Source organism: Miscanthus floridulus, chromosome 15 (assembly GCF_019320115.1).
Source record: "Miscanthus floridulus cultivar M001 chromosome 15, ASM1932011v1, whole genome shotgun sequence".
Classification (NCBI taxonomy): Eukaryota; Viridiplantae; Streptophyta; class Magnoliopsida; order Poales; family Poaceae; genus Miscanthus; species Miscanthus floridulus.
In genome coordinates this window covers 21103832-21175920 of record NC_089594.1, presented here as the reverse complement: position 1 = coordinate 21175920, position 72089 = coordinate 21103832, and the positions used below count along the sequence as shown (strand labels likewise).

General features: G+C 46.5%; 1 protein-coding gene and 1 pseudogene across 3 annotated transcripts; both read left to right on the top strand.

The window, feature by feature from the left end:
* The first annotated feature begins 52907 nt into the window (after nt 1-52907).
* On the top strand, nt 52908-54129 carry LOC136509631 (protein ANTAGONIST OF LIKE HETEROCHROMATIN PROTEIN 1-like; annotated as a pseudogene).
* Nucleotides 54130-57894: 3765 nt separating this feature from the next.
* LOC136508731 (IQ domain-containing protein IQM3-like) lies at nt 57895-69410 on the top strand. 3 transcript variants are annotated; one of them, XM_066503502.1, is made up of 10 exons: nt 57895-58159; nt 58573-58653; nt 59603-59630; nt 59726-59791; nt 60063-60151; nt 66269-66356; nt 67536-67682; nt 67763-67855; nt 68402-68503; nt 68592-69410. In XM_066503502.1, the coding sequence occupies exons 1-10, from the start codon at nt 58011-58013 to the stop codon at nt 69099-69101; spliced, it is 1353 nt and encodes a 450-aa protein (XP_066359599.1). In that variant the 5' UTR covers nt 57895-58010; the 3' UTR covers nt 69102-69410. The 3 variants fall into 3 exon arrangements, with proteins under 3 accessions (XP_066359599.1, XP_066359598.1, XP_066359597.1); XM_066503501.1 differs by lacking the exon at nt 59603-59630 and having other exon boundaries at nt 57932-58159; nt 58573-58694; nt 60063-60079; XM_066503500.1 differs by lacking the exon at nt 59603-59630 and having other exon boundaries at nt 57932-58159; nt 58573-58694.
* Nucleotides 69411-72089: the final 2679 nt, after the last annotated feature.

Genomic DNA, 72089 nt, shown 5'->3' with positions numbered 1-72089 from the left:
CCGAGTCGCCGTCGCCGACTAGCAGAGCCAGCCAGCCGCCAGCGCGCCGCGCGGCGCGGCGCGGCGCTGGGGTGTCCGTTTCTCCCCGCACGTACATCCCTGCCACACGCCGCACTCAATGGCTGCTGCTGTGACCAGCTGCAAGATTCCCGCACGTTTCGCGCGACCAGGTCACCAGGGACCACCGGACCAGGGGAGGGCCACGGCCGGCCGCCGCTCATCTGTACCACGAGTCCACGACCGACCACTGGTCCACTGCAACCATGTCCTGATGCGCCGGCGGCTAAGCCAAACGGCCGTCTGACCAAATAAAACTACTGATGATAACCTTGCTTAATCCAGGAAATTGTTAAGCACGTTTCATTTTTGTTGTTTACTATAGTACTAGTAAGTAGGAGTACCGTGCGTGCATGGCATCACCGACCAAATAAAAGAAACAGCCGTGTGGTACGCACGCATAGCAGGTTTGTCGCCTGCAGGTTCACGGGAACTGTTTTATTTTATTTGTAATAAATATGCACTGACTTTTGTGGCCATCTAACCTAATCCTCGATTCAACAATTGGACTCACCGAAACAGCATACAAGCTTCTTTGGAAGGTTCTACGACGATCTAGACCAGTACTCCCTCCATACCTGTAAAGCAAGTCGTTTAGGACATGATTGTGCTTACCAAGGAGTGATTAATCAGGGGTATTTTTCCCGGTTTACCCTCATTAAATAGGGTTGCGCATATCCCCTAGACAACAAACGTTGGCAGCTGGATTGGTTAGGCTGCTGCGTCCCGAGGCCTGTGGGCAGGTTTCGAATCCCCTTGCTGACGCTTTTTCTTTGCTTGAACGTGATTTTGCATGGCGATTATAATGCGTAGTGAAGCGGAACGGGCGGCGAGCGCCAGGGGCAAACGCGTCCAAACACGACCCCGCGTGCGTACAACGACATGCTTTGCGAAAACAGGCCAAGAGCCCAGAACGACATGCTTTACGGGTACGGAGGGAGTACATGAGAGGACAAGAGGGGTGGGATAAGAATCGAGAGTCAGAGACTCGCTTCGAGCTATCGCTGGCCGCCGGGTTCGTGTTCTGCTCCTTCGACATCTTTCTCCATGCTGATGTTAATCCTTTTATGAAGAGTTGCTTTGCTCCTTGGCCCGCTGGCAAGCCCCGTCGTCGTTGCCTTCTCTTGGCCCAGGTCCAGGTCGCCCTTGATCAGCCCAACTCGTAATATTTGTAGAGGGTTCCTGACATTCTTCCCCCTTGAAACACGGCTTGTCCCCATTCTGCCTGCAGGTTGTCGCCTGCACGTTCATGGCATCGCCGACCAAATAAAAGAAACAGTGTGTGGTACGTATAGCAGGTTGTCGCCTACAGGTTCATGGGAACTGTTTTATCTATATAAAACTTTATATATAATAATAATATTATTATCTATAAAAGACTATAAACGTGAGGCGGGGCACGCCAATTACTGTTCATCCAACGCGCCCACAGAATCAGATCCCTGTAGATCAACAGTAACGGATCACGATGGCAGTCCCGACCGATAAGGAACAGTGCCAAACCTTTTTTTACTGCTGGTTACCTGCTAGTAAAACTTTAAATGTGCGCCATTTCACTGTTCATCCAGCGCTCCCAGACTCGCATCACTGTAGTTCAGCAGTGCCGTGTACAGGACACGTGACGAACAGTACCGGATCCGCGATGAACAGCACAGACCCGATAAGGAACAGTCACACCCGTTATAAAACAGTGCACACCCATTGCGCCTTTTTTTCCCACCCTCCTTCCCACGCGAAGCGTGGGCACCCACGCTAGTTTTATTTATATGCAATGACTTTTGTAGCCGTTTATTTATTTTTTAGAAAAAAATAGGAGGGGTTGTGTCCCCTACTGGGATTTATTAAAACACAAAAGTGTACAAAGTTATAGGCCAAGAAACAAAAAGAAAAAGAAAAAGAAGAAAATCAGCAAAATTACACAAAGGCTTCTAGACATGAACGAAGAGTATAATGGTATTCCTCCTTTGTTTTGAGTATAACTCGAGCAAATTCCTTGTTGAAAATTGCTTTGTATTGATGTCCAGGCAAGTGAGGTCGTCGTTGCACTCAGTTCAAAGGTTAAACAACGGACGAGTGTATGATATATCAATCTGATCTTCAATCATTTCTTAACTTATTATGATCAGTGTTTTTAAATCGCCGGCTAAGGCATTTAACCGTCTATCTCCTGAAACAACAAATAACCGGCTATAGCAGGTTATATCGACAGCTAAATTATAGCTCAAAGAACATAGCTAAATCCTTCTTAAACAGCTATAGACAGAGATAGTCTGCATCTATAGCCGGAGATTTAAAACCTTGCTGATGATGGACTTGCTTGTTCATTGCAAGCGCTAGCCACTAAGGTTTGATCTATACTATGGACACACACAGTCTCAACCTCTTGTGTGTGTGCCATTATCATTCCTGAGCTGGCCATGGGTACAATAATATCAGCACCCTAGCCCTCGTCAATAGGCTGGTCCTAATTTAAGTTGAAAATTAGGTTACCAACCGAGCTCAGTCATTGTTATGAATATGATCGAGGGCGATATACTCTCCCGACCTGTAATGTAGTGAATACAAACATTCAAAACTTAATTACACTCTCGCTCGAGCCACATGATCTTGTTCATTGGCTTGCGTATACTGCGTAAGGCCAGTCTTAGTGGGGAGTTTTTATGGGAGTTTCATTGACATTAAATAAGCTAACATGACATAGATAGATATATAAATAGAGATGATAAAAGTTTTTCTCGCAAACGTATGCTTGTGACACGTATTTCATTAAGTAGAAGAAGAGTTTGACTGATTACAACACTCTCAAGTAATGCATAGATTACCGTGGTAGGAGGGAACGCCAACGCTTAATTTACATGAATGTCTTGCGACAAATTAGGCATAACTAAAGACAATAGCAAGTAGGAGGCCGACGAAACTAGCAAGCCTCTTCGAACACACATTCGACCCGTCTCAGGTCGAACATTAGAATCACCCGAAATGCGGACTTTTTGCAGAGTCAAGCGGCTCCTGGAACACCTGCTGGAAAGGCTGCCATTGCCTGGGTTGCCGAGGCTATGGGTGCGGAGCAGTGGGTTCCCACTTGGACGAGAGCACTTTCTGCGCTTGAAGGGTGGCGTTAGTGGCCCGCGAGCCACACTTTGCTGCAAGGCAACTGCTACGGCAGTCGGCAGATGGAGGCTGAAGACGATGGAGAGCGACGGGGTCGACGCCGGGGCTACGCCTTGAGAGTCGGAGTCTTCAGTGGGGCGGAGACGTGCCTTGAGAATCGGGGTTTTCAGTGGGGCGGAGACGCGCATAGCAAATTCCCTAGCGAGAGCCGAAGAAGAACCTAGGAGCGCGTTTTCAGGCAACGCCCCTGCGGCCCGGTCACCAGAGGCCAGGATTGGATGTGGCAAATGTGTGTCCATGTCCTAGCACACAATGCCGATCAGGGACAACACAAACTGTTACAGGGGTGCGCCCTCCTCAACACCATCCAACGTACATGGGCTCGACTAGGGACTGCGGCCCATCCACGGAGCGAGGACACACCGCAAGTTTTTGCACCTGTTTCACAGGATAAAACTTGTTTAAACTGTTTTCAAGTGTCTGAGAACATTTAATTTCACCGAAAGCACCACAGTATATACATGGACGGATGGATCAAAATTCAAAAGTGGAGAAGTATCATAATGGCAGCACCAAAAATTAAAAAGAGATGCCTTGTATCATGGTGGTCAAACCAATAGGTAAATCTCGCTCCCCCCACCCCACTTGGAGAGAACTAACATATATACTCCCCCACCACCCCACCAAGAGAAAAGAGAAAGAGATGATTTGTATCATGCATGGTGGTCAAACCGATGCAAACAGGTAAATCTCCCCCACCACACCCCACCAGGAGAAAACAACCTCACCTAGCTGCGTCGTCGAAGTCATTTTCTGGGCCCCGCACGCGCGCGTGGTGCCGCCGATCCAAGATACGACGGGTCGCCGTCGTCAAGAATCCCGCACGGCGGCCGCCGACCGATCCGGCGAGAGACGTGCCGTGCAGAATGGGTGTCCCGCCGCACGTTTGGTGCGTGTTGGGCGCAAAGGCATCGGATCTGTGCAGTACGTGCCTGCATGCATCACTTGCCCATGCGTGCGTGCTCATCTAGTCTAGAATAGAAGAAGAAGAGAAAGAGAATCGTTTCGTCCGTGCGTGCGTGTGCAATGCATGCATGCATGCGGGTGCGGTGCGGCGCCGCAGAGCATGCAGGAGTGCGTTTGTGGTCGCGCGCGTTTAGTTTTTCTCTCCGATCCGCGTGGCGGCATGCAAGGCGTGCACGTTCGTCGCCCCTTGCTTGTCGGCCACCACGTACGCACGACGTTAATCAACTCTTTGTTTGGTGGTCGACATGCATTGCAGATTACAGTACTATTTACTGCTGATGTTGTACGTAACTAATCTCGTGGAAATGATGCTCATCGTTGCATTGCTTGGGCCGGTACTCCTAATCTCGTGCAAATGGTGCTTACGTCACATGCTCATATGCCATATGTCATGGCTTTTTCCTTTTGGAGAGAGCTGCACCACCAGTCGCATGCATTCCGCAAGCCGGACGCATACGCATGGGAGCGGCGGGCGCGTGCTGCTTGATGTACATAAGGGCTGCACGTAATTAACCTGACCATCATCATATCTGTATCTTACTATCTTTTGAACTTATACCTAATAATAATTAGTTTCTCCATGTAGGAATAAATAATGCAAAACTTCTCCTACATGTTTTGTTTTAGCAAAACAAAAGATATATACTTTCATGCATCGTGTCTTGCTATGTCGTCGTTCCAAACTTTCCAAGTACGTTTTAAACTTTAAGTCGTTATGGCCTTTCTAGATACATAATTTTTCTATGTATTTAGACATCATATGTATATAGATGCATAGCAAATACTATATATATATCTAGAAAAGCTAAAACGAATTAGGGCTAGTTTGGTAGACCTGGCTCCCAGCTTCTTCAGAGCGGATATTTTGTGGATCCCTGTTAGATGTTTAAAATGCACCTGGGTTTTGGAACGAAGGTGACGAGAATTACTTCTTCATTTACACTACAACCCGGCAGTGTAAATACAGGGATCCCCACTGCTCCCCGTTCAATCACCACTAGAATCATATTAGAATCAATTCTCACTTCCACCAGAATCAATCCATCCGAGAATAAAGAAGTAAAGCTCAAGAATCAGGGGGGCTTTGTCAAAGTAGCCTGTCCTTACAATTTGGAACGGAGGAAGTAGTATATAACCAGAACTATTTATTCTTAATTCTAGACGTGACACTGCTACAGGAAACTTAACTGAGGCAGGCAAAAAGGGTTAACCGAGGCGATTTTTGCAACCATCTCGGCCGAAAGGTCATGGTTAATCGTGGCCTTAACCGAGGAGGGCAGGCAACCGCCTCGGTTAATCGAATAAAAAAACAAAAAAGGAAAACCCGTGGATAAGCCCGGCTAGCCCATCCACGGGCCCGCCGAGCCCATCCACGCATCGCCGCTCCACTAGCCAGATCCGCACCGCCGCTTGCCGATTCCACGGAGAAGGGAGGGTGGGAGGGCGTGAGAGAGTGGATTCGCCTCGGAGGAGGAGATCCGCACCGCCCCAACCCAAAGAGGGTCGTGCCGCCGCCATGGATCCGTGACCCCCAGCCTAGATGTAACACCCCTGGTGTTACAAGCTTGCTTAGCACCGAGATTTAGGTCTGAGATGGATTAGCCTAACAAGTTTTTGAGTTTTAAAAATTTATAACGCCAGTGAAATGATAATCCAACCCTATGTGACTCACTTTTGTGGACTCAAATAAATATCCAAGTTAACTTACTTGGTGCGTAAAAGTGCTAATGAAAATTCTAACAAGAAACATGGGATAAGTCGTTTTAATTGTTTTGCACGAAAAACAATTTATATAAACAAAAATAAAATATAATTTGTGTGTAATACTTAAGTAAAGATGACGAGCAAGTGGTGTAGTTGAAGATGCAACTTTAATTTGTGAAAACAAATGTTGTTAACTAGTGCTCTCGGGAGCTCAAAAATCAAATTTGATGTTAAGATAAGCTCTTTTCGTTAAGTCGGCAAACACTTAAATAATTGTGTAAAATACCATTTTTGACGAATTATATTGAGCAAAATAGTTAAATGGTGCTTAAATATTTTGCTCCTATAGGTTAGTATAAGGTATGGATTTTTGCATGAAATACTTGTTGGTAGCGGTTAATAGGGTTTAGGTCTTTTAAAAATTGTAACAAAAGTGTTAATGGCAGTTAGTTCGAATTGAACCTTAATTTTTCTAAGTATGCGAAAAATAGTAAGACAATGCTATCTTGACCTTTAAATTCTAGCTAAAATGTTTAACAGTAGCTGCATGCTTGGTATTGTTGATTGCATCAAAGTGAGTACTTGAGCATGGTATAGGTCGAAGTTGTGTTGTACGTCGCTTTGCCCTCCTTTAAAATTGCTCAAACGTCGTTAACACGTGCAAAATCATGTTGTGGGCGCTCTGTTCGTGAACTGGCGTTCAGCACGACAAGCTCATATTGGCATCCATCTATCTCCTTACCTGGTTGCTCTTTGGTGATGGTGATGGCGTTGCTAGGTCGTTGGTAATGTGGACTTTACGATAGGGGAGTTAGTTGAACCTCAACTGTGATCGTTAGTAACTTTTGCTATGCTTCAAAATTTGTGCACGTCACCACTCGTCGTTGTGTGGCCCATGTCTGCAGTCACCACGCGCGCGCGCGCTGCCGCTACCTGGCCGTTCTTGGCCATGGTCGTGCCCGTGGCCGACCTCGCGGGTTACCGGCCGCGCGTCGGGCTGAGATTGGACTCGACCGCCTCCGCGGACTCGGGCTGCGCCGCTGGGCTGCTGCAGCATGACCATCGTGTGCGCGCTGCTGGCCAGGCCGTGTGTGGGCCAAGCCAATGCCACAACAGCTGCTGCATGACTGATGGGGCACCCGTCTCGCTGCTCGATCCACCTACCACCGAGTCGGTGTCTGCATCCGCTGTTCCATCGCGTTGCTACCCTTTGTCGCGGTGTCAATGCCTTTCCCGCACGATCGCTGTTCAACTACTGCCGTCCGCACCCTGCTAAGACCGAGTGGTCCCATCTCGGCACCCCATGGCACGCTCCCTCTAATCCTCACCGTGCGGATGCTCCCACTCAATTAATGCAGCCTTGGTCGAGGTTGTTCGAGCCTTGAAGCCGCTGCCCCGTCCGCCCTACCGCCAACAGAGCCGCGCCGCTTCGCAAGCTTATACGCATGGTTCATGATACCCCACCTCGATTCAGTGCTCCAGCAGCTAGGATTGGAGGCTCACTAGCAGCCCGACCCTCACTTTGGCGCAACCGAGCACTACTGGCCGCCAATTTGGTGTTTTTCTCGCTGCCGGCTAGGTGCGCCACCGTGCTAGTGAAATTGGGGTAAGGTCCAAATAGGTTCAATTGTTTGTATCCACGAGCTCGCTTTGATCTCCTCTATCTAGTACTCGCTCCATTTGGCTAGGGCGCTTGCCAGAGACGTGGTGACGCATGGGTGTCCATCTCGGAGCACCATTGCCCCAGCGGCTCACACGTGGCCAGACCGCCACAACGCTTCCCTGCTTTAACTGCCAGTGGGGCGTGCACCACGGTGAGCTACTGATGCTACTCCGCCACCTCTACCCTTCTATGAGTGCGTAGGTTCGCCGGAACGGCTACGCCTGAAGGGAATCATGACGCCTAAGAGGGGGGTGAATTAGGTAACTTAAAATTCTAACTCTAAACTATGGCCTCTTTTTCTAACCTTAGCAAAACCAATGCAAAAGACAAACTATCTAAATGTGCAACTACGGTTTTGCTAATGTGTTGCTATCTCTACCGCAAAAGGAGTAATGCAATCAATGTAAATGCGGAAGCTAAAGAGAAAGGTAGAGATATGCAAACTCCCGTCGATGACTTCGGTATTTTTATCGAGGTATCAAGAAGCGCCCAAGCTTCCCCTTAGTCCTCGTTGGAGCCCCTCGTAAGGAATCCCTCGCAAGGGCTAAGCTCCCGATCGGGTAACTCCGTGGATAGCCTCGGGCCTTTCCCACGCACAAGTGCGTCTCCGACGTGCCTTCCGACAAGCCTCTCCCGGATGCTCCCCGCCGTCTTCACTATCAAGCTTTCGACCGAAACGCCGCGGGCCTTGTTCCCTCCGGTACACGGTGGCGGCCACACCACAGACACGGTTGGTGTGATCTCGCAAGACTACAAGCCCCTCCGATGTACAACAATAGTGTGCGCAAGCACCGAGTGGTAAGAGGTATGCAAACCTCACTAAACACTAGGCCTAAACCTAGAGCAAGCGCATAAGCGGTGGTCTAATCAACCTAAGCACTTCGCAAAGTCCCTACGCTAATCACCAAATAAAACACTAAGCACTATGCAAGTGGAGATCACTAAAATGGTGTATCAACACCCTTGGTATGTGTCCTCAGCTCCACACTACTCAAATGGCCGGTTGGGGGGTCTATTTATAAGCCCCACTGAGAAAATAGCCGTTGGGGATGAAATCCCGCTTTTCTGCTACTGATCGGACTCTGACCAGCATCCGGTCAGCACTGACCGGACGCGTCCGGTCACGAAAATGGCTCTCTGGAACATTACTGATGTTGATTGGACTCTGGCACTCAGCGTCCTGTGCAGTGTCCGGTCGCTGCTGCTGACACTGCTGTTGCCGAGCCTCTTGATTGGTGCATCCGGTGCAGCGTCCAGTGTTGCATCCGGTGCAGTGTCCTGTGTAGCGTCCTGTGTAGCGTCTTGTGCAGCGTCCGGTGCAGCGTCCTGTGCAACGTCATGTCACCTCTTTGAGCTCGTTTCTTCGCGATCTTGCGTCCGGCTTAGTTCCTATCTTCGTGCTTGGACTTTGCTTGATATCTTGGGTCTTCTCTTGTGCTTCTAAGGACTTGCTTATGGTGTTGATCATTGGATCATCACGTCGCCTTCGTCCAAGTCACGTCTTGCACCCTATTGAACTACAAAACAAACACTTGCAAATTCTTTAGTCTAATTTGGTTGTGTTGGTCATCAAACACCAAAATCCAAAGTAAATGGGACTAGTTTCCATTTTTCTTACAATCTCCCCCTTTTTGGTGATTGATGACAACACGATCAAAGCAAGCAAATAATAGAATTTTGAAAATTGAAAACTACCTACTTGCTAGGATGCAATGCAAGGGGATGATGCTAAAAGATACTACTTGTAAGATCTAAAAGATACTACATAAAAACTTATCTTGCCCTTGCAAAATGTCCCCATGTGGCATTATGAATTTAAGCCTTGCTTCCTACAAATTCTCCCCATTACATAGGCAATTCATAATCCACTATCCTTCCTTTCTCGGACCATTAGCACTTGTAAATTATTAATGCTTGCTTTTGGTCCTCTAAACTCTCCCCCTTTAGAATTAAATACCAAAAAGGAAGACATTAGTAGCACAAGGGAGGGTCAAACTTTATGATCCTTTGTAAGTAGAGTGGAATAGGTCAAAAATTTGACTCTCACATTATATAGATTAAGCTCCCCCTAAATATATGCATACATATGATAGAAAGCAAGGCATATGCATATTTAGCAAATTATTGCTCAAGGGAATTTAGTCTATATAATGCATGGAGAAAGCATATAAATATCAAAATGAAATCAACATGAGGATATCGGTTTATAAATACCACATGTGGAAATCAATTTGATTTCTACCACTTGCAATAGGTGGTGGATGTTTGAAGTATGATGCTTAACTCCGGGGACTCTATTTTCCTTGCAATGAGACTACTACACACATGATAAGCTTGAAAAGGTGTTAGTCTCAAAGCATCCAACTTGTAGATTAACCTCCCCCTAAATTTATGCACACAAGTGTGGGATACTTGTAGAAGTCATGCACATTGATTTGAGAATCAATAGTACTACTTGAAAGATGACTTCTCATGAATGTGAGAATCATTTTCGAAGATGATATTTAGGAGAAATTATCTACAATTTGGTCTTTGGCACATATTAGATGTACAATCAAAAGACAAGCTATGTGCCGTGCTCCTAAACAATTTTAAACAATGTAGGTTTGCTCCAAGGGTTAAGAATAAAACTGAGCAAATCTACCATAAGATATGCCTAGTGTATGCATGACAAAAGATATAAGCATGCAAATGCAAACATAGGCATAAAAAGTGACTAGATGCTATAAGATGCCAATTTGTAAGAAATACCACTTGAAGAAAGTACCAATTGAAAGTAATAACATCTAGTTACCTAACATGGGAAGGGGATTTTAGGTCCATAGTATTCACTAACCCACTTGACAATGATTTTGTCCATTATGATGCACCCCATGAAATGCACCCATACTTTGCCAAGTCTCCAAATTCCCTGAAGTTTATTGGATTTCTCACTTCCCTTTCAGGATCCAAACCTTCTTGGTGCTCTTCATGTTGGAAATAATTTCCTTTGGCACCCAAAAGCGTTTGACCCCATTGTTGGCTTGCTTGTTCACCTTGATGGCTACCACCTTGTCATTTTTCTTCTTCTTCAAAAGATAAGGTGTGGAGGCTTTCTTGTCCACCTTATTGGTGTAGCTGTTGGAGAGCTTGCTTGTTTGCTTCTTCTCTTTCTTCTTTGCTCCTCCCCCATTCTTCACCTTGCACTCATAGGACTCGTGACCTTCCTTGTGGCACACATAGCAAACCACGGTTTGTCCTTCATCTAGCTTCTTCACTCCCTTGATGGTGTTATCTTGATGAAGTTGGGCTTGCTTCGCCTTGACTTTCACTTGAGTTAAGTCCTTGGTGAGGCGAGCTACTTCTTGCTTGAGTTGCTTATTCTCCTTTGCAACCTCTTGTGTGCATGTATCTACAACAACTTTCTGAACACAAACTTGGTTGCACAAAGATGAGTCTAAACATAAATCATTACAAGAAGTAGAGGCATCCTTTTTAGATATGTTAAAGATAGAGCTTTTCTTTTTAGATGCCTTGGTGAGTGTTGTACTAACGGCTTCAAGCTTAGCAACTTTATTAGTTAGCTCATCACAATATTTGCACATGATTTCTATTTTAGCAAGCAAACTTTTATAAGCATCTTGTGAGCTAGCTAACTTTTCTTTTAATCTTTCATTTTTCTTTATAAGTTGCTCATCATTGATTGTGCATGCATTTGTTGTTGCACTAGCCTTAAGTTGCTCAATTTTAGTAGATAGTTCAACATTGAGCTTAGCAAAGTTCTTATATTGTTCAAGCAAAGTTTTGTATGCTTCTTGTGAACTATCAAGCTTCCCTTTTAATTTTTCGAGCTTCTTTTGTTGACTAGTACAAATTTTAGCATAATTAAGATTTTGTTGCACAATTTTATCATAAGAAGGCATTTCATCATCACTATCACTCTCACTAGAGGATGAGCTTTCGTTACCTCGTGCCATAAGGCACATATGAGAAGAGCTTGATGATGAGTGCTTGCGGCCTCGCCTCTTGTGATTGTGTTCTTCTTCACTTGAAGAATCATCCTATGACTTTATTGATGTGAGGGCTTGGTTCTTGCATGCCTTCTTCTTTGTCTTGGGTGTGGGATTATTTGGACAAACTTCCACAAAGTGCCCCAACTCGCCGCATCCATAGCATCATCTCCTTCTTTGCTCATTTCTTTGATTGATGAAAATGAGATCTTGAATTTGGATGGTCACACCCTTGACATTGAGCCTTTGGATCATCTTCTCCACCTTGTTGATAAGTTTGATTGATTCTTCATCAAGGTTGGAGGTGGAGGAGGAAGATTGATCATCATCACTTGAATCTTCATCATCATCATTATCATCCTCATCTTCTTCTTCATCTTGACTTGAGGAGCTTGAGCTTGATATTGTCTCAACTTGCTTGCCCTTCATCTTCTTTTTCTCGCTACATGCGAGTGCTTTGCCTTTGCTTGATGAAGAGGCTTCTTCTTGACCCATCTTGTGTGATATTTCAAATGCCACTATCTTACCAATGACTATTTCCGGGGTCATGGTGCTCAAGTCCTCCATGTTGTGAAGGATGGTGATGAGGCTTGCATATTTCTTTTGTGGTAACACGGAGATGATCTTCCTCACGATGTCCGCATCATCTAGCTTTATTAATCCTATTGAATGGAGCTCATTGATAATTAGATTCAAACGAGAATACATATCACGAACAAGCTCATTATCATTCATTGTAAAGGAATCATAATTTTGTTTAGCTAGATAATATTTTTGTTCACGGGCATTAGATGTGCCGTCATGGAGCTCTTGAAGTTTTAACCAAATTTCATGTGCCGTATTTAAAGTGAATACTTGGTTAAACACATCCATGCTAAATAATTCAAACAAGCAATTCTTAGCTCTAGCATTGAAATGCATTTCTTTTTCATCACTCTTTGTGGGGTTTTCAAGATTCTTAATGGGTTTCATCCTGTCACGAGTGACTCTCCAAACTTCCAAATCAACCACCTCAAGATAGCAAGCCATTCTAGCTTTATAATAGGGGAAGTTAGTGTCGTCAAAGTGCGAAGGCCTAGAGATATCCATCCCTACCACTCTAAATAGCGTCGGCTCAACGGCGGTTAAGCCAAAGGTCCAATTTGAGCCAACCCGCTCTGATACCAATTGAAGGGAATCGTGACGCCTAAGAGGGAGGGGGGTGAATTAGGCAACTTAAAATTCTAACTCTAAACTATAGCCTCTTTTTCTAACCTTAGCAAAAGACAAACTATCTAAATGTGCAACTATGGTTTTGCTAATGTGTTGTTATCTCTACCGCAAAAGGAGTAATGCAATCAATGTAAATGCGGAAGCTAAAGAGGAAGGTAGAGATATGCAAACTCCCGTCGATGACTCCGGTATTTTTACCGAGGTATCTAGAAGCGCGCAAGCTTCTCCCTAGTCCTCGTTGGATCCCCTCGCAAGGAATCCCTCGCAAGGGCCAAGCTCCTGGTCGGGTAACTCCTTGGATAGCCTCGGGCCTTCCCCACGCGCAAGTGGGTCTCCGACATGCCTTCCGGCAAGCCTCTCCCGGATGCTCCCCGCCATCTTCACTATCAAGCTTCCAGCCGAAACATCGCGGGCCTTGTTCCCTCTGGTACATGGTGGCGGCCACACCACAAACGCGGTTGGTGTGATCTCGTAGGACTACAAGCCCCTCCGATGTACAATAATGGTGCGCGCAAGCACCGAGTGGTAAGAGGTATGCAAACCTCACTAAACACTAGGCCTAAACCTAGAGCAAATGCATAAACGGTGGTCTAATCAACCTAAGCACTTCGCAAAGTACCTACGCTAATCACCTAATAAAACACTAAGCACTATACAAGTGAAGATCACTAAAATAGTGTATCAACACCCTTGGTATGTTTCCTCAGCTCCACACTACTCAAATGCTGGTTGGGGGTCTATTTATAAGCCCCACTGAGAAAATAGCCGTTGGGGACAAAATCCTGCTTTTCTGCTACTGACCGGACTCTGACCAATGTCTGGTCAGCACTGACCGGACACGTCCGGTCACGAAAACGGCTCTTTGGAAGCTTACTGATGTTGACCGGACTCTGGCACTCAGCGTTCGGTGCAGCGTCCTGTGCAGCGTCCGGTCGCTGCTGCTGACACTGCTGTTGCTGAGCCTCTTGATCGGAGCGTCCGGTGCAGCATCCTGTGCAGCGTCCTATGCAGTGTCCTGTGCAGCGTTCTGTGCAGCGTCCAGTGCAGCGTCCTGTGCAATATCCTGTCACCTCTGTGAGCTCGTTTCTTCGCGATCTTGCGTCCAGCTTAGTTCTTATCTTCGTGCTTGGACTTTGCTTGATATCTTGGGTCTTCTCTTGTGCTTCTAAAGTCTTGCTTATGGTGTTAATCATCGGATCATCATGTTGCCTTCGTCCAAGTCACGTCTTGCACCCTATTGAATAACAAAACAAACACTTGCAAATTCTTTAGTCCAATTTGGTTGTGTTGGTCATCAAACACCAAAATCCAAAGTAAATGGATCTAGGGTCCATTTTCCTTACAACGCCACCACTGCCCGCCGCTGCAGCATGCGCTAGAGTGCCTCCCAGCTCTCCACCGCCACCCAACATAGCCGCTTAGGTTGAGGATTGCAATCGACCCTCTAGGTAAGTCCGCGTGAACCCTCGGTGGCCAACGTGACCGCTCGGTGCCCGTGCTCACCGTGCCGCCGCGCATCCTACTTCAGGGATGTGCGTGGGGAAATTAGGAAGAAGCCAGGGGTGAAATGAATTAGTCAGAGAGAGAGGGAAATAGTAAACAAATGACGACATAGTTTTAGAAAATATCAGGGTCTGTTTCGGAAAATAGCCGCGCGCTTAGACTTCCCGCTTTGGGTCGTTGCTAGGCCGGCCTACTGTGCGTGCACTGCCGCACCTCGTGCCTAGGTGGCTAGGCTGCCGGGCCGAAATGGTTGCCACCGGCCCTTTTCCTTTTCTATGCATTTTCTAATTTAGTTTCTCAGGTAAACTTGTAAATTCAATTTAAAATTGTGTAGTTTTCCAAAAATTATAAAACCAATTTTGTTAAGTTCCTCAAATCATGATATATCTACTAGTATATTTTATTCAAATAGTTTTATAATATTTTCAGTAGTTATCTAATTAATTTGAGATGCTTAATATTATTAAGGTATAAACTTGAATGAATTTTTGTGATAAATTGGTGATAGTGTTGGCTCTGAAACTTTTACAGTAAATTCCTAACTTTATTAGGTGCACACTGTAATTTTTGTAGCTCCATAATAATTAGTTTTCTAAGGTAGCTAAACAAGCCCTAATTCTCAGATATATATTTAATCAATAAACTGCCGAAACATTTTGGGATTTTAGAACTAAAACATTTTTCCGGAGGCAAAGCCTTACGTGACGACGTGGATACATAGACTAGTACGTTAGTTATTAAAGCTAGCTCGTTGGCTTGCGGAGCAAAATCGTATTTTAGAGTTACAGTTGCCGTTGATTATTTACGTCTCTGTGTTGCATCCACGTATATCATAATAGGAACAACGATGGATCATGGAGTCGATTGAAGTGGCGAAAAAGATGGTGCCTTGATGATCGTGTCACCACGATGGAATGCTAACTTTTGGTTATATCTTACCTAGGCAAGCCCCGGTGTATAACCCCTATTATTCTGCACTTTATTTTATGCTTGTGCATTAAGTTTTAAGGAGTTGAATGAAATCACTTGCATATATATATCCTAATCCTATGAGTCATACTAGTATGTCAGGATCGTGTAGATTACTATGCTATAGGATCCAGTAGAAGTCGAGTGATTACCTGTCACTCGCGAGAGATAGGAAAGCTATTATTGTTGTTATTACATTACTATCACATGGAATATATATGAATAATAATTAGAGACCGGGTGGAATGGTACTTGGATTTGGACTTGGTTAGGCATTCGAGCGAGGCTCAGATTGCATTTGTTCTGCCTGTGTCGATTGAGGACCGTCCATTGCTGTGGATGGTAGTCAGGTCACAGACTTATTATCCTAATCATATACTTGGTTATGGGAGTGGGAAGGCTTGTTACGCTCTTATCATGGGTTCCGGCTCTTTTCGTACCGACTAATTGGAGGCGGGAAAAGGTGGAGGTCTAAGCACCATACTGAGACCGGGTATCAAGTGTGGGGGTTTAGAGTCCAAATTTGGACGGGACCTGGACCACGTGACATGAGTGGAATGTGTTGGTCTTGTTTGTGCCTGGGGTACAAACAGGGCGTGTGTTTTGGGGTACCCAGTTGGGATACATTGGTTCGTGAATCGGCATTTTCGTGAGACGGTACAACTTGGCTACGGTCTAGCACCGTAGTAAGAACTGGAATATGAAAGATGGTAAAGAGGTTCTGATTGCTCACCACCTGCTTGAAAGTGGCATAGGTGCTTACATAGAATGGTTAGTTAATGAACTAATGATGACTGTTAATAAAATTGACTATAAGGACATACATTTAGTAATGCTTTCGCAGATGCAATAACCCACAAGCCAAATAAGCCTTGCATATCATTGGAGTATTTTGTTTCCTCCTGTCGGGTAAGTCTTGCTGAGTACAATCGAGTACTCGGGGTTTTATTCCCCCGGTTGCAGGTAACCGGAGGAAACATAGAGCTGACTCTTGTGTGTGGAAACCTCCTGGTGGGCTCAGAGAGGATTCCTTTCCGCTACGACCATAGTGTTTATTTATAACCCTCACTAAAGGTTTTTATAAGAAAAGATATAAAATTTGCTAGCATCTCTTGTATAAAAATGTCCACTATATTAATGCTCCACCATGTCATTAAATTAATCCTGCTTCCTCTGTAACTCTGATAACATTGTTATATTCTGCTGTTATAATCAATTGAGGTAATATTCTGGTACTGTAATAAAGTGATGTAAGAAATAACTTAAGAATGTTGTAAGATCCTGATAGAAAAATGTGGATTTTCGAGTTCTCCTTTGGGTGTGCTCGACGGAACTGCGCAGTTTAGTGTCCTCTCTTGGGTACTGAGTGTCTAATAAAAGATAAGTACACCTGGGAGGCATTAGATTAGGCGGTTCTGCCACACCAGAGGGGGCCGCGCCGCCGCTGTGGATCCGTGACCCCCGTCCCGGAGAGGGCCGTGCCACCGCCCTGATCCGCGACCGTGAGGCCTCGGTCGCTAGGTCGCGCGAGGCCACGTGCCGCCCCAGCCCGGAGGGGGTCGCACCACCGCCGTGGATCCACGACCATGAGCTGCGCCCACCTAGTCGCGCGAGGCCGCGCGCCGCCGATCGCTCGCCCCTGCCGTGCCCTGAGCTGCGTGGAGAGAGAGGGAGAGAGAGTGGGATAGGAGATGTAGTCGTGAGCTCGCGCGAGGCCACGCGTCGCCGAGCCCGCGCCATGAGGAAGGTCGGCGCTCTGAGCAGCAGCATCATTGTCGGATCTAGTGGAGAGAGGGAGAGGGAGTGGGTGAGCGGGAGAGGGAGAGGCAATGGCATCATCGCGAGGGAGAGGAGAGAGTCGCGAACTCTAGCGGCCGGGTGAGGGAGAGAGTGAGGGCTAGGGTTTCATTCTTGCATATATATACTGCGACTTGGTGTCGGGCCAAGTTGGGCCGAGGCGGTTGACTGTAACCGTCTCGGTTAATAAAAATGACTGCCTCGATTAATCCGAGGCATTAACCGAGGCTGTTTGAAAGCCCGCCGGCCTCCGACGTCAATTTCAAAATGCCTCGCAAAAGATTTATTTTGTAGTAGTGTGAATTTATATATATTAGGTACAAAAGACATTGGATCAAAGAGGTATTCGCATTGCCATATATACTGTGTATATTCACTCCTTCGTATTAGGGCATGTTTGGATGAGCTAGCTAGGACTAGTTAGCCATGGCTATAAAATAACCAGGCCAGTTATAAAATCAGTCAACTAGTTGTTATCCCTTACCTGTTTGGTTCCTCAGCTAAAAATTAGCTCCTAGACAAAAACACCCTTCCTCGTACCTTTTCTCTCACCCGGCTAGAGAGAGAATAGATGATAGAGATGATTTTTTTTTATATCTGTAACACTTTTAGTCTTTGTTGGCTCCGTTTGAAGGACTGGTGAACTAACCACTAGGACTTAAGATAAACTTTATCTCACGCGCGCCAATGTGCATGCCATGGATAATGGTAAGAATAATAACGTAATTAGCCCGGATACTCGAGCTAAGCTAGCTCGTACTCCTATATATATATATATATAACTAATATCCTATAGCTGGCTACAAAATAACTTATTCTGTAGCCACTTTGAGTTACGATAATTACTATGTTAATTTACGAGATTATAGTAACTTCTTACTAAGTGGTTTACTATAACGTTATGGTAAATATCTTCATGTGTTATAATAACCTAACTATCGTAAATATGTATTGATATTATCGTAAATTAGTATATAAAATTATCGTAAATTGAGGTGGCTACAGAATAACTTATTTGGTAGCTGGCTACTGAATATATATATATATATATATATATATATATATATATATATATATATATATATATATATATATATATATATATATATATATAAAACACACGATCCATCGTTCGGTCTCGTCGTCGTCGCCGCCGCCGCTGCCGTCAAATCCGTCCGTTGTCGTCGTGTGGGCGTTCACGACGGCGACCCATATCCATCATGCATGTATATCCATTCGCCGGCGGCCGTACGTGAACGCCCGGTTGGCGAATGGCGAGCGAGCTGGCCTTATCACCGAGACACAGAAAAACGGCGGAGGAGGCAGCTGGGTGCTCCTCCGACCCGGCCAGAGTGTGCTGCGCGCGGCGCGCCTGCGCTTGCGGCGGCGCCGCATGGACTACATACGGACTACGAGTACATATATAATATGCGGCACGCGTCCGGTGGATCGTACGTACGCGTGCGAGGCAATAGCTAGCTGGGCACCTGCGGCTGACGCCGGTGCCGACGACGAGCGCGTACGCACGACGATGTCGTTCGGTTGGATCAGTACACATGCACGTTGCGTGCAGAGGGAGATATGTATAACGTACAAGGTTTCATATACCAGACAAAAACTACTGACAAGACAAAATCTGTGTATAAATACTGACGATCGAGCAGACTGCGTATGAAGTTAATGAAGGTAGGATACATTGTGCTACCGCGCAGAACTGTGTTTGCAGAATTGCAGTTGCATTGCTAAGACATGATGATGTGAAAACAACAGCTTTGCTGAATTTCACTATCGTATCCCTCAATGCCCCAACCTTAACAGATGATGTGCTTCATCATGCTCATTATTGTTATCAGAGTAATCATGCATATACGACAATGCAAGAAGCACTCAGTTAGTAGCTCTGCGCATCCATGCCGGATAAGCAGACCTTAAACGTGCTGAAAAAATGACATCCAACTCCAAAGATGTTTTTGGAGCAGGCCATTATTATGGGGTACGGCGGTGCCTGCGTTTCTGTTATTGGCTGCTGCTGTCACTTCTTTTAATTTCGACCTCATTTGCAGCTGATCAACGTGCATTATATACAAATATAAAATCCCATTGGTTGTGCCACTTTGACAAGAATCTGAAACAAATTCGGGGGCCACATTGCGGATCAAAATCAAAGTGTGTATATATTGACAAGAAAGCAACGAGTTGTTTCCACAAGTGTGCAAAGAAAATGACGTTATTACACTTGGCATTATGACTTACCTGCGTTTTGCATAGTTGGTTGGCTACAAGTTCACAACTCTTTCAGCAAATGGGTAGAAAATTGTAGCATGCTTGTTCGGTGAGATTTGTTTTGTTTGGCCCTTCCCTTCCATTCCATAATATCGCCCATTAATTCCTGCAGTCCCGCGCGTTCACACGTGCGTCGTTTTTTCAACTGGGTAGAGTTGATGTCCCTGTCAGGCATGAATACAGTACATCATGGCCTAGAAAGCGATCAAGCGGCCGCAACTGTTCAGTTTCAGCTCAATGTTTGTCTGCATTGTTAAATACTGTAGAGTTCATTCCGTCGGCACGTTCGCTGGTTGGTTTCTGGGCTGATAAGCCCGGCTGATACTGGTTTGTTGTGAGAGAAAAATACTATACCACGGCTGATAAGCCCTGGCTGAAACCAACGAGCGAACATGCTGACTAGCACTAGTAGAGAACATATCTTTGATCCTCGGTCAAAATGAGCTCTAGTCCCGACATTTTTTGCGCCCGAGACTAGAGAGACCTTTAGTCCTGGTTGGTGGCTCCAACCGGGACTAAAGGTCCCTGCTCAACGGCTACTGTGCCAGACAGAGGTGGTAGGAACCTTTAGTCCCGGTTGAAGCCACCAACCGGGACTAAAGGTAGACTTTTACTCCCGGTTGGTGGTTCCAACTGGGAGTAAAGGTCTACTCCCGGGCCGTGGCTGCGCCGGGGGTTGAAAGTTACCTTTAGTCCCGGTTGGAGCCACCAACCGGGACTAAAGGTCCCCCTTTATATCCCGACCGTCTCCTTCCTCCCGAGCCCGAGCTCAGCACATTTTGAAGCTCATTGCACTAGTGTTCTTGCTTCCTCCCTCCATTGTTTCTTCATCCATTCTTCAATTCCTCCGTCGATTCTTCAGTTGTAAAGGTTACCAATCTCATACTCATTTTTCATCATTGGCTTATCTCATATTGTTCACTATATATATATTGTTTTTATGGTGTTTTTTTTATTTGTAAACAATTTGAGCTCAAAATAACTTATAGTTTGCATATTTGGATGAAGAAAGGTTAAAGTAGGTATTTAAAATTAGTATTCACTTTTTATTTCTAGCATGCATAGCACACTTCATTGTTTAGAGATATAGATAATTTTATAGTTTTTTAATTTTATTTGTTTATAAAGTGAGAAATTTATAGTGTATTAAAAAATGAGTATAGAGAGTAGATGACAACTGCTTCCGGGTCCTTGGCCTCTCATGGGTTTCCAAAGCAACTTAGGCTGGGCCTCCCTCTCATTCCATGTGGCAAGTGTCGTGATGAGACGAAGATTGTGATGGAGTACCGAGTGAAGAAGGAGGGTCCCAACAATGGTCGTATCTTCTATAAGTGTCCGTATCGCAATGTGAGTTATTTTATCGTATTTTATTATTATGGTTAGTTTATACCTATTTTTATGATGGTTGTGATTAAAGTTCTAATTTTTTGTTTTAATTTCAGTGGGATGGCAGTGGACGATGTTCAGGCTTCTACTGGGAGGAAGAGTATGTTGAACTCGTGCAAAAATATCTTTCACAACAGGCAGATACGGCGGCTAATGAGGTAGTGATCCAGCTAAAGAAGCCCAAAGATGTTGCACAATCGGGGGATCTGTCTGTTTTAGTTGAGATTGGTCACGAAATCCTTGTGCTCCTGAAATGTATTTTAGCTTTAGTTCTTTTAGTGGTAGTTGGGATTGTCTACATTGTAGCGATGCTTTCATAAATTTATACCTTTTGTGGTGGCACGCATGTTGTATAAATAATTAATTATGATCTAGGTTTTAATATGGTATTTATGTCATGTAATGCAGATGAGCCGACATTGGATGTACAATGCTGACCATTGCTCCCAAGAGTTCATTGACGGCGTGTATTCTTTGTTACGTGCGGCCGAGGCAAACAAACTCGACGGTTTTATGTGCTGCCCATGTGCCATATGTAAGAATACGGTGGAATATCCTTGCTCAATGACTCTTCATTCATACTTGTTCAAGTCGGGTTTCATGCCAAACTATATTTGTTGGACGAAGCACGGAGAAACCGGCGTTGTAATGGAAGAAGGTGAAGAAGAACAATGGGACGACAATGATATTATTCCCGATGGTGCGTGCTTCAATGATAGTACAATGGGAGAAGCTGAAGAAGAGGTAGCCGTAGAAGATGAGCCTGCTGATGATCTTTGTCAGGTCATTCATGACGTACAAAGAGAATGTGAAAGTGAAAAGGAGAAGATCAAGTTCGAGCGGATGCTAGAAGATCACAAGAAATTGCTGTACCCAACTTGTGATGCGGGGCAGAAAAAGTTGGGAATCACACTAGAATTGCTACAATGGAAGGCAAAGAATGGTGTATCTGACAAGGGATTTGGAGAGTTACTAAAAATCCAAAAGAAGATGCTTCCGAAGGACAATGAATTGCCCGCCACTACGTACGAAGCAAAATAAGTTGTCTGTCCTATGGGGCTAGAAATCGAGAAGATACATGCATGTCCTAATAACTGCATCCTCTACCATGGCAAAGAGTACGAGAAATTGGATGCATGCCCGGTATGCCATGCATCACGGTATAAGATCAGGCGAGATGACCCTGGTGATGTTGAGGGCGAACATCCGCGGAAGAAAATCCCTACCAAGGTTATGTGGTATGCTCCTATAATACCACACTTGAAACGTCTGTTCAGAAACAAAGAACATGTAAAATTGTTGCGATGGCACAAAGAAGACCGTAAGGTAGACAATATGTTGAGACACCCTGCTGATGGTTCCCAGTGGAGAGCAATCGACAGAGAATTCCTGGAGTTTACAAATGACGCAAGAAACTTAAGGTTTGCTTTAAGTACAGATGGTATCAATTCTTTTGGAGAGCAGAACAGTAGTCATAGCACTTGGCCTGTTAGTCTAAGTATCTACAACATTCCTCCTTGGTTATGCATGAAGCGGAAGTTCATTATGATGCCTGTGCTCATCCAAGGCTCGAAGCAACCTGGCAATAACATCGATGTGTACCTGAGACCACTTATTGATGAACTTCTCATTTTGTGGAATAAAGAAGGTGTACGTGTGTGGGATGAGTACAAACAGGAACACTTTGATTTGCGAGCATTGTTGTTCGTAACAATCAATGATTGGCCTGCTCTAAGTAATCTTTCAGGACAGTCAAACAAGGGATATAATGCATGCACACACTGCTTCGATGATATTAGAGGTGTATTCTTGAAAAAATGTTGAAAGGTCATGTACCTTGACCATCGTCGATTTCTTCCTGCAAATCACCCCGTAAGAAAGAAAGGCAAGCATTTTAAAGGGAAGACAGACCACCTGACCAAGCCTCGCAACCGAACCGGTGAGGATGTACTTGATATGGTCAATGATGTGAAAGTCGTCTTTGGGAAAGGACATGGCAGCCAACCTGTTCCGAACAACGCTAACGGTCACGCACCCATGTGGAAGAAGAAGTCCATATTTTGGGAGCTACCCTATTGGCAAGTCCTAGAGGTCCGCAGCTCGATCGACGTGATGCACCTGACGAAGAATCTTTGTGTGAACCTGCTAGGCTTCATGGGTGTGTATGGAAAGCCTAAGGACACATTTGAAGCACGACAGGACCTGCGTTGTTTGAGAGAAAGAGACAACCTGCATCCAGAGAAGACAGATGATAGACGCCATTACTTACGTCCTGCCAGCTACACTCTAAGCAAAGAGGAGAATGAAATCATGTTTGAATGCTTAAACAACATCAAGGTACCATCTGGATTCTCCTCGAATATAAAGGGTATTATAAATGTGCCAGAGAAGAAATTCTGTAACTTAAAGTCCCATGACTGTCACGTTCTCATGACGCAATTACTCCCAGTTGCATTAAGAGGAATTCTACCTCCAAATGTATGTCTAGCCACCATGAAGCTATGTGCATTCCTTAATGCAATTTCTCATAAGGCAATTGATCCAACTGATCTAGCTAAACTACTGTCGGGTACCATAAAACGGGGTACCCCGAGCGCATACCAAAAGAATCACTTAAACCCCGTCAAGAACAAAGCCAGAGGGTAAGCCATGTGTTAAACCCTAGCCTCATCCGAGCCCGCCGGCTCTCTGCCTCGCGTGAGGCCTCGCACAGGGGGGCTCGGCGGGGAACCGATTCTCCATCTCACCCGAGGCCCCACACGTAAGGCCTCAGACAAAGATGTCGATTCTCCGTCTCGCTCAAAGCCGGCTCGGTAACAACCCATCGTTTTTGCCTCGACCAGTCTCCCTGACAGCGCGCCACGTCCCATTAATGCGCCAACTACTCCCGTGATATCAGCCGAACGACGGCTTGACACCGCGGAGTGGCCGACGAGACGGGAAGTCACGTCAATGCCATACCATCCTAGACAGGGCGCGGTGGGGATTACCGGCCACTGTGCTCTGGTGTTGTGCCCACGATCAGCGCCTACGCTACACTGTACCACCTAACCCCCGCCCTAGAGACAACGCGGCATGGGGAGTCAAGTCCGGGTCACCATAACCTCGGAATCAGCGTATGAGACCAACTGCTCTCTCCAAGCCTCGGCAATCTACTCTAGGGTCTCAACAACCCCGGGATTCATGTCTGCCGAGCCTCCCACGATGGCTCGGCCTCGGCACCAACTGAACCTCGGCTTCTCACGCAGTCAACACACAGTGACCAGCACGCCGACCGCCACGCCCGCTTCAAGGTAACACCGGGGCTCCCATGACGCACATGATCGGATGTGACCAGCGCGTCGCCCCAGTACTTCAAGGATGAGACCACTCTGTCGCCCACGTCGCCACAGTAACAGGCTACAGGGCTCGGACATGCCGCCTCCGTTCACACGACGCCATGTAGCTAGCGCATGTGTCACCCTTGTCCCCCCCCCCTTCAACTATAAAAGAGAGGGATCAGGGCCATTTCTAGGGGACGAACGATTAGGCCTATGCCCACGCAATGAACTCACGCATGAACACACAGACAAACGCTCGAGCTTCCCCGCTGTCTGAGATCAACATCTCAAGTAATCCACATCATTCCACGTAGAGACATGGGACTAGCTCCCTCTCTTGTCCTGCTTGTAACCCGCTACTATGAGCATTTCGGTGCAAGGAATACAAGATCGATCTCTCAAACTAGACGTAGGGTGCTCATTACCCGAACCAGTATAAGCCTTGTGTCTCTTTGCATCACCATCCGGGATTGGGAACATGCAGTACAAATTTACTAGTTGGTTGAGGGCCCGCCGGTCCGAAACACCGACAGTTGGCGCGCCAGGTAGGGGCCTCTACGTGTTAGCTTCGTCATCCCAACAAGTTCCAGATGGCAGACCCCGTACGACCACGGCGTCTCGGCACGGTGGTCTGATTTGGGAGCCTAGAGTTCATGTCTCTAGGGCATGAGTACGACATGGTACTCCTCACACCCTGAGCCCCACCTACCGACGACGACGTCACGCACCCACAGCCCAGGCGCAGGCGGCGCCCGGGCGGCCGCTCTCGTCGCGCTCGCCAGGCATGACGCGAGCGGGGCCACGCTAACACCACGCGAACCTAGGACGACACGCCGTGCTCCGTCGGTATCCCATGACCAGCTGTTGGCACAAGGTCGCTGGTTGGGGACCTGTCTGGCCTGAGCCTGGACAAGGAAAAGACGCCGATGGCATGCGGCAACGCCCCGTCACCAAGCTCAGCCCCACCACCTCCTGAGGAGCCAGCTCCAGCAAAGCGAAACCCGGTGATGGCACCATCTCCATACCCCTTTGGGTTGAGAAATGTCGCTGCCTCCTATGCCTATGCCTACACATCCACTCACGCAGAGCCCTTAGGACACCACCAACGTTTCGCCCTCGACTTAGGTACCACGACTTCGACTCACTCCCACACCGACTCCTCGGAGGAGGACGAGGCGTGGGCCGGAGCGGATTTCTCCGGGCTTCGCGACCCTGAAGCCATGCGCCGCTTCTTGGCCACGAGTGACTATTGCTTTGGCTACTCCGACTCTGACGATGAAGGTACTTACGATCCTACTCGTGAGTGCTTCCACGTCGGACTTGGGATGCCAAGCATGGGCGATGAGGACGAGGGGGCAGGCAACCGTACTCCACTTCGTCAGGGAATGGGCGATGCCACGCCCTCACGCATTGTCCCACTGGCGGCGCGGAACGAGAACCTTGCCCTTGGACAACTTTGATGCCCAGACCTAGAGCAGCTCCGTGAGCTTCAGGACAAGGTTGAGCAAGATCGACTCCTTCTGCAACAGCTCCGAAACACTCTTGAGCAGGAGCAGCAGGGCCGCGGTAACGGTGGAGGAGCCCAGCGGCAGGCTTGCGATGTCCACCACCGCATCAACGACGACGAAGGGGGCGATCATCCCCCAATCTTCAATCGCGCTAGCCAGAATGTCAAGGCTGCGGCGATGCTAGTGCGCGTGATGCCCGAGCCCTCTACCACGGAGGGGCGACGGGTTCGCAGCAAGCTTCGGGATCTCCTCGAGACTGCCACGGTGCAGCAGGCCGAGAGTTCCGACTCTCGGCGGCACGGAGCTGCCTCGGACCTCCCCTCGGCACCGCATCGGTAGGATAGGGAGGCCTCGGTTCATCCTGAGCCCGCTCGAGCGCCGACAATCAACAGGGTCCCCTCGGTCCACGACCGCCTCGACAACCGACGCGAGGCACAAGGCGACCACGAGGTGGTCAGCCGACGATGGGGCCACGACAGTGAGGGGCCCGCCCGGGGCTACCATCTGCATCAGGGTGGCCGCTACGATAGTGAGGAGGACCGCAGTCCTTCTCCCGAGCCGCCTAGCCCACGAGTTTTTAGCAGAGCCATCCGCATTGCCTCATTTCCTAGCTCAGTTTCAGCAACCAGCCAACCTCATGAAGTACAACTGGTGAGACCAACCCCGAGCTCTGGCTTGCCGATTACCGCCTGGCTTGTTAGCTAGGTGGCGCTGGACGATGACCTGCTCATCATCCGTAGCCTCCCCTTGCTCTTGTCAGACTCAGCACGAGCCTCGCTCGAACACCTTCCTCCCTCACAGATCCACGACTGGCACGACTTGGTTGGGGTCTTCGTCGGGAATTTCCAGGGCACATACGTGCGCCCTGGAAACTCCTGGGACCTTAAGAGCTGTCACCAGAAACCGGACGAGTCTCTCTGAGACTTCATCCGGCGCTTCTCCAAACAGTGCACCGAGTTGCCCAGCGTCAGCGACTCAAAAATCGTCCAGGCTTTCCTCTCCGGCACCACCTACCGAGATTTGGTCCGAGAGTTAGGCCGGAACGTGCCACGCTCAGCTACCGCGCTCCTCGACATCGCCACCAACTTTGCCTCGGGCGAAGAGGCAGTTGGAGCCATCTTCCCCGACAACGATGCCAAGGGGAAGCAGAGGGACGAGGCCACCGAGGCCTTGGCTCCCTGCCTCCCTAGGAAAAAGAAAAAGGGTCGCTAGGGGAAGCAGGAGATCCTCGAGGTTGATCTAGTCGCGGTCGCAGAGCGCAAGAATCCCCGAGGCCCCAGGGGCCCCAGGCTCTTTGATGACATGCTAAAGAAGCCCTGCCCTTATCACTAGGGCCCGGTGAGGCACGCCCTCGAGGATTGCACCATGCTCCAGCATTATTACGCCAAGCTCGGGCTCCCCGACGATGATGCCAAGAAGAGGGGCACCGGTGACCGGGACGACAACAAGGACGAAGGGTTCCCCGAGGTGCACAACGCCTTCATGATCTTTGGAAGACCCTCGGTGTGCCTTACAGTGTGCCAGTGAAAGAGGGAACATCGAGAGGTCTTCTCGGTTAAGGTGGCCACTCCCTGGTACCTCGACTGGTCTCGGGAAGCGATCACCTTTGGTCGGGATGACCACCCCGACCTGTCCTGAATCCCGGGCAGTACCCACTTGTCATCGACCCAATCATCATCAACACCCGACTCACCAAGGTGTTGATGGACGGAGGCAGCAGCCTCAACATCCTCTACGCCAAAACCCTGGAGCTCCTAGAAATCGATCAGTCGCGGCTCTAGGGTGACGCCGCACCTTTCCACGGCATCGTGCCGGGGAAACACACGCGACCCCTTGGGTGCATCGACCTTTCCGTTTGCTTTGGCACCCCCTCCAACTACCGCAAGGAGGTCCTTACGTTCGAGGTGGTTGGGTTCAAAGGAACCTACCATGCCGTCCTGGGGTGGCCGTGCTACGCCAAGTTCATGGCGGTCCCCAACTACACCTACCTCAAGCTCAAGAAGTTGGGTCCCAACGGCGTCATCACGATCGAGTCCACGTACGAACATGCATACGACTGTGATGTCGAGTGCATCGAGTACGCCGAGGCTCTCGTGGAGGCCGAGACCCTCATCATCGACCTTGACCGACTTGGCAGCCACCTGCCCGAGCCCAAGCATCGAGCCGGGACTTTCGAGCCCGTGGAGGCCGTCAAACTCGTCCCAGTCGACCCTGCATGCCCCGACGACCAGGCGCTAAGGATCAGCGCCACACTCGACATCAAATAGGAAGTCGTGCTCATCGACTTTCTCCGCGTGAATGCAGATATGTTCGCGTGGAGTCCCTCGGACATGCCAGGCATACCGAGGGAGGTCGCCGAGCACGCCTTGGACATCCAGGATGGCTCTAGGCTGGTGAAGCAGCGCCTACGCCGATTCGACGAGGAAAAACATAGGACCATTGGCGAGGAGTTACAGAAGCTCTTGGCGGCCGGATTCATCAAGGAAGTATCCCATCTAGAGTGGTTAGCTAACCCTGTGTTAGTCAAGAAGAAAAATGGGAAGTGGAGGATGTGTGTAGATTACACCGGTTTGAATAAAGCCTGTCCAAAAGTCCCCTTCCCATTACCTCGAATCGATCAAATCGTTGACTTCACTGCGGGATGCGAGACTCTGTCTTTCCTTGATGCGTACTCCAGTTACCATCAAATCAAGATGAAAGAGTCTGACCAGCTCGCGACTTCTTTTATCACACCGTTCGGCATGTACTGCTATATGACTATGCCTTTCGGCCTCAGAAACATAGGAGCCACATACCAGCTGGTGCATGACCTAGGTCTTTGGCGAGCACATTGGGCGAACCATCGAGGCCTATGTGGATGACATCGTGGTCAAGTCTAGAAAGGCCGGGGATCTCGTCGATGACCTGGAGATAGCCTTCAAATGCCTCAGAGAGAAGGGCATCAAGCTCAACCCCGAGAAGTGTGTGTTCGGGGTTCCCCGAGGCATGCTCTTAGGGTTCATAGTCTCAAAACGTGGCATCGAGGCCAACCCGGAGAAGGTCTCGGCCGTAACTAGCATGGGACCAATCCAAGACCTCAAGGGAGTGCAGAGGGTCATGGGATGCCTTGCGGCCCTGAGCCGCTTCATCTCGCGCCTTGGCGAAAAGGGCTTGCCTCTGTACTGCCTCTTGAGAAAATCCGAACGCTTTTCTTGGACCCCCGAGGCCGAAGAAGCCCTCGCCAAGCTCAAGGCACTGCTCACCGGTCCTCCCGTCCATGGTACCGCCAGCCAGGGACGAGGCCCTCTTACTCTACGTCACCGCAACGACCCAAGTGGTCAGCGCGGCCGTGGTAGTGGAGAGGCTGGAAGAGGGGCACGCTTTACCCATCCAACGACCTATCTACTTCATCAGCGAAGTGCTCTCTGAGACCAAAACGTGCTACCCCCACATCCAGAAGCTGATCTACGTCGTAGTCTTGGCTCGGTGCAAGCTGCGTCACTACTTCGAGTCCCACCCAGTGACCGTGGTATCGTCTTTCCCCTTGGGAGAGATAATCCATAACTGGGAGGCCTCAGGTAGGATAGCCAAGTGGGCCGTCGAGCTTATGGGGGAAGCCTTGACTTTTGCGCCTCGGAAAGCGATTAAGTCTTAGGTCTTGGCTGATTTTGTGGCTGAGTGGACCGACACCCAACTACCACCTGCTCAAATTCAGACGGAGTGCTGGACCATGTACTTCGACGGGTCCCTGATGAAGACCGGGGCAGGCGCGGGTCTGCTCTTCATCTCGCCCCTTGGAGTACACATACGCTACATGGTTCGGCTCTACTTCACCGCCTCCAACAACGCGGCCGAGTACGAAGCCCTCGTCAATGGCTTGCAAATCGCCATCGAACTTGGGGTACGGCGTCTCGACGTCCAGGGCGACTCGTAGCTCATCATTGATCAAGTCATGAAGGAGTCAAACTACCTCGACCCCAAAATGGAGGCGTACTACAAGTTGGTACGTTGCCTAGAAGACAAGTTCGACGGTCTCGAACTCAACCACATCGCGTGGAAATACAACGAGGCCACGGACGAATTGGCAAAGATGGCATCGGCACGGGCTCTGGTCCCCCCAAATGTCTTCGCCAGAGACCTCCACAAGCCTTCCATCGACTATGCCTCGGCAGCGGAGGAGAGCCCACCGGCCGAACCCACCGTAGGCCTCGACGCCCCCTCTGCCGCCGAGACTCCTTCGGCCGAGCCCGAGGTCATGGAAGTCGACACGGAGACTCCCTAGACCGACCAGGACATGGACTGGCGAGTCCCATTCCTTGATTGGCTCGCTCGAGGAGAGCTTCCTAGTGACAGAACCAAAGCCCGATGGCTTGCGCGACAAGCCAAAACTTACATCCTCTGCAATGGCGAGTTGTACAGGCGAAGTCCAACTGGCGTCCTCCAACAATGCATCACCACCGAGGCAGGCCAGGCCCTACTTGGGGACTTGCATGCAGGGGCCTATGGGCACCATGCGGCGCCTCGGACGCTCGTCGGAAACGCCTTCCGCCAAGGGTTCTACTGGCCGACGGCGGTTGCTAACGCCACCAAGTTAGTACGCTCATGCGAAGGATGCCAGTACTACGCGCGGCAGGCGCACCTCCCGGCCCAGGCCCTCCAAACCATCCCCATTACATGGCCATTTGCCGTGTGGGGGCTCGACATGGTCGGGCCTCTGCTAGAAGGCCCCCAAGGGGCTACACCCATCTACTGGTAGCAATCGATAAGTTCTCTAAATGGATCGAGGCTCACCCGATCAATCAAATCAAATCCCAGCAAGCGGTGCTATTCTTCACTAACATCATCCACAGGTTCGTGGTTCCGAACACCATCATCACCGACAACGGAACATAGTTCACCGGCCAAAAATTCCTAACATTCTACGACGACCACCACATCCGTGTGGCCTGGTCGGCCGTAGGATACCCAAGGACAAATGGCCAAGTAGAAAAAGCCAAGAATTTACAACCGGTTGAAAAAGTTTGGCAAGAAATGGCTCGCTGAACTCCCGTCGGTCATCTGGAGCCTGAGAAACACTCCAAGCCGAGCCACAGGGTTCACACCTTTCTTCCTGGTCTATGGAGCCGAGGCCGTCTTCCCCACTGACTTGGAATATGGTTCCCTGAGGCTACAGGCCTACAACGAGCAAAGCAACCGCACCACCCGCGAAGATGCCCTCGACCAACTAGAGGAAGTCAGAGATGTGGCGCTACTACATTCGGCCAAGTACCAGCAAGCCCTATGGCGCTATCAGGCCCGGCGCATTTGAAGCCGAGACCTGAAGGTAGGCGACCAAGTGTTGAGGCTAAGGCAGAGCAACAAGGGCCGCCACAAGCTGACCCCACCATGGGAAGGACCATACATTGTCGCCCAAGTGCTGAAGCCCGAGACCTACAAGCTAGCCAATGAGAAGGGCACAATTCTCAACAATGCTTGGAGCATAGAATAGCTACATCGCTTTTACCCTTAAATTTCCAAGCATTGTATACATTGTTTCTCGAAATACAATTAAGAAGCGCTCTTCAGTTGTTTTAATTCCTCGAGAAACCTCCCCAACCAAATCACAGGACTCGGCAGTACGATAACATCACAAGGGAGACACGGCTCTGCTTCTGCAGAACTGAGCCTCCCTCAGGGGCTAGATAGGGGATTCCCCCCTAAGTCCCACGCACCATTTTTTAATCGTTTTTCGAAAAAATTCCTACGCCAAACTCTCTAGCACGCTTTGACGAATCGGTTGTAAAAAACCCAAGGACCAAAAAGTCTGTTCCAGGGACAGAAGGCCGGTAAAGTCACAAGACAGCCTATGCCCCCAGGCTACGACACTCCCTTGCCACCTTTCACCCAAGGGACAACTTAGGTTCCGAGGGGGTTTTTTGCAAAAGACATCTGATCAGAGACAACAGAGGGCAGAGGCTCGGAAATACAAGAAAAATGATTAAGAAGCACGATTACTTTAAAAAAGGCCTCAACGGCCACAAGCATCATGATACAAAGTTAATCCCTAGTTTATTTACATGGTCTCTTGGCCCAGGTCAAGGCTCAGGGCCTCCAGCATCGGTGGACGGCGGGGGTGGGACCACCTCCTCTTCGAACAGCTTGGCCAGCGCCGTGCCGGGGCCCTCCGCCACCTCCATCAGCTTCGTGACCGCCTCATCGGCCTCCTCATCATCATCGGGCAGGACGTAGCCATCGCTGATAGCTTGGAGGTCAACGCCAATGTAGTGTGAAGCGATGACGGCCAGCGCGCGCTTGACGCCCGTATGCAGCGCCCCTTGGAGTCGCTCGCCCACTTGGCCACTCAACACAATCAAGCGACTCCTGAGAGAGCTTCTTGACTGGACCCCCTCGACTTCCAGGGCCTCGCAGGCGGTATGGACGGCGCTCTTCAGCGCATCATGCTCCCTGATCTTGGTTTCAAGCACCGCCTGCACTGCGGCGGAGGCCTCGGCTGCCTGGGTGACCTCCTTCTCCAGCTCTGCGCCAAACACAATGGAACAAGGTTGAGCGCAAAGGAGTACAAGCCAGAACAAGGGCGGAAGTCTATGGAGCTCACCCTTGGCCTTCTGCCCCTAGCGTCGGGCCTCGACCTGAGAGGCCTTGGCTTTCTCCTTCCAACGCTGGGCCTCGACCCGAGATGCCTCGGCCTTCTCCTTCAGGCACTGGGCCTCGACCCAAGCAGCCTCGGCCGCCCTAGAAGCCTCTCTCCCCAGCTCTGCATTACACCAGGGAGTTAGGGAGCAAACACAAGAAAAGCGAATAAAACGAGGGGAATAGGACTCACCCTCGACCTTTCCCTTCTAGACCACGGCCTCGGTCTAGGAGGCCTCAGCCACCGTAAGGGCCTCATCTAAGGTGCCTTTTGTCAGCTGGTGCGCACTCTGCTCCACCCCTAGCTGCCCAGCAAGGACCTTGCCCGAGGCCGTGGCTTCTCTAGCCCGGGACCTGAAGGTGTCTCGCTCACCGGCCACGCGGGTCAGCTCCTCCTCCTCCTGGGAGCGCCGGGCTGCTTGCCGATGCCCCGAGCACCATCTCCTCAATGTCAGGGAGTTGGTCTAGGGGACCCCGCCCTATCTCGCCCTCGTCATCTCCGTCCGAGGCATCTGTCGATAGCGACGGCGACGGGGACTCCTCCAACGGGAGACCGTCCTTCCTTTGCTGCCGACGGCGCTTATCCAGTTCCTCTCACGCAAGGATCTTCTTCGTGCGCTTCGCCACCTTAGCGTCCTTCCGCCTTTTCTGTGCCTCGGCATGCGCTTAGGAATGGGCAGTGGGGAGGCTCGCACGTCCCTCATCCCCTGCAGGAACAGCGAACACGGATAAGGGAACAAGAAATAATGAGAAACAGGGATGCCTCGGGGGTTGCAGCGGCACGTGACTTACCAGCGAGAGGAACGCCCGCGACGGGCGCATCGCGAAGGGGGTCAGGCCACTGCCCCTCAGTTTCGCCTCCACCATCTCCCCCACTCGGCGAAGAATTTCCTCGTCAGAAAGAGCGGAGACAGACATCCGGATGCCCTCGATTGGCTCATTCAGCCTCATCTCAAACAGGCACCGCCGCCGAGCCATCAACGGCAGCACCCTCCGGCGGTGGAAGGCGGCCACAACCACGGCCGTAGTAAGGCCACAGCCCCGCAGCCTCTCCAGCCCCTCCAGGAGCGGCTGCAGCTTGGGCTGATCCTCCCTCAGGACGCTATACTTCCACCTCTCTGGGCAGCTCCCCACGATCCGCCCGGTGTAGGGGGGGAAGTCCACCATCGTCGTTGCGAAGATAGAACCAGCTCGTGTACCATCGCCGATTGGTTGACAAAAGCTGGGCCGAGATGTAGAGGTGCTGACAGTCCTGGCGCACTTGGAGAGTGTAGCCGCAAGCCCTCACCGCCTTCCTCATGCCCGACGTACCCATCGGCTTGGTGGTATGCCCCGCCCGAAAGAGGTAGAGCCACAACTCCCAATGGGGAGCAATCCCCAGATACCCCTCGCAGACAGCGACGAAATGGCCGCCTGCATGATGGAATTGGGGTTGAAGTTGTGGAGCTCCATGCCGTAGTAGTGCGGGAGCGCCCGCATGAACCGGTCCATCGGAAGGCCGAGGTCGCGCTCGTGAAAAGACACGAAGCTCACAACGTAACCGTCACAAGGCCTTGGCTCCGGCTCGCTTGACGGAGCGATCCACTCTGGCCTGTTGGGGTCGGTAACCGGACGAAGGAGCCCGCCGTTGACGAGCGACTGAAGCATCTCCACGGTGACGTCGGATGGACCCCAAGGGTCCGCCTCGATGACAACAATGTTGTCGGCCATGAGTGCGGTGGAGGGTTCGACTACGGTGGTGAGTCTCTCTCTCTCTCCACCTCGCCTCTCTCCCTTCTTCCTCCTGGGGCTCTCTGCTCTAGCAACGGCTCAAAGATGGCAAAGCTATTGTGGGCAAGGTAAGGAGGGGAGGGGCGAGGCTCGTTGCGTATTTATGCTGGATGAAGGCGAAATAGATGGGCGACGAAATCAGGGAAGTTTCCTTTAGATCCGGCGCGGTTAATCCCGATCTGATTTTACCGCCCACGTGCCCACCTTTTCCTCATTAATCACGGGAACACTTACGTCCCATCCGCTGACACCATGTCATGTCCGACCGCTGCAGCAGCAGGTGTTGTTCCGCCTCCCCGAGAAAATCACCTCAAAAGGCGCGCCAGCCGTTGTTGAGCCGATGGGGGAGATATCCCCCACCCTATTCCTTTTAGATGAAGGAACTGGGCGCCGAGCCCATTACGGTGCAGGGGTTCGAAGGCTGGCCCCCTAAGGGTTTCGACAGCCACCCCAGGGCAACAGAGTCAGGGACGACCGTGGGCGAGCCCACACAGGGCTGAGGCCCAAGCAAGCGAAACGCTTGGGATGCCCTAAGTCGTGTCCGAGACCGACAGGGAGGTCTCCGAATGGGATCCCACCGTAGGGAGGCACCGAGCCATCGGGGCCCAGCGAACGGCCTCGGCACCCACTAGAGAAACCCTCTGGTACTCTTGGAGTGCATCTCTGGACCACTAGCCGACCCCTAGCGAACGAGGCACGGGCCTCCACTCGGACTCACCCGATAACAGCTCACCAGAAATGCCACCGCTCGTGCCCATCGAGGGTAGCTTGGCATATTCCACCCCTCCTTCCGAACAAAAAGGAAGCGCGAGGGTCATACGAAAAGCCAGGGGAACCCCTGATGGCCCTCTTGCTCCGTGCAGAGGCTAAGGGGCTCCTTCTGCAACCTTGCCGAGACCCAGCGACCCAGGCTCGCATTCGAGGGGGCTCGGCAAAACAACCCCTCCTTCCGAATGAAAAGGACGCGCGAGGGTCGATTCAAAAAGTCAGGGGAACTCCTGACGGCCCTCTCACTCCGTGCAGAGGCTAGGGAGCTCTTCCTGCAGATATGCCGAGACCCCACGACCCAGGCTCGCACCCGAGGGGGGATCGGCAAACAAACCCTCACGCGCAAGGGGCGTACAAAAAGCCAGGGGAACTCCTGATCGCCCTCTTGCTCCGTGTAGAGGCTCGGGGGCTCTCCCTGCAATTTTGCCAAGACCAAGCGACCCAGGCTCACACACGAGTGGGCTCGGCAAAAAACCCCTCCGTCCGAACGAAAAGGATGTGCGAGGGTCAAATAAAAAAGTCGGGGGGACCCCTGACCGCCCTCTCGCTCCATGCGGAGGCTCAGGGGCTCCTCCTGCACTTGAAAATTCGAGAAAACGCGACAAAGGGCATCGAGCCCGTTACGGTCTAGGGGTTCGAAGGCTAGGCCCCTAAGGGTTTCGATAGCCGCCCTAGGGCAACAGAGTCAGGGATGACTATGGGCGAGCCCGTACGAGGCCAAGGCCTGAGCGAGCAAAATGCTTGGGACGCCCTAAGTCGTGTCCGAGACCAGCAGAGAGGTCTCCAAATGGGATCCCACCGTAGGGAGGCACCGAGCCACCGGGGCCCAGCAAATGGCCTCGGGACCCACTAGAGAAACCCTCTGGTACTCTTGGAGTGCGTCTCTGGACCACTAGCCAACCCCTAGCGAACGGGGCATGGGCCTCCACTCGAACTCACCCGATAACAGCTCACCGAAAATGCCACCGCTCGCGCCCATCGAGGGTAGCTTGGCATATTCCGCCCCTCCTTCCGAGCGAAAAGGAGGCGCGAGGGTCGCACAAAAAGTCAGGAGGACTCCTGATCGCCCTCTCGCTCCGTGAAGAGGCACGGGGGTTCTTCTTGCGATCTTGCTGAGACCCCACGACCCGAACTCGCACTTATGGGCTCGGCAAATACGATAGCATCCCTCGGTCAACGTGAGAAAAAGACCCTGGAGGAATGAATCCATTCCCCCAGGGCCTCGGGGGCTACACTCGGCGGGTGCGCTCGCGCGCACCCACCGAGGCCTCGAAATACGAAATACCATTCCGCCAGGAGCCACCGCAAGTCAAGCCTCGATAAAACCTCAAGAAGAGCGCTCACGCTCTCCCTAAGGCTCGGGGGCTACTGTCGGGTACCATAAAACGGGGTACCCCGAGTGCATACCAAAAGAATCACTTAAACCCCATCAAGAACAAAGCCAGAGGGTAAGCCATGTGTTAAACCCCAGCCTCATCCGAGCCCGCCGGCTCTCCGCCTCGTGCGAGGCCTCGCACAGGGGGCCTCGACGGGGAACCGATTCTCCATCTCGCCCGAGGCCCCGCACGTAAGGCCTCGGACAAAGATGTCGATTCTCCGTCTCGCTCAAAGCCGGCTCGGCAACAACCCGTCGCTTCCACCTCGACCAGTCTCCCCGACAGCGTGCCGCGTCCCATTAATGCGCCAACCACTCCCGCAATATCAACCGGACGACGGCTCGACACTGCAGAGCGGCCGACGAGACGGGAAGTCACGTCAACACCACACCGTCCTGGACAGGGCACGACGGGGATTACCGGCCACTGTGCTCTGGTGCTGTGCCCACGATCAGCGCCTGCACTCCACTGTGCCACCTAACCCCCGCCCTAGAGACAACGCGGCATGGGGGGTCAAGTCCGGGTCATCATGCCTCGGAATCAGTGTATGAGACCAACTACTCCCTCCAAGCCTCGGTAGTCCACTTCAGGGTCTCGGCAACCCCGGGATTCATGTCTGCCGAGCCTCCCACGATGGCTCGGCCTCGGCACCAACTAAGCCTCGGCTTCCCGCACAGTCAACACAAAGTGACCAGCACGCCGACCACCACGCCCGCTTCTAGATAACACTGAAGCTCCTACGACGTATAGGACCAGATGTGACCGGCGCGTCGCCCCAGTACTTCAAGGACGAGACCACTCCGTCGCCCACGCCGCCACAGTAACAGGCTACAGGGCTCGGACATGCCGCCTCCATTCGCACGACGTCGTGTAGCTAGCGCATGTGTCACCCTTGTCCCCCCCCCTTCAACTATAAAAGAGAGGGATCAGGGCCGTTTCTAGGGGACGAACAATTAGGCCTATGCCCACGCAACGAACTCATGCATGAACACACAGACGAATGCTCGAGCTTCCCCACTGTCTAAGATCAACATCTCAAGCAATCCACGCCATTCCACGTAGAGACCTAGGACTAGCTCCCTCTCTCGTCCTGCTTGTAACCCACTACTACGAGCATTTTGGTGCAAGGAATACAAGATCGATCTCTCAAACTAGACGTAGGGTGCTCATTACCCGAACCAGTATAAGCCTTGTCTCTTTGCATCACCATCTGGGATTGGGAACATGCAGTACAAATTTACTAGTTGGTTGAGGGCCCGTCGGTCCAAACACCGACAACTATAGAATGATGTGGTTCAATGTCTCATCAACTTTGAGTTGGTGTTCCCTCCTTTCTTCTTTGATATCATGACACACCTCCTAGTTCACCTAGTCAAGGAGATTTTCATTCTCGGTCATGTGTTCCTACACAACATGTTCCCCTTAGAGAGATTCATGGGAGTCCTAAAGAAATATGTTCACAACCGTGCTCGCCCAGAAGGAAGCATCGCCAAGAGCTATGTAACAGAAGAGGTCATTGAGTTCTGTGTTGACTTTATTCCTGACCTTGACTTGATTGGTGTTCCTGAATCGAGACATGAGGGGAGACTAAGCGGAAAGGGGACACTAGGGAGGAAAACATATATTGGTACGGAGGATGATTATTTCAATAAAGCGTACTACACAGTTCTACAGAACTCCTCTTTGGTAGATCCATATATTGAGACACACAAGAATCTCTTATGATCCGAGTTTCCAGGGAAGACTGAAGCTTGGATTATGCGTAAGCACATGGAAACTTTCGGCGGTTGGTTGCGAAAAAAATGTCAAGGTGATGAGAGCATCCATGAGCAACTATATTTATTGGCTATGCAACCATCATGGCATATCGTCACATACAAAGGGTACAAGATAAATGGGAACATATTCTACACAGTAGCCCAAGATAAAAGGAGTACCAACCAAAACAGTGGTGTCCTAATAGATGCCACAGACCCGAATGGGAATAAGCAGACATATTATGGCCGCATAGATGAAATATGGGAACTAGAATATGCACCTACTTTGAAGATCCCATTGTTCAAGTGCCAATGGGTCAAGGTGACTGGAGGCAGGGTAACAGTAGACAACGAGTATGGAATGACAACAGTAGACCTTAGTAATATTGGGTACAAAGACGAACCATTCGTCCTTGCCAAGGATGTGAATCAGGTGTTCTATGTCAATGATATGTCTACCAAACCAAAAAGAGGGAAAAACGATAATGACTCAACCAAAGAGCCAAAGCGCCACATAGTTCTTTCAGGGAAAAGAGTCATCGTGGGAATTGAGGACAAGTCGGACATGTCAGAAGATTATGAAAAGGATGACCAAATTCCGCCCTTCAAAGTGAACAAAGACCCTAGCATCTTGATAAATGATGAGGACACTCCATGGTTACGACGCGATCATAACCAAGGGACATACGTAAAGAAGAAGTTCACTGCTGTGTCCACTTGATGATATAGTGATTTAATATAGTGTGTGTTTGAGATATTATGTAATAATTGTGAATTCAGATGTTTATTATGTCGTGTTTCCAATTAAATCAATGTTTGATTTGGTGGGATTTCTCTCTCGAAAAGTTAAATTAGGATATTAGGTGATGAAAAATTAAAATATTAATGTTAAAATGATGTGAAAACAAATTTCCTATCCAAAACCAATAGTTTTAATAATTTTAATTAAACACTACATTTTTGCATTAACGAAATAATAAATATTAGTTACATTATGTTTTATAATTATAACAAAAATTAAAAAGTTAGGTTATAGATTTTTCCTATGTGCAATAAAGAAAAAGAAAATCCATATTTTTAACAAAATAATTTTATACCTTTTATTTAATTTACTATGTATTTAACAATACTATTGCATTTTATTAAAAAAATTTGCTCAAAACATGCGGGAAACGAAACTGTAGCCCACCTTTACTCCCGGGTGGGAAGCCCACCCGGGAGTAAAGGTGGGCTGCAGTTTCGTGGCCTGCCAAAAAAACCTTTGCTCCCGGTGCGTGTTACCAACCGGGAGTAAAGGTATACCTTTACTCCCGGTTGGTCACACGCACCGGGAGCAAAGGACCTTTACTCTCGACTGGTGGCTGGCACCGGGAGTAAAGCTCCCTGTTATATAAGCGCCAGTGCCTGGCGCAGATCGATCCCCTCCTCTTCTTCCTCGTCGAACAGCCGCCTTCTCTCTTCTTCCTCGCGCCGCCGCCGGTCTCGCCACCCTGCCCGACACCGGTCGCCTGGCCCCCACGCATCAGCCTGCCGCCATGACACCAGAGCTCGTGCCTCGCCTCGTGCGGCCGCCGACGACCTCGTGTGGCCCTCCACCGCGCACACCCGCGCGACCCCGTCGATCTGCCTCCGCATTCGTGAGGTGAGCTCTCTCGGCTTTCTCTCTCCTCCAGCGCGTGCTGTCAAAATGACACGACGCAAGGAAAGGTGTCGGCCACCCGTTCGGCTGAACGCTGCAGGGGCACACGACACGACACGGCGACTGGTGCGTGCACCGGCGTGCTCCTGTGCTGCTCGGGGCTTGGCTAGGCTAGGCACGAGGGGTTTTCAAGGTCTCCAGTCGATAAGGTTTGGCCTTGCGGCCGCGCACTTGAGTGCCATGGTCGTGGGCTCGCTACGATGAGTGTGCGCACTGCGCATACGCGCGACGACGTGCAGCGCTCGGACACCGATCGAGTGCAGGTGAGAGAGGCGGGCGCGCGTCATGGTGCGCAGCACCGCGGCGCCAGTGGCGTGCGGGGGCTGCGTTGCCGGGTGTTGGGTTGTTCACGATGGCTGCCAGGCATGCGTGTACGTGGTGCAGCGGTGAGCGCGCCATAGCGAGCTGGATTGTGAGGATCAGTGTCAAAGGGCCGGAGGAGGAGAAGAAATAGGAAGGGAGAGATATATAGAGCTGGCCACTCTGTGCCGGCGCCGCTCCGGCCGCGAGTCCACCTGGAAGGCCCCAGCTTTTGGCTTCGAGATATGCTCCTGTGTAGCAGGATTCGACCGATATGATCTTTGTGTGTAGCAGGATTCAATGTGTACTGCGCGCTAGGTGCCGCTATTGAATAATAACTCGAAAATGGTTTCCGATTATGGCTATCTACACATCACATGAACCTAACGGGTAACATGGCTATCTTGAGGCGAGCGCGGCTGCGGCAGCATCTATGTGAGGCTGACCAATTCGCAGTTTATACGGCGTGGCCTAGGGTTTAGGGTTTATACGGTGGAGCACCGCCGCCCTCGTTCGCCCTAGGGTTTAGGGTTTATACGGCGGAGCACCGCCGCCCTCGTTCGCCCTAGGGTTTAGGGTTTATACGGCGGAGCACCGCCGCCCTCGTTCGCCCTAGGGTTTAGGGTTTATACGGCGGAGCACCGCCGCCCTCGTTCACCCATGTGTACAAACATATATACGGCGGAGCAGAGCACCGCCACTCTCGTCACACCGCCCTCTCTCGTGGACTAGTCGATCAACATTCGTATTATCGTTATCGTTAACGCTAAACAATCACACTAGGGTGAATTGCGTCGGTGACTAGGGCGAACCGCGTTGTTGATGTCACCGACGTGGTTCGCCCTAGTCACCGACGCAATTCGCCCTCGGCCGTTTATGTATAGCCCTAATTCGCCCTAGTACCGACGTAGTTCGCCCTAGTGTGGCGAATTGCGTCCGTGACCGAGGGGCAAGATTTAATAATGCATATTGTTCGTAGATTTTACGCATGTAAGCAAAGATTTGACGTACTATATATTGGTTTTGTTTTTTGAAGCTAGATGGCCGACCCGAGAAACATGGATGAGGATGAGTTGATGATGAATTTGATCAACACTGGCACTCAAGTTGCCGGCGATGATGGTGCTAAAAATAACGTGCAAGAGGATGCAGATGACGGGAGTCAGTACTTAGCTCTTGAACAAAATGAGCAACAACATATTGGCCAAGTATATATTTTTTATTATTAGCTATATATATTATCATATGTCTTATGTGTGCTCATGACATTAAAAATAATGTTTGTCTTGTAGCCCTCTGGATCGACATCAACAACTACAACGAAGAGTAAAAATGTTCGAGGTCCCAAAAAGCCATCGGAGGGCCGCTTCATCATCTCGGAGTTCAATGTGGATACAGGCGAACCGGGGGGCCAAATAAAACGAAATTCGTGCACCACTGTGGTTACCTTGTACGGGACCGGCTCCCGATCAGTACCCGCGAATGGAAGAAGAAGACCAATGCTCCTCATATCAGTTTTATCTCCGATCGTGACAAGACGTTAATTTGGAATGATGTCTTGGAACATTTCACGCTCCAAACAGATGGTTATGATGATATAATAGATGGTGATGAATTGAAGAGCGAGTTAGGGATTGGGCAATGAAGAAGATGGCCACCCAGTTTCAGACTTGGAAGAAACACCTATACACGATGTATGTCAAGAAGAACATAGCACCAGATTTCACTGTCCTAGGCCCGATCTCAAAGCAGAGGCCCTATTGGGATGAGTTTGTACAGTACAAGACGTCGGAAGAGGGCGTGAGTCGGGTGATAAAGAACCAACGTAATGCCCAACAGAAGACATACCACCATAACTTGGGATTAGGTGGCTACTCGACTGCCATTAAGAAGTGGAACAAAATGAAAGCAGACCTTCTTGCCAAGGGTATCACACCAGAATCACTCGAGTGGGGAGAGCGTGCAAAGAATTGGTTTTTCGCTCATGGGGAAACACTGGACCAGGAGACAGGGAAGTGCGTTTATGGCGCAAGACTGCAAGAAGCAACAGAAAGATTGTTTTATGCACAGAAAGCTACTGCTAGTGGTGCATTTAGGCCCAACAGAGAGAAGGATGAACTGACATACGCCATCGGGACTATTGAACACGGTGGTCGAACTAGAGGCAAAGGAAGTGTCTCGTGGGAGCATGGATTCCCTCAGGACAGATCTTCCTACAGAAGTCGCCAGAGAAAGAAGGAAGAAGAGGCACAGTGGCTCCAGAGGTTGGAGGAAGCGGTGCGTGAAGCACAGGAGCGGGAAAAAAACCTTGAAGCAAGAATACAGGAGGAAATCAGAAGGCAAGTGCAAATAGCAGTGAGTGCAAGCAAGCAGGCATCAGAGCCAGGAATCAACATTAGCCAATCTGTTCAGTTGAAAAGCAGCTGCGCTTCCACAGAGATACCAAATCAAGGGGACATAGGACTACGCTTCCCTATGGATGACGTTACTGAACCTTGTACATCGTGTGAGCTACACATTCCGAAGGGGAATTCCACAATCAAGGTGGCTATCGGTCTTGTTAATCCTATCGACCGAACCAAGACACCAAGGATTCATGGGAATATAATCCAAGAAGGATATGCTACCATCTCGGTAGATAAAGCTGAAAAAGGTTTTAGTGATTTGCCTCTTGACATTCCTGGAGGTGATGGCGAGAAGACTCTAGGAGAAGCAGAGAAGACATTCATTCTATGGCGCAAACACTACATCATTAATTTATATTGGCTTAAATAATTAACAATCTGCTCATAATAATATGTCATTCCTTTTTTGTAGCAGATCCTCCCCCAACCTAAGTCCAATTGTTCAATCGCCAGATCATTATAGTGCTCTGTACGATGACAATGTGTTGGAAGGCGAGGCTGCATCCACACCATCTCCAAGGAGGTATCCAATGCCGCAGCCACCACCTCCAAGGAGGTCTCCAATGCCGCTGCCACCACCTCCAAGGAGGTCTCCAACGCCTCCCCCGCCCTCGCCTACCAAGAAGCCAAGTACTAGCAAGAGGCCAGCCCCGCAAACGAAGAACCAGCCCCCGCCGGCAAAGAAAGCCACCGTGAAACCAAGGGCTATTTCCAAAATAATATCTGAAGAGAAGGAAGAAGTAACTGATGCATATAAAAAAGATATGTCTAGATTCTATGACAAACTTAAAAAGGATCAAGAAGCAAGGAGTAACCCGAAGAAACCGTACTTCTTCGTAGCTCCAGATATTCTAAGAAAAAAGGTGGCTTCTTACCAGCAACAACAACGGGAATCTCGTAAGCCGTCCAAAGCAACGTTAACGGACTATGATCGCACTCTCACCAAGTCAATTGAGGCGGCACAGAAAAAGAAGCGGGCAGGGAAAGGAGTTGCACAACTCGGACAACAATCGCACCAATCAGTCCCCCCGCTAGTTGTTGGTAATGAATATGGTTCGAATTTAGGATTAATGCATCAGACAAACATACCTCCGGATGTCGATTTGGATCACCTTGGTGAATTTATTAAAGAGACTGGTCTTGACCTTTACCATATGTTTGGTGATGGAAACATTGAGAGTGCGGCGGAGGTTGATATTTGGAAGAAAAAATTTGTACTAGACTAGAGTCTATACAACCCTCAAGCCTTAGGTGATCTGGGGACGCAAATGTACCTGCTAAATAAGTGGTACATGCAGGCGTCTACCGGTGGATACTTCTGCGTTGGTGTCAGAATTAGAGATGAACATTGGTTCCGTGGCGATGATGTTATGTATGTTGACTTTGCAGAATTTCATCAACTATGCCACCTGACCTCTCTGGACAAAGTTATCATTAGCTGCTATTGCCTGTAAGTAATAATTCTTTCGATCTATTATTAAACTCATCATATGTGTGTATATGCATATAAATTATCCTAACAAGTACTATATATATGTAGATTTACAATGACAGAGTGCAGAAAGAAAGGCTGCAATGAAATTGATTTTGTTGATCCCCATATAATATTTAAAGACCCAGTTACTCCAAAGCCTAATTAGAAGTCTGAGTCAGAGAGTAACCTCATGAACTTCTTAGTGAACCAACGCCACAAGAAGGATATACTCTTTCCCTACAACTTCAAGTGAGTGTTAATAATGTCGATCATCCTTAATGGCTCATATGTTGATTCTAGTTAATTAATGAGTGTTATGCGTTATATCCTATAAACACATGCAGCAATCATTGGATATTGATGGACATCGATCTGGTGAAAAGTCACTTGATAATCTATGACTCGATGAGAAAACCACAACAACACTACCAAGATATGATAGATATTATCCAGAGGTAATTTTGGTATCTCTAGCAACTATATATACACACAAACATGATGATTAACTATATCTGATGACGTGGCAAATTTTTTATTAGGCAGTGTTTGGAAAACCTTTATTGAGAAGCAACACATGCGAAAATGCAAAGCGCCACTGAATGTAATCCCTTTGAAAGTAAGTCCCCTAAATTGCATCATCTTTATTAATTAAACATATAGCTTTCACCGGATCATCAGAATGGATGACAAATCTTTTTCTCGTAAAGTGGTGTCTGAGGCAGGAACAGGGGAACAACTACTGTAGTTACTATGTTTGCAAGTTTATCAAGGAGCTCTCCCAAAGAACTTCTACAGAGAGACTCAAAGTACGTTAAAAATACACTATATATTCATTTAATTATTATTATTGATTGTGTTACTATGTCTTTATATATATATATATTAATTTATTTTCCTTTAATTCAAACCTGTAGGCTCGATGGTTGGAGGAAAAGGTCATACGACAAGACCAAATCAAAGCAATTCAAGAGTCTATAGCCGGATTTTTTTAATGACCATGTCATCGATTCCAAGGGCGAGTTTTACTTCGACCCAATACTGCCATGGAAGCCAAGCTAGAGGATGAGAGAAAAATTGTTATATCACAACAACTGTAAAATACACATATGCATATATATATATATATATATATATATATATATATATATATATATATATAGTTCTATGCTTGAATTGTGTCATTTAATACGTTCATTGCGCTTGAACCGAAACATACTAATACGACTTCGAAAACCTATTTTGAAAAGAAAACAAAAAAATGAAAAGAAAAAAAAATAACCTTTAGTCCCGGTTGGTATTACCAACCGGGACTAAAGGGTGCCGGCCTCGTGGCATATCAGGAGGCACCTTTAGTCTCGGTTGGTGTTACCCACCAGGACTAAAGGACCCCCTTTAGCCCCGGATGCTCGCTCCCGGGTGGAAAACCGGGATTAGAAGGGTTCCACACCAGAAGTAAAGACCGTCTCTGTACCAGTGTAGTGTTTACAAGAAGGCTGTGTGAACTAGCTAGTAGTACCAATGGTCTGACCTTTGAGAATCAGCTAACCTGATTGCAAAGTTCAAGGAGGCATCGTCGATAATTCAATAGGCCATCATTATTGCCGTCCAAATGAGCACACTCCTGCTTCTTAAAAAAAATGCATTACCATCCAAAATGAGCACTCTAAATCACCTCCTCACTTCGTAGATTATGTAGATAGATTAAATTCTATATAATAAGTTTGGTTTTTTTCAGTCCTAATTTTGTTCTTTTTTAGTAAAATGTAATTATGATACTAGTTGTTGCTTGATTGATCTAAGTAGAAAAGGACAGCCTATTTTCCCTTTGTCCTTTGTAGATAACTTAGATATATACACCACGCAACATTTAAAAAAAATTGGAAGGGCAAATCGAATTATATTGCTAAAGGATGTACAGGTTAAAGAATATAGGATAAAAATCTTAAATGTGATAGATAAAAATATAGAAACTATTGGAAAAACACAACAATATAATTGGGTTATTATTCAAATAATAACAAATATCAGCAAAAAAACTCAGTTTTATTAATTATACCGTAAACAGAGTATGAAAAATAATAAGAATGTACTAAAACCTAAAAGAGAAGGAAACGCAATAGCACAAAATAAAGTTAAAATATTTCATATACCACTCACCATTTTAAAAAGAAAAAATGGAGATGAAAAAAGAAGTGATCAGAAATGGTATTAAATGTAGTATAGTTCGGCCCATAATGAAACCGCTGGGGTAGGAAAAGAAATGCAAAATGGGCCTTTTGAAAAAAAAAGTAAAGTATACTCCACCACAAAATCAGCCCACCACAGCCTGCAACGGAGGAGGCATCCGGCCGGCGCTTGCTTTCCTCCCACCTAGCAGTAAGGAAATGTGCCTGTGTGGACTTGTGGCGTCCTCCCATTTACCCAAATTCCAACGTTACAATCCCATAAAAATATGTAGTTCAACAATGAGAAGAATGAGAAAAAAAAAAGCATGAAGCTCGCTTCAAAATCTTGTTTCGACAACGTGTAACTGTTTGAAAATCAAGTTGAGCTTTGTCACATAATTCGTATCTGAGAAGACCAGGTGCATAAAATATATGTCACAAACATATATTTGATATTATAATCAACTTTGAACACATCAACCAGTGTCAGTCAATCTTATTTCTGTGAATTTTATGACATAAAGGCATGCTTAGTACAACTCCAACAAGACCATATATATAGTTCGCCCAGCTCGAGCTTGCCGTATATAAGGACAAGCACACCTCGATACTCCCTCCGTTTCAAATTGTGAGTCATTACTTTTCTAATACACAGCTTTTACTTATGCCTATATAAGTTCATACATGCATTCATGTGAGGAAAAGATGAAGAAGATAGTAGAGTAGTATTGCATACAGCGTAATGTTACTTGGGTATCCCAATGCACTTTAGGAAAATCAACAATAAAGATTGGAAAGTGATTGAGGACAGAATTGAAAAGAGATTGAGTGGATGGAAGGGCAAAGTGTTGTCTTATGGAGGGAGGCTAATACTCGCAAATCCAGTGCTATCAAGTTTACCTATGTTCATGCTTTCTTTTTTTGATGTCCCAAGAGGTGTCCTTAAGAAAATAGACTATTTTAGATCAATATTCTTTTTGGCAAAATGAGCAACATAAGAAAAAATATAAATTGGCTAGATGGAACATCCTATGCCAGATGGGAATTCATAACTTGGACATACAAAATAAATGTCTACTAGCAAATGGCTTTTCAAGCTTTGTAATGAAGATGGCTTGTGGCAAGAACTTCTTAGAAATAAATACTTAAAAGGTCAATCTTTGAGCCAAATAGAAAAAACACAGGAGACTCATTTTTTTGGTCCGGCCTTATGGGTGTCAAGAACCATTTCCTTAGTCTGGGAAGGTTTAAACTTGTTAGTGGTGTTCAAATCAGATTCTGGGAGGATAGATTGTTGGGCAACCATGCTTTCGAACTCCAATACATAAACTTGTTTAATATTGTGTGCAAAAAAACATGCAACAGTGGCCGACGTGTTTAGCTCCAATCCACTTAATGTTAGCTTTAGGAGGACATTAGTGGGAAACAAGCTAGTAGAATGGCGTAGTTTGGTTGCCCAATTAGTACACACCTCTCTATATGAGGGTACAGATCAATTTTTGTATGGAGTTCAAATAAAAATGGGTCTTTCATTGTTAAATCTATGTATAGACATTTGATCAATAACAGGGTTAAAGTTCTACAAGAAAGTTAATGAAAATACAACTTAAAATCAAAGTTTTTGTGGTTTCTAAAGCAAGGAATAATCCTAACCAAGGATAACCTAGCTAGATGACACTGGAATGGAAGTCAAGCTTGTTGTTTTTGGAGTAAACATGAGACAACCCAGCATCTTTTCTTTGAATATCATTATGTCCGTTTCCTTTGGTGTTCCTTGCATATTGTGTTTGGTATAAGTCCTAGAAATATAAACCACTTATTTAATGATTGGGCAAAATTAGGGGGTCATAGGCACAACCTAAAGTTATTGACAAGTGCAACAACAATTAGATGCGCAATTTGGCTCACAAGGAATGATTCAGTTTTTAATAACTGTTATCCAAAAACTTTTTATGGGTTCTTTTCAGGGGACATATTGGCCACGGTTTTGGGCCCAGTTGCGGCGCTTGGATGACTACAAGGAGCAGATCATACAAGTATGTTAGCTTTTAGAGACGAGCTATAAAGTTCTATGGATGACCTTATGTTTTCCGGATTGATCAATAATTTTGAACTTATTTTTGTTGCATTTGTAATAATTGTGGACTGATTCTTCTTCAAATACGAAGTATGAAGCCGGAACTCTTTCCATTATTAAAAAAAAGGAGTTGACAGAACCATGTCCATTTCAGGAGAGAGGTAAACGTACATATTTGCTTTCAGTCTTGGCGTATAAAAACACCACGAGCCCAGGTTGTGACGTCCGGAGTAGGGCAAATTGGGCTTCACCAGTGGACCTTTGGTACGTAGCTCAGAAATCGTCAACATTTGTGCAAAGCCCAGGTATTGAAATGGGTCCTGAAGTTCTCTTTTGGACCTTGGAATCTGGGCTTCTCCTGCATGCTCTGCGGGCCGGCCGTCTCAAGCGTACATAATGTTTGTATCAAATTATAACACAATAAAACGAATAATGTTTTAATTTGTTGCACTAAAAACATATTATAATTAAAAAATACAATAGCTAGCGCATAAGGAAGGCAAAAGAAACGGAAGAGAATCACTGTGAAACCACCCTCCGATCATTTCACGTCCACAGACAGGAATCCAGAAATGTTTTTAGGCTGAAACATTTCATGTTTTTACTGTTTGGCACTAAATCTCTGGTTATAGCCCAAAATCTGAAACGATTTAGCTTGCCAAACGCACCCTATAAAGGTGAAGCACCTAATGTGGCCTCTTGGCTCTTAGATGAAGTCGTTTGCAACAAAAGCCCAACCAAATAGAGCCCAAATAGACCGAGTGTTCCACCTAACAGTTAAGCCGATCAATCCAAACAGGAGCCAGCCGGCGATTAAGCCAATCAGGAGTGACGACCTCAACTGTTTAACGAGGGCATGATAGTCTTTTTCCTTGCTTTGTATTCTTAAAGCTTTCTTTAATTTAGAAATTGAGAGCCAAGGAGTGAATAGTGGAGCACCATACTAAATAGTGATAAAGTTAGAGCAAATTAGATGATGGTGTACTTTCTTGTGACCTTATAGGGGTATAGACTTATATTATAGGATGCAGATAGGATGAAAATTTAACTAAAATCACTTTTTTTATTTTTAAGGGCGTGCATTTGCACCCTGAGATAATATCCCACCCTAACACTAGGGTTCTATTTGGATCCATTAGTTGCTATTAGTTAGCTAGTATAGTTAATATTGGCTGATATTAGTTCGTTTCGTCCAACTAATAAAATAGTATTAGTTGGGTACTCATCAGCTAATAATTAGCTAACATGTTTGGATCAAAGAGCTAATTATTAACAACTAACTCTTAGCTCTATGGATAAAACAGAGCTCAGGATGGTTGTCCATGAGGCTGCATGCAGAAGCAGAATTCCAGTATATCATCGTCAAGGATCACGACCTAACCCATATTGAATCGAGCGTTACACTTATATAAATGAAATCAAGGTGGACAAATAATTTTGACGGGGTGTGGTGTGGTCCCAAATTAAAGAAAGTGATACTTAAGATTTTGTATGGATTGTTTATAAACATGTCCCTATCAGTATTAGATCAACAAATTAAAGATAGAGTCAACCACGTCGTAGTAAGAGCGGTACATGTTTTAAACCGAGTGGCGTCTTAAATAAGAGTGAATCCTCCTGTGCCAAGTCAAATCACCTAAGTTTGATAAAATTTATTATAGCAAAAAAAGGTCAGCACAAAGGCCCCGTTCGCTTTGCTGAAAAAATAAGCCGAAATACTGTTCCAGCTAATTTATTGTGAGAGAAAAACACCGTTCCAGCTGAAAAAGACGGATTATAAGAGAAGCGAGCATGACCTAGCTACCAAGTATAGAAATACATTTCATGACAACTCTAATGACACTTTATTTTCAGTATCATATATATTGATATACATTTTATAAATTTGGTCATCCTTAAAGCCTGTTTGGATACGAAGGCTAACCATTAGATAGCAAAAAATTAACTCTAGTGCATCCGAACAGGAGGACTAATAGGTAGGCTAATTTTTTAGAAAGTCTTTGACTATTTGTTAACTAACTTTGGCTAATTTAATTTAATTTTTAGCCCACTAGTAAGTAGCTCTGGCTCATGCAAACAAACTAGAATGTCACTTATCACTACCGGATACAAGACCTTTGCCGAGTGCCAGGGGCATTCGTCGAAGCTCCAAAAACACTCTTCATGTTTGGTTCGGGAAGAGATCATAAAAATTGTAAACTTAATAGCAAGATAATCTACTTTCATTAAAAGATTTATTAGATAATCGAAAACAGAGGATCTTAAGTACTAGGCAAACTTGTTAACGGCAAATGTTAGTTTGCCGAGTGTTTTCTATCGGGCACTCGGCAAAGAAGTTGCTTGAGTGTCAAAAAACACTCGGCAAACTTTTTTTTCTCAAGAAATAAAATAAAAAAAGCACGCCGACACCACGCCCGCACCACCAGCACCACCGTCGAGCCGCCACCACCACGCCGGGGAAGAAGGGAGGGGCCCACCACGCCGCACCACCACCATCCACGCCGGCCCCACCACGCCGCCTCCGCCGCCGTGCCATCCACCTCGACGAGCCTCGCCCAAGCCCTTCCTCGCCAGCATCGTGCATCGCCCGCTCCTTCCTCGTGGAGCTGCAAACGCCGACGAGCATGCCACCGGATCCACCGCTCCTCCCTCCGCCACCACCACCACGCCCGTCACCATCGGATCTGGAGAGGGAGGGCCGGGAGGGGGGTGGCACCGCTGGATCCGGGAGAGGGAGGCGTCGGATCTAGTGAGGGGAGGACAGGCCGCGCGGGCGAGGGAGGAGGGGAGGGCGGGCCGCGCCGGCGCTGGAGAGGGAGGAGGGGAGGGCGGGGCCGTGCCGACGCCGAGAGGGAGGAGGGGGGCGGCGCGTGTGGGCGCGCGGAGAAGGAGAGGAGGCATGCGGACGCGGCGCGGGGAGAAGGGGAGGGGGTTGTGCGGGGAGAAGGGTAGGGCGCGTCCGCTGGGGCCGGTTAAAATTTTTTTTCCCTTTGCCGAGTGTCCTGGATCTGGGCACTTGGCAAAGTTTTTTTTATTTTTTTTTCTTCTCCTTCTTTCCTAGAATTTTTTTTCCTTTGCCGAGTGTCCTAGATCTGAACACTCGGCAAAGTTTTGTTTTATTTTTTTTCTTCTCCTTGTTTCCCAGAAAAAAAAGATTTTATTTCTTTGCCGAGTGTCCTGGATCTGGGCACTCGGCAAAGTTTTGTTTTTCATTTTTTTTCTTCTCCTTCTTTCCCAGAAAAAAAATTTTACTTCTTTACCGAATGTAAAAAAAACACTCGGCAAACCCCATCTTTGCCGAGTGTTTTTTTTTTACACTCGGTAAACCTCTTTTTTACCGAGTGTTTTATTTTTTGCCCAGTGTTTTTAGCGCAGCACTCGACAAAGAACTTGTTTGCCGAGTGCCCGAAAGAATACACTCGGCAAACCTAAAAGTACTTGACAAATTTGATGTTTTCGGTAGTGTATACTTTGAGTAGGTATAAGAATAATGTCACAGACTTACATATCAACAAAAGGTGCCACCGTAACGGGACGTGCGCAAGGTGAAACGCCATCACGCACGGCATGTTGCCGGGGCGAAGAAAGTGGAGGAAGTTAACAATGTGATGTTTTTTGACGTTGGTTTGCCTGCAAAGTGCAAACGAAACCGATCGATCGAGACTCGAGAGGACAGGCAGCTGCTCTGGTGGGGTACACGTGCGTTCATATTTGGCTTAGGGCAACTCCAACCAACATTTCAAAATTTAGCCCCTTACTTTCAAAAATGAGGATCCCTCATCCAGATTCCAGCCGTCATTTCTCTTTGCTCTCTAACCGAACTCTTATTTCAGGCTCCCTATTTTGTCTCACCTATATTTTATACATAACTTGTAACTACCAAGTCCAGCATTTTATATCTAAACTGCGTTAGTATTATTGGAATGGATATTTCTTAATGACAGTTTTGTATGGCTAAATATTGAAGGAATTATTTTTTCAAATAATTTAGAACTATATATTTTTTATTTGTCAGTCTTAGAACGGCTATATATTTGAACGGACACTCTTCCAACGGCTATAAATCAAATGGTCGCTCTTCCGATGGCTATAAATCAAATGGTCGCTTTTCCAACGGCTATAAATCTAACGGTCGCTCTATCTGCAACGGTTATATTTTTCCGTCTATATATATGTATGGCCATTCCCTTTCCTGAACCAATTCCAACATTGCGCTGCTTCTTGTCCAATGAAAATGAGTCGTCTCTCCCGACTAGATTCATCTTCTTCATCCGATGATGGTGAGGATGTTCTTGAGGAAACCCTTACTGCGTTACACCAAGCACACACTCAATATCACGCTCTCCATGCTCCACGATGGGGTGGTTCTGTCCCTGGGCGTCAGTACATTCATCGGGACAGAGAAAGTGGGCATTGGAGGTTGTACAATGACTAAGGCTGGACGAAAAACTCGAAGCTCGTTAGCTCGCTCGGCTCGTGGCTGGCTCGACTCGGCTCGGCTCGGCTCGTTAAGATAATGAGCCGAGCCGAGCCAAGATTTTAGCTCGTTAGCTATAACGAGCCAACTCGAGTCAGCTCGCGAGCCGCTCGCGAGCTAAACGAGCCAAGCTTCCAGGAAAAAAGGTATCATTTAAGGTAGTTAGATGCATGAATACTATACTATTTTATTATACTTGTATATATATTAGCACATATTATTATTTTTATTTGATTTAAGGTTGTTAGATTCATTTCTTTTGTATTATTATTATTCTCAAACTTTAGATAAATACAAATATTATATTTTGTGTATTTTTTATACCTGGCTCGTGAGCTTAACGAGCCAGCTCGAGCTTTTAACGAGCCGAGCCGAGCTGGCTTTCTGGCTCGCTAGGATAACGAGCCGAGCCGAGCCGAGCTAGCTCGTTATCTTAACGAGCCAGAACGAGCCGAGCCCAAACGAGCCGAGCCGGCTCGTTATCCAGCCTTAACAATGACTATTTCTCCGAAAATCCAACCTACGGGCCACCCTTCTTCCGGCGCAGGTTTGCTAATAGCCTGCTAATTATTGTGTACCTTCTTTATCCACATTCCTATGTCCATGTTTGCTTAGTTTGGATTTGTCCCTCAGGTTTAGGATGTCTCGTACGCTATACCTTCGCATAGTGCAAGCTGTAGAGCAACATGATAATTACTTTGAGCAGAAAAGAGATAGAGTTGGACGTCTCGGGTTATCATCTTTGCAAAAGATTACTGCAGCTTTTTTATGCTTAGTTATGGAGTACCAGCTGATTTCATGGATCAATACATTCGTATTGGTGAAAGTACTGTCATAGAAAGCCTTAGAAGATTTGTAACAGCAGTTGTTGACGTGTTTGGAGAGGAGTATCTGAGATCCCCTAATGGGAATGACATAAGTAGATTACTTGCAATCGGGCAGCGGAGGGGCTTTCCTGGAATGCTTGGGAGTTTGGATTGCATGCATTGGAGGTGGAAGAATTGTCCTAACCCATGGCGCGGGCAATATACTGGGCATGGGCACGAGCCTACAATAATACTCGAAGCTGTTGCATCGCATGATCTTTGGATTTGGCATGCTTTTTTTGGTTGACCAGGGTCACACAATGATATCAAGGTTCTTCATCGTTCCCATCTATTTGCAAGGCTAGCCGAAGGAGATGCCCCAGAAGTTAATTTTACCGTTAACGGTAATAATTATACAATGGGGTATTACCTTGTAGATGGCATATACCCTCAATGGGCGACATTTGTGAAGACCATAACAAATCCCCAAGGGAACAAGAAGAAATACTTTGCCAAGGCACAAGAAGCGGTTAGAAAGGATGTGGAAAGGGCTTTTGGGGTTCTACAAGCTCAATTTGCCATTGTTCGCGGACCAGCTCGTATGTGGGATAAAGCGACACTTAGACAAATAATGACAGCTTGTGTCATCATGCACAACATGATCGTTGAAGACGAGCGAAGTGAAGACGAAGACGAAGACGTCCACTACGAGGGTGTCGGCCAGCTTGTGAGACCTACTCCACCTGAAGTTCGTAATCATACACGGGAGTTCCATGAATTCCTACAAGCTCATCACAATATCACAAACAGGTAAATCCACGCCCAACTTCAGCAAGATCTTATCGAGCACCTTTGGCAGCATCACTCGGACATGTATCAGTACTGAACCTTCATATCCTTGTAGTCTTGTACCATCTATTTTTACCAGTAGAATACCTTCTATTTTATCAGTCATGTACCCTTCAATCATGTATCAGTCAAATAAACATCTATTTTTATCAGTCATGTATCCTACATTCAGACAGGATTTCAGAAGCACATTTGATTTCCATTAAGATAGGACAGATCATCATTACAGAAGCATCAGTGCAAGATAAACAAACAGATTAGAGATCCTTAGCTGCTACAGCACAAAATGCCCGCCTGAACTTATCAAGCACAGTACATAGGCCAAGTTTGAAAAATCAAAAGCCATCGAAATGGTAACCATACTGAAACTGACGAAACTAAATAAGACGCTGAAACTGACGAAACTGACGGCGAGCATCAAGCGTTCACCGGCACTGCTGCTTACATGCCAACTAAATAACAGTTCAGCAAGTCTTGCATGCTAAGTAAGTAAGTTCAAGAGGCAAAACTTCACAAGTCTAGCTGCTTACATACCAACTAAATAACAGTTCAAAGAGGCAAGACTTCAGCAAATCTAGCTGCCTACATGCCAACTAAATAACAGAGAGGCCTTTTCATAGTGCACACACAAAAGATAAATAAACACGATGCTTCTAGTTGCCACCACCACAACGTCGAGCAATGATCTCATTCTGCAATGTCTTATAAAATATCTTTTGTCCCTCACTCATACCATTAAGGTCCATGTTCATAACTTTCTCATCATCTTCTCTCTGTTTCAACTCTATTTCTCGTTGCATTAAATCCAGCTTCCTATACGCTACTTGTTGCTTGATTTCAAGCCTTCTAGTCTCTACCACAAGCCTCTCATCATTACGTTCTTTTTTTAATCTCCCTCATCTGTTCGGCCTTTTCTCTCTTTGCCCACAATTTTTCCATTGCCTCCATGTAAAGGCCTTCTCCTTGAGAGTTAGGATTTTTACCTCTACGTGCTTTCTCCTTCTTCTTATCATCTGGCCTTCCTTTCCTTGGTGATGTATGACTTGGTCCATCCTCTTCATCAGCATACTTACTTTCATGAGTTCCAGGTGTACATGACCCTGGACTTGTAGTTGAGGAAGTCTTTTGTTTTTTCTGAGAGCTTTGAGAGGTCTCACAACCTAGATTAGCCCACTTCTGCTCATGCTGCAGCTTATTCCAGCAGTGCATGAAAATAAATGGTTTCCCCTCCGGATCTTTTTCCTGGTACAATTCCTTTGCCCGTTCTATCTGTACAAAAAACATGTGTTGGCTACCATGCACAAAAGATATACATTTCCAATCAATTAACAAAATTAAACAACTTACCTTATCTTGCTGTCAGCCCGCTTTCTCTTCTGTTTTGAACTTGAGTATACCATCCACAAAATCTATTAACACTTTTATGGATGATACCCCAACGGTGAGAGAGAGAACTGATATTACGCTCGGACTCAAAAGTCTTGTGCTCGTGATAATAATCATGAATTCGCTTCCAATAGGTACTACGAGTTTGATCAGTGCCTAGAACTGGATCCAAGCTAATTTCTAGCCATGCTTTCACCGACATAGTGTCTTCCTGGGGAATGAAATTTCTAGTCCTCTTCTTACTTGGTTTCAGGGGGGAGTACAATGTTCAGCAACTTGTTCAACATGTGTTTCAACTTGAAAGTCATCAAAACACAGATCATTGTTGTCCCCATTGCCTGAGAGCAACCCAACCTAACTCTCCATTTGTTCTTCCTAGATATAGAAATTGACTATATTAACAAATTAACCACAACCTTTTCATTAAAAAAAATAATCAAGCACAAGCCAAAATTGATTAAATAATGCCAGTCTTTACTTCTCACCACACTCTAAATCTTGCGCTCACAGCACTCAAAGGTGATAAGAAAGAAATCTAGCGAAACCTAACTGTCAGCTATAAATAAATGCTTTTGCTTTCTATCCAGCAGCCGATGCTTTTTATGTACTAAAGAAGGAAATCAAATGTGCTTCAAGCACTCCAACAGTTGGCCTGCAGCATGACAACGATAGAAATGCTTTTGCAGCGCTCCCTCTCTCTCTGTCTTCACTCTGCAACCAAAGGCACCAACGCACGCGGGGGCACAGCAGCGGCACAGCAGCGCACGGCAGCAGCGGCCAGCGCACGGCAGCAACGGCACAGCAGGGCCGCACGGCAGCAGCGGCCAGCGCAAGCAGGGCCGCGAGAAGCGCACAGCGGCAGGGGGCGCGACCTTGTTGGCCAGCGGAGGGCGGGCGCAGCAGCTGCCCAAGGCGGCTCAGCACGGGCGGCCGGCAAGCGGCCGCGACCACGCCGCCTAGATCTACGAGGTATATTTCGTTTCCCCGTCTCCCATCCATCTAGAAGCCGAGAAAGCAGCCATGGATGCCACAATAACGAGAAGGGGGGAACAGAGACGTACCAGCTCGAAGATCTCCGCGGCGGCGCGGGAAGACGGCCGTTGGCCTGCTCGGTGGATGAGGCCCGGGATGAGAGTCCCTCAGATGTGGGGGACGAGGAGAGAGAGGAACGAGGGATCCTCATCTGTCGGGGTTCAGATAGGAGACCGGTTGGAGAAATTTTTTTTACGTTTTAGACCTCAAAATGAGATAAGGGATGGGATAGGATGTTGGCTGGAGTTGCCCTTAGGAACACGTGCAAGGGTACCGGGTCCATTCATTCGATATAGACGCTACAGCTCCGATGCCTAACGTACCGATGGTAGCTGAGTTTTTTTTCCTCTTTTTTTTTTTACAGCAATGGTAACTAAGTTTTTTTTTTTTGGACAGCAATGGTAGTTGTGACGTGTCACGTACGTGCAGTGGACCCAGTGAATTATTCTGCGATCCGATAGATTAGATCGCAACTGAACTGAAAAAAACCGGTGCGCGGTGGCTCATGACGCAGCTGCAGTGTTGCAGACACATGCGAAGGCGACGAGGGTGCTCGGCTGCTTTGCTTCTTACGTGCAGCTCGTGACAACATAGAAAAAGCTAGCGTAGAGTTGCTTGGACTGACTTTACCTATTCCCTGGGGACAATGGACACTACCTATTCCCTGGGGACAAGAGGAGAGAGCAGGTACACGTACGTACGACTTGGACAATGGACATTAGCTAGTGCCTAGTGTATCCAAAGTCCAAACTCTCAGGTCCCAGCTGTAGTAGTTGATCGAAAACGTGGCCAAACTAATTGTTTAGACCTGGTTTAAATTCAGGACTTAAAGTTCTGGGGTGTCATATCGGGTGTTATATGAAGGTATCGTATGGGGTGTTCGGATACTAATAAAAAATAAATTACAGAATTCGTCAGTAAACCGCGAGACGAATTTATTAAGCTTAATTAATCCGTCGTTCGCATATATATTACTGTAGCACCATATTATCAAATCTGAACTACTTCGGCTTAAAAGATTCATCACGCAAAGTAGCCGTAATCTGTACAATTAGTTGTTTTTTTAGTCAAACGTCCGATCGGACAGGGCTAAACTTTTGGAGGAACTAAACTCGCGCGAAACCATGCGGCGTCAACGTGATTCTGAAGCTAAGTGTCCAGTCCAGTTCATCGGGGCCACTGGGGCTGCATGCAGTCAAACTGTACTATTATACGGTGGTAGTTAAAGCCAATGACACGCGGGCCCAACCACGCGCACTTATGGCGCCACTCGCCAAGTCGCCAACGACTCGTCGCCGTCGTCGAATCAGCGTGGTACAGCTGTGCTACTACAATCCCGCTCCGCGAAACAGTAATTATTCCTACATGTTCTGCTCTGCTCTGCTCAGCTCCTCCGTGACAACTTCTGCACAAGCGCACACTGCACGGCCGTTTCTCTCCTCCGTTCCTCACCTAACTCCAACAACTGATTGCTCGTTCCAAGTTCGCTGCTTTCGACTGGGATACTCGCTCGCTCCCAAATCTCGAAACCAATGGAGGTGGTGGAGACGGATAGGCTGGAATCCGTGGAGGGAACCGGCGCCGGCGAGAATGGCGCGGCCACCAAGCTGCAGAAGGTCTACCGCAGCTACCGGACCCGCCGGAAGCTCGCCGACTCCGCCGTCGTCGTCGAGGAGCTCTGGTATGGTACCCTTTTCCACCGCCTTCCTTCCTGCCTGTCAGCCTGTGATTTATTTAGTTTCTTCCCCCTGCCTGCGTCCGGGTTCGATTGGCATGGGCAAACATGATTGTCCCCCATTTACTTCTTCTTATCTTAAAGAAAATAAATAATAAAAAGTTGCCCCTTTTGTTGTCACAACACACACCTCTGCTTCTTCTTCAATCTTGATCCTCTCTGCACTGCACTGCACTGTACTGTACGCCAGCTCCGCGAGTTGGCTTCCTTCCAAGAAAATCCACGAAACGGTTACGGTGCCGAATTTTGTTCTTGTTCATGGTTACTGATGTTGTCATCAGTCCGGCCTCTTCGTTTCGGGGAAAGAGAGCTTTGATTGAGACTGAAGGTTTGTGATTTCCATCAATGATATGATGCAGGTGGCAAGCCCTGGACTTCGCGCGGCTCAGCCACAGCACCGTCTCCTTCTTCGACGAGCCCAAGCCGGAGACGGCCGCCGCGTCGGCCTCAACCAGTGGCGGATCCAGGATTTGAACTCAGGGTATGCCGTCCAAAATTTTTCATATATAATTTGGTAAAACCATTTCTCAATTTGGTAATAATTATAAAATTAAACATAATTTGATATACATACACTAAATTACATAAGTATGAAACTGAAAGACATAAATTTTAATATAAATAGTTCAAACGTCATATTAGCAGTCCCAAATATAAACATAAAAGACAGTATGTAAGTGACTTATCATACTACTTATTTGACTTTTTAAACTGTTTTCTAAGGGATGTGAATGTTTCGATTATATTATCTTTATTCACTTAAAAATGCCTCTTAACAAATTCTGAATTTTGCTTTCACTAAATCATTGTAGAAAATACCTTATCAACAATTGTCGTTGCCTAGCAATATCAAGAGGCGTTATGTTTTTATATAAAATAAAAGAGAAGAGACAAAAGCAGAGATGGAATACCTTGGTAGCTAGCAGTCGAGATCTATGCCTAGCACGTTAGTCGCGCACGCACAGCAGCCGACCAGCAGCAGCGAAGTAGCTGGGGTGGATCCTCAATCTGACCATCTTAATCATGATTAGTGGTGACGTCGTGTCCTCGTAGCCTCGCTTGAGCGCGTGTACGGCTTCGTTGATCGGAGACGGCGGCGATCTGAGACCCAGTGGCATTGGATCGATGGACTCCTACCATAAAGTCCCGTCGTGTGGGGTCCTTCCAAGTGACGTCGTGTGGCCGTAGGCTGGCCCGTAGCTGGTGTAGGCCGTGTCACTGGGTGAGGTCGTGGGCCTCGAAAGTGAAAAGGCCTCACGCCGCACGACGCAGCCTCAGTTAGTTATTTTGCAAGTTTTTCTATTTACTACAAATAAATATACATGTATATATACTCTATACATGCTAGAACTGCAGGGTATGCCAGTGCATACCTGGCATACCCTGTAGATCCTCCCATGGCCTCAACGCATCCAAGGTCCTCCCATCCCACAAACCGACTCCTTCTCATGCATCAGGCTTCTCATCATAGGTATGGGCTTCTCATGTCTGCTTGCTTGCAACTTGCCACAGGTGGGTCAGGGTTTATCCAGAGACGGCAAGGCTCTCAAGCTGGCTTTCCAGCACTGGATCGAGGCTGTGAGTACAAAATCCACTACTAGTATCTTTAGATTAGGTGTTGTGTTTTGTATGAAAAGAACCTGCTTTTCAGTATGTTGACTTCAGCTTTTTGTCATGTGTGAACATTGATCATAAAAAAGGTCCACTGATTGGCGTCATGGGATTTTCTGCCATTACATGTTTTTCAATGAGAGGAAATAGAGTGATGAAGTAGTTTTTTTTTTTTTTGCAAGACTGATCCAATGCAGCTGTCATGACTACTGTGTTCATATGTTGTTGTATTGTATAGATTGATCCACGGCATAGGTATGGCCACAACCTGCACTTCTACTATGATGTCTGGTGCCAAAGTCAGGTCGGACAGCCCTTCTTTTACTGGTGAGAACTTCGCTACGATTTGCATCCATACGCTTGCAAATTCTTTTTACTAGTATCAGGGCGCGCGCCTTCGCGCGCCCGTGCAGCAGTATCAGGGAGCAACTACATATCTTCCGGATGATTTTATTTCAGTCCATCAATCAGATTTATATCCAATCATTACATGACGCCTAATTTCCTGAAAGTAGAGCAAAATCTGGTAGATAAAGGAAGGCAATTACACCCAGATTTTATAGAAAAATAAACTAATAAAGAGTGAATGAAATTACAATAATCGACAACCAGATCTAATCAAATATGCGACCTCCTCACGTGTAGCAATAATTCCACCATCAGCTTTACACGTGCAGCAGAGAGAAAATCTTGCAAAAAATAAGTAAGTACTCATTTGAATAAAAGAGATACAAATGAAATGAAAGATAGAATAATCAACATTAATGGAAAATACATTGTTATGGTCACGCTGATGTTCAATTTCACGTTATGAGCTCCATCTAAATTTGATATCTAAAAAATCATACAATTACAACTTGCAAAAGCTACCATACTGACAAAACTGAGATGTCAATTACTAAAACTATTTACCTATGTACACAAAGAATTAGAGATCAAAAGTACTGAAAAACTAACATGCCGAGATAGCTCCTTCCATTTTTTCTGAACCTACTCACTTGAATACTTGTTCTAGCTGCTAATGAAGAAAACCGACTTGATGCACTGCTGACAGACAGAGAATAGTGAAACTGAGTATAGGCAATTTAATAGTGATAAAGCAGAATTTCTACTGACACAAAAATATTGAAACACTGACACTCAAAAAACATAATAGAGTATTCACTATTGCATGAACGTGACCTCCACAATTTTAAGCATCCTGATGCACCATCCCAACTGCATCACAGTACTCTGAATATTTTACCTCTATTTAGTTACTGAACAGAGTTTTTGAAAGCTGAACCAAACTGTAAGTACAAAACAAAAAAAAACTGCTAGGCAGAGGTTCAAACCTCTTAGCTGCAGTTAGCCACGGCAAAGGGAAAAGAAACCAGTTGCAACCAAATCAAAGGATTTGACTAATATTGCTGTTCTTCTTACCTAAAAGACGGGAAGCAGCTAACATGCCCATGAAACCGCTACACCCCAACATAAAAAATAAGAATGAACTCAAAACTTAATAACTGAAACTAATAGCAGCATTTACCTTGCCTGAACTAATAGGAACAGTAACTATAGCATGAAAGGGATATCAAATGTTTCTCTATAGAGTCAATCTTACAAAAAAAGAATCAGTGTACAACTCTAAGTAGGAATCAACTCTAAGTTGTCGTTATCCTCGTGACCTATTTTTTTGTTGTGCTGGTTCCCCTCATCACCTGTTTTTTTTTGTGTTGGTTCCCACTCATGTGTGTGTACAAATATCTGTCTTAGTACACAAAGGAACTACACTGTAGAAAGAACAGAAAATTTTGCTCAAAATCAGGAATGCAGACTGCCATGCTAGCACCCATACCAAAAAACCAACTAATAAGGTAAGGGTAGACTACCAAAGTGTAGGACAGATCTATTGGCAATTCACTAACAAATTGAATAAACTATGTGAACCAAGGCAAACTGATCTTGCCAATTTTGATCTGGCAACACAGCAACCTATGGGAACACTGAGTGCTTTGCCAAATCGAAATTGGCCAAATGAATGAATAGCGGATTGCCAAACCGAAGATTCGACAATTATTATGTACCCAAATAGTCTGCCTCTGCATGCTTACTAATAATATTAACTTATGGATGCATTGTGAATGGACCTTGACGTTTCAGATAATATTCGCTAAAGTAAGGAGAAAACACTTTTTAATCACGTACACAAGAAATGACCCTGACTTACAGCAGATAAGATGCAGTTACATGACTGAGAGCATAAAAGGACTTCAATATTGTGAGGAGCATGTAAAGTGTATCCCTTTCCCGCAATCAAACTTAGACATGAGGAAACACGTACCTGCATTAGTGTAGAAACAAAAGGAACCATGTTGCCTTGTCTGCATAACAAATTTTAGTTAACTAACATCAATAGCTTGTTCACCTTGGTCAACCCAAAAGCACAACTTGTAGAAAAGTAAGGTAAGAACTGGTAACCTCAATTCATTGCAAACTATGAATGGATTACCTTTAGCCCCAAAATTTTGACTGCAGGTCAATTTGTACAGAGGAACCTAGCTTCTTTTAAGTCTGTACCTTGTACAATAAAAGGAAATTGACAACTTCAAGCAGTAGGCGAACACCACTGATGCAGCCCAACGAAAACCTTTTTCAAGATTCACATGTAGCCGTACAGGATAGGAACAAAAAAAATTATCAGATGTGGGGTAACAATCATATTAATGTGCAGTAATTTGGATTCGATAAAAGTTTAGGCATACATAAAGTGCTGTCGCCTAACTGTGGGCAGCATGGTAAGCTGTAAAATAGAAATACGAAGAGAACCTGTTAGTTTGAAGGAATCACAAATATGAATGTTTTTTTATGTTAAACACGTACAGCATTTAGCATTAGGTCATGTCTATGAAATGTACAATAGATGGAGAGGAACTTTTTATCTAGATTCATAGGTTAAACCAACACGCCTGTGCATAGTCATTGTTGGGACCATAGTGAAGCATTGAAACGGTCCAATTGGAATAGACTGCTTCTCAAGAAGATGGAAGCTGATTGCTTGATGATCCAATTTTTCATTCACAGCAGCATCATGTAAGCAAGTGTTTTTATTGCAGATTTAGTTAATTCGGAGGAACAACAAAACGAGCTAATAATCTAAGCATGTAGAAAAAATCTCCAAGCAGGGTTTGTACCATGACATGCAGTAATGACAATAGCTTAATCTATATTGGCCTTGCCGTTGTAAAGGAACAACCAATCTTCAAATGAACTACAACCAATCCATCGGTAGTTGTGAGTTTTAAACATTTGGTACTAAACGATATGCATTATTGCTAGCTAAAAAGATATGCTGATTATATATGAATTCTAATAGTATTTGCAGGTAGGGAAAAATATACCAGACCAAAGCGTGGCAAGGCAACAGGTAGTTCCTTCGACTTTGTCCGCAGTGCCAATCCTACAAAAAGATTTGTTACGAACTCACTCCAATACTATGAATCTTGACTCTCTGAGGAAAACTCTGTGCACTGCAAAACTGTACAAACGGCAAAGCTCTATTCTTAATATTGAATAGGTATGAAATCAAACCTGAACCCACCACAATAAATACAAATCATAGATGAAACCATGAACTAACCAATTTGAGACAATACGATAGGAATGAACCTGAAAATATGTGCTGAACATTTTTTACCTGTGCTGCCTAGGCACTTGATGAACCTGAAAATATGAACACGACGACATTGACCTTCATTAACATAACGAACTGCTGTGTACGAAAAGAACTATAGAAATAATGTTTGTGGTCCAATAATAAGAAGCTATGTTATGGAGACAATCATAGATAAGAGTCCCAAGTTTTTTAAGCAAATGCAGTGGACTAAATAGCTGATCGATTGGAGTTGAATCTTGTTTTGTGTATAGGACCAGTAATTATTGAAATTGCCTGGGCTTGAAATTGCTTCTCATTCTCATAGTGTGAAATGTACTTAGACTCAGATATTTTAGAATTGTAGATGGTACCATATATTCAAAGAACCACTACATATACATATACCTTGTTTGAGCAGAGTAGATAAAATGTAAAGGAGAGCTTATAGTCTGAGCTAGATGAAGCGTACACTTAAAACAAAGGAAGGAAAATACATCTCTTCAAGGAGCCTAACTGAAATCTAAAAGAAATATGAGCCTAGCTAAAATCTGAAAGAAATATGTAGAAATAATAAAATTGTGTAACACATAACCAGAAATAACATTGTGAATAAGGAAAAGAAAACAAATAGCAACAGAAGGAGGAGGGATGTAAGAAAGATACCTACACATAAAGGATTCATATTGTGCCTACACGACACATCACAATTTATCTACATGTGAGGTGCATTCACAATAATAAATAGGCACAATAAGTTAAATTGTTAAATAAACAAACAGACCTCTCAAATAGTGGAGGAATCACGAATCCAACCTAAATAAAATAGGTTGAAATAGTAATCGAATCAAATCCAACCTACATAAAACAGGTAATCAATCTAAACAAATCAGGTACCAAAAAATGGCTGCTAGGGATTCACCGAACAACACAGCACACCGCACCCATCCAATCGAAGATCCCATAGCCGAAAACAACATTTAGGGTGACGTGGATGTGTGTTTCTGCGAGGATCTGTACGGTAAAAAGAGACAATGTATCTTCACCTAGCTCGCGTCGTAGGCCTCCCGTGTAGCAAGTGTCAAAATATTCGCAGAGTTAACTTCAGCCACATAGCACTGTGTAAATATTCGCACGCCTAGTCCGGAAGGATAGGTTACTTCACTTCAGCGAACATTTTGACAGATAGAATTAGAAGCCACATTGTGTACACGAAAAAATGGGGAAAGCTAGCAAACATGAAGGCCGGTGGAGTGCTTTGTTTGTAGAGTAAACCATCTCATTTTCGAAGAGTGTGGATCACCTATTTTCAAACCTAAATAGTTACATACAATACAACAAAGAATAAGTCCTAGCTTTTTTGTTTAGAAATCAACCTTATAGAGACATATTGTTTTGTTTTCCTTGGTAGCAATTGAAACTGTAAAGGTTAATTATTAGTGTCAACTAAACTACGAACGTTAAAGAATTCCCTTAGCTCTTCTCTTACCCAAGACACATCGTGTAGCAAACTATAAACGTTAAATAATAATGTATCAACGTCAACTAATAATGTATCAGTCAAATAACTCCCTTATCTCTTCTCTTAGCAATGAGACTTCGTACAACAAATCACAAATATATATATATATATGTAAAAATATGAAACCAAACTAAGGAACAATGAGAGCATGAATTATTCACTTCTTATATATTATATCAAGAGCATCATTTTTGAAGACCTAATTTGGTAACGAAAATTTAGCTGAATATCCCAAATCGACGTGACCATGTATGGCTCATGGGGCACTTCCCAAATCGAAATTGCTGGTTAAAAAACACAAAAGACGACATCTACAGCCATATCACTGAACAAAGTCAGGGAAGGAGAAGGTGAGGAAGAAGGACAGAGAATTTAGGGTTTGGCCCATCCTTACCTAGGGTTTCGTCGAGCATAGAAGCACATCTGCCAAGGCAATAGGAGGCATCGAGGAGGCCGCACAGAGGATGGGGAAGAGGGAGGGGGTGCCGGGCCCCACCCTCGCCCTGCGCCCGCCGCCGTCGCCGTCGTTGTCTCGCCCGCCGCCGGCTCGCTAGGGAAGAGAGGTAAAGGAGGAGGAGGGCTGCTGCCGTGCGGCCATGACCGCCTGGCCGCATGCTCCCGTGGCCGCCCAGCCACGCGCTGCCATGGGCCGTGTCCGCATCGAGGGAGAGGAAGAGATCGACGGGAGAGAAAGAGAGGATGGGAGAGAAAGAGAATTTGGGAGGAGAAGCAGAAGCCATGTCTATATATATTGATGTGGCTGGATTCGGATGTGAAGCCGAAGATGAAGTGGAGAAGCTAGAAAGAAGGATGAGAAGCACGAGAAGCCGCTCCCGATGGAAGCTGATTCGAGCGATCTGGAGCGTCCGTTGTGAGATCCGACGGTGGGAGGAGTTTTGGGCGACGTGGACGGTGGTTCCTTTGGAGGAGCAGGCCAGGCTGATGTGAAGCCGAAGATGAAGTGGAGAAGCTAGAAAGAAGGATGAGAAGCACGAGAAGCCGCTCCTGATGGAAGCTGATTCGAGCGATCTGGAGCGTCCGTTGTGAGATCCGACGGTGGGAGGAGTTTCGGGCGACGTGGACGGTGGTTCCTTTGGAGGAGCAGGCCAAGCTTGTTTAGGTAAATTCAGACGAGGTAGTGCAACCTATATAACAGATCTGAAAGATAAGTACATATTCAAATGTCTATTCATACCAGAAATCTCAGTTATAATTGGAATGCCTGTTCATAATAGAAATTTCAATTATCAGTTTGATTGCATGACAATTTAAGTGAGCTCTGCGTTTGTAGGCTTGATGTTGGAGAGGGAAAGGATATAAACCTTCCAGAGTGTCCAAGAGCTTTGCTGAAAAAGCAATGCATAAGGTATCTTGGTCCGGTAAGACACGTTCCACCATGGCTGTTTATCTTTATTAAGAACTTGTGATGTATATCCTTGCTGAATATGTCTGCGAAAGGATGAACGATGATTTGACTAACTTCATCCACAAAATATTGTGCCAGTTTCACGAAGCTTTTGTTTTGTTATTAACTATCAATATCTTCTCTAAAAAAATGCTCACTACCTTTTACTGTAGAAATTTTCCTCATGGTCTATCAAATTGCTGCATTTATGAACTTAATTTGACATAGCCTCAAATCAGAATTATTGTTCATCTAAAACTTGTACAGGGATCCAGTCATGCCCTGGCCTGATATCATTCACATTATTATTTTCTTTTCTCATGAATCCGGACAATTGATACAAATACAATTGACACCGCAATGTTATAGGTAGTTAATGTCAAGGGCGCTGGTGCCCAAGACAGCAGGTCCCTGACTCCGGAGTTCGTAGGTAGGTTGGGTACTGGCGTTGGGATTCTTCCCTGGACGCCCTATGGTGAAGGGGGTGGGATTAGGGGCAGCAAAGGTAGATTAGGAGATAACTTGTTTCTTGATTAATTCTCATAAGCTGATTACACAGTCTATATATAGAGCAGCCCAGCCACAGGCGCCCAGCTCTGGTCTCCTCGTTTCTCTCCCCATTAATCATTCTCTCATTACTCTAATCCCTTCCCCATAATACTTAATTGCTACTGATTACAGCTGGGGTCTCCTTGGATGCCGCTCTGGCCCTTCTGGCCACATCCCTAGCCCTGGGGCGCCGTTCATATTGGCGCCCCCACATCACAGTTAAGAACAGGAAAATGGATTCATTTTAGCAAACTTCATTTTTATTACGGTTCAACGGAGGGGACAGGATACTTTCCCCACCTGATTTTCATTGCATAGGAGTGGGTACCAAACAGTACCGCTCAAAAAGAGTTACTACTGACCAAGGTTTCAAGGATGGATTGTCAGAAAAATTACAGTGGGGAATTACAATTACATATTTAGAACTAGAGCTAAACACCAGGCATCACTAACAATAAGCTCATTTCCTGGGAGGGACTAGTGCCAGAGGTGGGTCATTTCTCATGATGCAGCAAGCAGGCTCGCCCTTGAATATGAGAAAGCAGTTCAAAGCTACTAAACCTACCACATTTCAGCGCTCTAACATCTGTTTGATGTTTTGCAGCAAGAGCGTGAGCACTATGAATACATCATTAATGAGGGAAAGATTATTCATAAACAGTCTGGAGAACCACTCGATACGAGCAGGGGTCCTAAAGGGACTAAATGGATTTTCGTTATGAGCACAGCAAAAAGACTTTATGCTGGCAAGGTAACTTTTTTACTCTGAAGGGACCTTTGTCACATTTTGATACTTCAGTGCTGCTAAATCAATTTCTACATATCCATCAGAAAGAGAGGGGTGTATTCCAGCACTCCAGCTTTTTGGCAGGAGGTACAACCATAGCTGCAGGAAGATTTACTGCAGAGGACGGAGTTATCAAGGTATTTTGCTTTAGCAACCACTGCCTGTTGGATTGTTAGTTTTGTTTAGCACAGTATTTTACTTTCCTAGTATTCATGCTTGTTATATTCTTCAATCGTGCACCTTTGATCAAAAAGTTATGTTTGTGTCTAGGATAGAGTTGATTATTCACTGTGTGACTTGGTCTCCATACCATATCCATTTGTGCAGCTTCGTCCTGCCTGTTTCATGGACTACCCATGAATAACCATTTTGGCAATCCATTTATGAAGGGCAAATATGGAATATAAACCAGAAAATTAAACTCCATGTATTATAATGGAAAATATATAGTTCCTGAATTTACTTCTGTCTAGTACACATCAGATTATCACATCAGATTATCTACTTATCTTGGTTCAACCACTGTCCACTGTGCAAGTTAATGTCAACTCAAAACCGAGGATTATGTTATGTCCTTCTATCGGCATATAGTAATTCCATTTTTATACTTTTATTACATCTTGTTAGTATACCTTTTCATTGGGTGAATTCTGCTAATCTATGTTTATCTGTTCTGGATAAAGTCCATCTGGGCGTACAGTGGTCACTACAAACCAACCGCAGAGAACCTCGGCAATTTCATGAACTTCCTTGAAGAAAATGGAGTTGACCTCAAGGACGTGGAGGTACACTCTTAACCATTCACAACCAAAACATAATATGCTTCTGCCACCAAATGTTAGATGGTTTCATAGAACTTATTTTTGGGGTCAGGTACGCTCATCTACCAAAGAAGACTACAATGAAGATCCAGTGCCTAATGACTCAGAGAACTTCACTTCTGCTATCATAGAACCAAATTTCCCACAAGTGGTTCTCCCTCTAAACACCTCAGAAGGTGACGAAGCAGAGAACGCTCCTGCAGAACAAGCCAAGCCAACATACCAAAGAACCTTATCAGGCGGTCTGCAAAGCCCCAGAGCCACCGACGTCCCACAGAAGGCAATTCTTGAGAGGATGAAATCCAAGGGTGAGTTCAAGTCCTATCAGCTTGGGCACAGACTGTCCCTTAACTGGAGCACTGGGGTTGGTCCAAGAATTGGATGTGTCAAGGACTACCCAATGGAGCTCAGGATGCAGGCTTTGGAGATGGTGGATCTATCACCAAGAGCATCAACGCCATCCGCGTCAAGGAGACTACCTTCATGCTTGTCCCCCACTATAGCAACCTCACCAACATCGCTGCTCGCGCCAATGCAGGCATCCCTGGCCCAGCCAAGTTAGAAGCTTCGGAGCTTATATACACGCGATAGCACTTCTCCATTTTTCAGCACTGCGAAGTTCAGATACTTGGTTTGTGCTTGCTGCTTCCCTTTTGTCCTGTTGTTCAATCAGACATAGGACGCTGCAAAGTTTTCCAAGTGAGAGCTAGATGTGGACTATCACATTGCAAAATAGATTCTGTGCAGAGCATGTTATTATCTCACAGCCAGGACAGCTTAGAGCAGATATAATTTTTATTACCAATTTACCCTTTTCTATAGTATAAACAGCTGTAGACTGGTTTAAAAATCAGTTAAGTGGTCTACACAGGTAGCTAGATTTTTTACTATAACATTTAGATTTTCCTTACTTGAAAATATTCTTTGTTAATAGTTTTTTTTTGTTTTTATCTGTTCCATGCGCCCACGTTGCATCTATCAACATGAAATCTATATAGCTATAGTCGATGTCGATCAATACCTTGGAATAAACATATTATCGTCTCTCTCGTCTTCCTTTTCTTTCCCTAATTACAGCATCACAATAGCTATAGTCGATGTCGATCAATACCAGGGAGGCTGCGAGTTACCGAAACTAATCCAACAACGAGTAAGAGGCATGCGACCACCAAGCGAGGCGTCCGGCCGGCCGAAGCCGCTCATGGCCGCACGCTGGGCAGCCAGGCAGCCAGCTGCAACCCACCGAAACTGGCCACGGTAGGCTGTCGACAGGTCACAGAGGCCCTGAGGGTATCTGAAGTCCGGTGGAGTAGTCCTGGTGCAAACGCCTGAAAAACTAGTGGTTCTGTAGCAGTTCACCCAGGTCTCAGCCACCGAACCCCTCACCCCCTACTATACTTGAGGGGCGTCCCTGAAAGGTTCTAAATGACTAGAGGGGATGAATAGCCTAATAAAAATTTCTACAAAACACAAGCAAAGAGTTAGACAACTAAATGGCTATAATTGTGTTTTGCTCTAGCACTACAAAAGATGCAAGCCACCTATCAAAATGCTAGTCACTATAGTCTCTAAATCAATCAAAGGGGCTAAGTCACTACTTAACTATCTAGTGAACTAGCTAGCACAATAAATACAACTAGTTACTTCTAGGCTACACACGAGAGCTACACACTAACAAGATAGGCTACCTCTACACAAGATATATATAAATATAAATACAAGAGAGGTAGAGCGTGATACCGAGCTGGCAAGAGATAAATCAATCACAATGAATACCAAAGATGACACCAAGATTTATCCTGAGGTTCACTTGCTTGCCAGCAAGCTACGTCCTCGTCGTGACGGCCGGTTCACTTGGTGGTTCACGCGCTAATAGGCACCACGCCTAGCCCAACTGAAAGCCCTAGTTTAATTTTGGATAATTGATAAAACCTAAGTGTACTAACATTTGGCTCTAGCTGAAACTGAGATAGGTTGGTACACTTCAAGGTGTGGAGCTAGATGATGGCACTCATGGAGATGGAGGTGGCCAAAAGATGGATCAAATGCTTCAACTTGAAAAAGAAGAAAGAGAAAAACAAAAATCCCATGGAGATCAAGGCAAAGGTATTGATAGGGATTTTATTTTTGCCAATCAAGATGCAATAGAGTGTGTGATTGGGTTTAGGATAGATATCCGTACTATTAAGAGGGGTGATCTCATGGTTAATACGGTTATCTAGTTGTTGACACCGTTTTTTGCACGTGTCAAAATGATCAGAGTGGGCTAATCGGCAGGAGGAAAGTTACTGTATACGCTGACAGCCGATGAAAATCAGCTTGTAAAGATGGTTGCCGATGAATGGTGGTGATCGATGGAAAAGTTGATTTAGACTCGGGCGTTGCCGATAAGGTTGGAGATGTTATTGTCGATGCCGATGAAGGAAGGCTTGAAGACTATTGCCAATGAAACAGGAAGTATGCCGATGGAAAGGAGGTCGGTGAGATTTCCATCGTAATTGAGGCGGACAGGGAAATAGATAGGAGTTGATTTCCTTTTCTATATTTGTTAGAGTATGATTCATGTAAAGAGTCACGTGTTTCCTTAGATATGGACTTGGTGTCCTAGTTGTATTTGGTTGTCTCTTTAGATCAGGGTATAAATATAGATTGAGGGGCAATGTAATAGAGAATCAATCAATATCAAAACCAATTTTTACTCCTATTTGCATCTACTTACTTTTCGGCGACTTCGTCAATTTGCATATTTTTCCTTTTTACGAGTTCTCATTGATTCGGCGAGTTGCATTGCTTCAGTGCGACCTTCGGCGATTCTCGAGTTCCGCGTGAGTACCTCTTGGCCGTGACTTTCGGGCGTATCGCTGTTGTCAGGACCAAAGTGCTCGTATCTTCATCCTTGTCGATTAACAGGTCAAATCGACTGGCACGCTTTGGATATCGATTCGGGTATTAGCCCTTTGTGTTTGCAGATCCACTTTTGCATCAACACATCTTTTGGCACGCTCGGTGAGACAAATCAATCCGATCAATATGTTCAATCCCGAGATCGATTCAGGGAACATTATCGCGGTATCAGAAGAAGATCTTAAGGAAGAGTAGAGGCAGACTATGGAAAAGGCTGTAGAAGAATACATGCAGCTTTGTCTGAAATCGTTTAGCCTGAACAAGAGTGGACAAGTCATCCAGAAGCAAAATTTGCCGTTGCCTCGGCAGGTTACCTTTGACTCCAATCCTGGTAAACTTCAAGAGATGGTTAATTCTGCAGTAAATCATGCTTTGATTAATCATTCCAATGTGCTGTCCAATACTGTTCATAATGCTGTGGTTCGAACTCTCAAAGAAGGACAAGTGTCACCGCATTACGTTGGGCCTGCCTATCACCAACTAGAGCCGGCATCTGTCAATACTCCATCGGCTCCCTTGGCCGTTGTGGGTACAGAAGTTACTTCTCCTCCAGTATCGGTAGGTTTACCTAATATTCAATCTACACCGATACGATCAGATCCGGTACTACTAGGAGGACGAGTTCAGCTTAATACAGATCTATCGG

What these genes read in the sequence shown, in the direction of transcription:
- LOC136508731 (XM_066503502.1), top strand. Translation starts at nt 58,011, where the DNA reads ATGGAGGTGGTGGAGACGGATAGGCTGGAATCCGTGGAGGGAACCGGC. An exon ending in AAAGACTTTATGCTGGCAAG is followed by an intron (nt 67,683 to 67,762) that starts GTAACTTTTTTA and finishes CATATCCATCAG; the next exon opens with AAAGAGAGGGGTGTATTCCA. An exon ending in CAGAGGACGGAGTTATCAAG is followed by an intron (nt 67,856 to 68,401) that starts GTATTTTGCTTT and finishes TTCTGGATAAAG; the next exon opens with TCCATCTGGGCGTACAGTGG.